The sequence below is a fragment of the Rana temporaria genome (genome assembly GCF_905171775.1).
Source record: "Rana temporaria chromosome 4 unlocalized genomic scaffold, aRanTem1.1 chr4m, whole genome shotgun sequence".
NCBI lineage: Eukaryota > Metazoa > Chordata > Amphibia > Anura > Ranidae > Rana > Rana temporaria.
In genome coordinates this window covers 166798-235043 of record NW_024404447.1, presented here as the reverse complement: position 1 = coordinate 235043, position 68246 = coordinate 166798, and the positions used below count along the sequence as shown (strand labels likewise).

Below are 68246 nucleotides of genomic sequence, written 5' to 3'. Positions count from 1 at the left end.
TTGGATTCATTTTAAAATTAGAGAGCTCTCCATATTGTTTCATTAGTTTTAATAAATTTGATAACGTTGTTTTTGGGCATGTTAGGTAGAACAGGAGGTCATCCGCGTATGCCGCGAGTTTGTGTTCCTCCCGTCCTACTTCTATGCCCTTTATGTCAGAGTTCTTCCTTATTCTCCTTAAAAGTGGTTCTAATGCTAGGACAAACAAAAGGGGGGATAGGGGACAACCCTGTCTTGTGCCGTTGTAAAGTTCAAACGCCCCTGATAGAATCCCGTTAATTTTTACCCTGGCAACGGGTTTATTATACAGTACTTTGATCCAGTTTAACATTTTTGGGCTATTCCTATTCTCTCTAGTGTCTTGTATATGAAGCCCCAGGCCGCTCTATCAAACGCTTTTTCCACGTCTACTGATAAGAGTAGGCCTGGGGCACCACCATCACTGATTTTCTGAATGGCTAACAACGTTCTTATCCCATTATCTCTCCCCTCCCGTCCTGGTACAAAACCCACCTGGTCGGGGAGGATCAGGTCCTTCATTATTCCCTTCATTCTCTCTGCTAGGATTTTGGAGAAGATCTTGGTGTCACAATTCAATAAAGAAATTGGTCTATAATTCGAGCATAATGTACTATCCTTCCCCTCTTTCAAAATTAAGGTAATAGTAGCTTCGATAGCTTCTTTACTCATGTCCCACTTTTCACCTAAGCCGTTAAAATACGAACACATTTTCGGGGCCAGAATATCAATAAACTTTTTATAATATAGAACCGTTAAGCCATCCGGTCCTGGGCTCTTACCGTTTGGCGCGTTTTTGATTATTTCTCTGATTTCCCTTTCTGAGATCGGAGCTTCGAGCTTATTGAGATTGTCTTCAGATATTTCCTCCCACTCTATTTCCTTTAAAAATTCATATGTTTTTTTTCCTTTTAAACTTTGCTCATCCTTAGTTTCCTGTTTATTAATTGAATACAGTTTTTTCGTAATATTCCTTAAAGCTCTCCACTATTTCACTAGTTTTGTGCACTACTTCCCCCCGACTTGTTTGTATTTTCTCAATAAAGTTAAGATTTTTTTTCTTTTTTAATAATTTAAAGATGTTTCCCTGGTTTATTATCCCATAAGTACCTCTCTTTCTTTACTTGATTAAATGTACTTCTAGTTTCTTGTTCTATTTCCTCTCTTAACTCTTCTCTCTTGATATTTAGTTTTAACAAAGTTTCTTTATTTCTATCTTGTTTGAGTTGTTGTTCTAAGTTATAAATGCCGCGATGTTCTAGCGAGCGGGTGAACGAGCGATCCACCAGCCGCTCATGCTGTGCTGACGCCTCGACTCGCTCCATCCTCCCCTCCCTGGTCTCCGGCGTGACGTGGTCCAGCCCCTTCCCTCGACGTGCGTGCCTCACATGCCGCACCAGCCCCTCCTCTCCAATAGACTTTTAAAGGGTGTTCAGCGGCTTTCGAATTTGCCACGAACATCCCAAATTGTTCGCTATTCGGTGAACGGGGGCGAACAGCCAATGTTTGAGTCAAACTCATGTTTGGCTCGAACATAAAGCTCATCCCTATAGAGGACTTGGAATAGTTGATCTTGTACATTGAGGCCTTGCTAAAAACGTCTAGAGTATGATGGAGGTGAGGGAGTGATTGTGTGGTATTGGTTATGGAGAGGATCACATCATCGGCATATAAGCTGATTTTATGATGGAGGTCGCCAATTTTAATGCTAGATATAAGAGGTTTGGTGCAGATGGAGTGGGCCAGTGGTTTCATGATGAGGGTGAAAATTAGAGGAGACAAGGGGCAACCCTGATAAGTTCCACTGGTTATACAGAAGGGATTAGACAGAATTTCTGACGTTAAAACTTTAGCACTAGGGGAGGAATAAAGTGCCATGATTGCTTGCATGATTGGACCGGAGAAGCAAAATTTTGTCAGAACTGCTTTTAAAAAGTTCCAGTCGACTCTGTCAAATGCCTTCCTGCCCCAGAAGGAACAATAGTCAAAGCTGAAGTCCCAGCAGTTTAGTCTTTTATGGATCAGCTAATCAGCATAAAACCAGTGTGAGGTGTCAATAGGAATGCATGGTGGGTGGAAGGGGGCAGGTAAGTTTGTAATTAAAGGTGAAAACATCCATTCAGTCCAGGCTTTAGCCTCATATAATGTAATTTAGAGGTGCAGTGTCTCCATTAAACGTTGACTTTAAAACCCAAATCACCTTAGCAGAGATGTAAAAACTCAAATATAGAAAGTGACCCAACACACTCAACAGAGACATGCCTCCATCCCTGTATATATGTATATATGAAAATAGGGGGGAGGAAACGGGACTTTAAATGAGGCATGTCGCTGTGAACAAACTAGAAAGGGAGTATTAATGAAAATTGTATTTATTTAAATACCATATACCCCTAGGGGTTGTCCATAATATGAAAAAGATTGCAAACATTTAATTATATACCATAACATAATAAATAGGCAATCATACAAGATTTACAAAATAATCATGGTACTAAATGTTATACAAAACAATCAAAGGACTTAAAAAAAACAATTTAATACACATATATACACAAGGAAATAAAAAACAAAAACAAATTCAGGACAAAAAAACAACTGAATAATAAAAATTCATGATTAAAAGGACGGAAACTGAGCTGAACATCATAGGTTGACAACCAAATATTAAAGAAAAGAAACTGGATCAAACATCATGAGTTGTAGAGGGATGAGTTGTATGAGTTGTAGAGGTGTTGGAAGCCAACTCATTTGTCAATAAAAAACCCACGGTCAAGATAGACATTAAAGTATGGAAAGCAGTAAGGTCACTGGGAGGACAGGGTGGTGTAACAGAATATGCGCCCCTGTGGAATAACAGGAACCTTCAGGAGCTGGAGTCAGTGGGGGAAATTAGGGAATGGGCAGTAAAGGGGATAGTCAGATTGGCTCAGTTATACGAAGGAAGAACCTTAAAAACATTCGCCACTTTAAGACAGGAATATGATATACCTAATCATACATTTTATAGATATCTCCAAATTAGACATGCTCTAAATGTCCAGTTTGATAGAGTAGGACCAATGTGGGATAGGACCCTCATCACACAAAAACTGGGTGGTAGTGGTGAGAGGAGGGAGTATATCTCGGTAATCTATCCATGTTTATGCAAAGGAAGTATTGAGGGCCCAGAACAGCTCAAAAGTAGAGAGAAATGGGAGGAAGATCTGGGGACCATAACAGATAGACAATGGAGGAACATATTGGAGAGAGGACACGTGGTGACAGTCTCGCCTGCACAGAAATGTTCATTTCTGAAGATGATACACAGGACGTATTATACACCAAAAAGATTATTTAATTTTGGGTGGAGAGTAGAGGCGAGATTCCCTAGATGCCAGGACACGGGGGACCTGATACACATGTTATGGAGGTGCCCAAACTTGTTTAGGTATTGGCAAGGGATCCTCAATGTTACAAACAAGACATATAAAACAAAGTTGGAGATGGACCCCAGAACGTGTATTTTGGGACTGGGGGAAGAAATTAGCCGAGTAGCCAGTACAATAAAAGCAGTGCTAAGGGGCCTCTTTCAAGCAAGAAAACTAATTTCCCAAAGGTGGCAAGCAGAGAATCCCCCATCAGTAAGAGAGTGGATCAATATAGTAACCGAAACAATATGGAAGGAGAAGGTAGTATATATTAAGAGAAGGAACATCAGGGAATTCGGCGAAATGTGGAACACTTGTTTGGAAACAATGGGATATCCCATATGAAAGGAAAATCCATTAACCCTGATAGCAAAGAAGAGGGGGGGGGGGGGAGAAATCGAATAAATGTATGATATTGAAAAGATTATGTTATATGAGCAATAAGAAATGATAACAACAAGGTCTTATATGGATGTAATCTGTTTTTTATATGATAAAGAAAACGAATAAAGAATATAAAAAAAAACATCATGAGTTGTAATCCCAACGCGTACCAATCATCAGGGGTATGATGTGTAATTTTATATATACTCTAAAAATTAAGAAAATAAGCATAGATATAAATATTTGGTAATAATTGCGATTTTAAATAAAAATTATTAACAACGGGGACCATAAGAAAAAAATACTCACGGGACAACCCGTGAGTTAAGTCCAGGTCCGGCAGCAGATTTAATAAGTGATCAAGATGCAGCTGTCTCATCCGGGGTTGAGGCAGGGTATATCCGTTCCCCCAAGGACCAATTAGGCAAGGAGCTAAGTGCACACATGGCGGCTGAACCATATGACGGCAGCAGGGGGTGTATGTGCACCAAATCTAAATGCAAATGAAAAATTGTGAGGTCAGATAAAGGACTACTAAGTATATAGAACGTGTTGTTGTTTGTAAAGGGGAATTATCATATATCAAAGGATATACAAGGTGAGTGTGGTGATGGGATGTAAGTAGGTGTGTGGGGAAGGAGTGAAAATTGTATGTAGATATGGTGAAGGAGGGATGTGTGGAAATTACCTTCTAATGGCTTGGTGTTATAATGAAGTCCTTAAGTCATCAAGGGGAGTGAAGTAATGAGCTGCCAGTCTGACCCCGCTAAATACCCATGGTCCTGAGTGGATCCCTGCCAACATCATGCGTATGATGTATTTGGCAAGCAGGGTTCCCTCTCACGGCGTCTAATGGCGCCGTTCGCAGGACCAACTTGCGCATGACGTCGATGCACCGAGGTTCAACCCCGCCCCGTCACATGACGGGTGGGGGGGAAGGAGCTGAGTGTGTCGCAACCCCAGAAGTGAGAAAAACAAAAATCCGGTCTCACATCTGCAAGCCGGGTTGGCTGTCTAGGAATAAAAGGATGGGGAGGGGGAAGGGGCGGTATTTATATTACAATTTTTTAATGGGAACTATTAGATTTCTAATTAATATAAGGGTATTTAATATTAATTAATTATAAAAGAGTGTATATAACTTGGACACCTTAAATAACTATATAGGGGAATTGGTTACACCTACAAACTAACAGCTCAGGATCATGAAATGAAAAACACATAGGAATAGGATAATAATACAATAGGATAATCAATGATAATGAATTTGGTGTGTGGGGTCACTGGTTGCGGGTGTCTACCACCCAATTCGTAGAGAAACTTAAATATAGAAAGTGACCCAACACACTCAACAGAGACATGCCTCCATCCCTGCATATATGTATATATGAAAATAGGGGGAAGGAAACAGCACTTTAAATGAAGCATGTCGCTGTGAACAAACTAGAAAGGGAGTATTAATGAAAATTTTATTTATTTAAATACCATATACCCCTAGGGGTCGTCTATAATATGAAAAAGATTGCAAACATTTAATTACTGTATTTATTGGCGTATAACACTCACATTTTTACCCTGAAAATAGAGGGTAAACTGTGCCTGCGTGTTATACGCAGGGGGGCTGTGGAACGTTTTTTTCCTGAAACTTCCCTCCTAAAGTTAGGGCGTGTGTTATACGCCAATAAATACGGTATATACCATAACATAATAAATAGGCAATCATACAAGATTTACAAAATAATCATGGTACTAAATGTTATACAAAACAATCAAAGGATATAATTTAACAATTTAATACACATATATACACAAGGCAATAAAAAAAAACACAAATTCATGAAAAAAAAACAGCCGTTGTTAATAATGTTTATTTAAAATCTTAAATTATATAAAATTACACATCATACCCCTGATGATTGGTAGAAGCCAAGAAACGCGTCGGGTTTACAACGCATGATGTTTGATCCAGTTTCTTTTCTTTAATATTTGGTTGTCAACCTATGATGTTCAGCTCAGTTTCCGTCCTTTTAATCATGAACTTTTATTATTCAGATGTTTTTTGTCCTGAATTTTTTTTTTTTTTTAATTTCCTTGTGTATATATGTGTATTAAATTGTTTAATTATGTCCTTTGATTGTTTTGTATAACATTTAGTACCATGATTATTTTGTAAATCTTGTATGATTGCCTATTTATTATGTTATAGTATATAATTAAATGTTTGCGATCTTTTTAATATTATGGACAACCCCCAGGGGGATATGGTATTTAAATAAATTACATTTTCATAAATACTCCTGTGAAGGATGCTTCAGTGTAATTCTCCCTGCTTGTTTAATGGTGTGTGTTAGAGGTAACAGGTGATTTCAGGTGTGACTCACTCCTCTGCTAACAAGCTGTTGATATGGTAATGACCCTTCCTCAGCCAGTCCTATTTCAAAGGATAATCTATTGTGTGTGTGAAGAAGCCCTGTGTTTACTGTTTACTGTGATTGGAAGTGGCTCATGTTAATTATTCTGATTGCTTCATTGTGGTAATTACCTCTTCTGTATGCGGGGCCAAGCTGTCTAGATAATGTATTCGGTACAACTAGTAATTAACGTCACTGATGTCATTATCTAAAGAAATGTTTTCAGGGTCGACTCAGAAGTGTCTGCCTATAATCTGTTTGAGAGCCCCCACTGTGTGTGAAAAGGGGGTGGAGATTTCATTGTTCCTTGATTGAGGATTTAGCTTGTAAACTGTATATATACCAGCAGCAAGCTGCCATTAAACTGTCTTGTTCCAGCAGTAAGCGCTGACTCATGTGTGGCTTATTGGGGCGATTCCAGGAATATCCCTCCTCGTGGAATATTGGGTGATGTTCTTTATGGAAGAAGGGAATATTTGACGGGGATATCATTGCAATACCGTCACAACTCCCTTTTTAGTTTGTTCACAGCGACATGATTCATTTAAAGTCCCGTTTCCCCCCCCCCCCTATTTTCAGAGAAAAACCTCCAGACATGTCAGTACAGAGTTATCAGACTGGCTACAATTTTCCCTGGGGTGGCACCCCTCCCTGCCAGCTGGCATCACACACCACTGAAAAGTTTTAGACCTGAAACATTTAGGAACTTTTCATTAGTGTGTGATGCCAGCTGGCAGGGAGGGGTGCCACCCTAGGGAAGAGTTTCATTGTAACCAGTCTGATAACTCTGTACTGACATTTCTGGATGTTTTGGTGAATTGGGTTTTAAAGTCAACGTTTAATGGAGACACTGCACCTCTGAATCACATTATATGAGGCTAAATCCTGGACAGAATGATTGATTTCACCTTTAATTACAACCTTACCTGCCCCGTTCCACCCATCATGCATTCCTATTGACACTTCCCATTGATTTTATCCTGATTAGTTGATCTATAAAATACTAAACAGATGGGACATCAGCTTTGACTATTGTTCCTTCTGGGGCAGGAAGATAAACCCCCATCCTCAAGTTCTAAGAAAGCATGCAAGTATATCCCACAAGGAGAAATATCAATATAGAATACTAATTCACAGAATTGACTGTAAAAGTGGAAATAATAGCTATTTCACTTTCTCACTTTCCAGGCGCGTTTCGTCATAAAATGACGTTTTCAATGGGGAAATTGAAAACGTCATTTTATGACGAAATGCGTCTGGATCAACGGCGTGCAGTGACGTCACCGCGTTCTCACGAGGAGGAAGGGCTCCTGTTTATGCCGGCCGGCATCTGTTTTTACACGCCTGTTTTAGCTTCATCGCTGTAAGTAGGTTTTTACCTTTTAATAAATTTGTCATTTGGACGTAATACACTATGTGAAGTTTTCTTCTTATATGACATGGTGATGAGTTTGCGGAAAAGCCTAAGAGGATTTGTCTGCGTTGTTTCATCCCTCCGTGGATATATGATTGTTATGATCTATGCTGCACATCTTATCCTGGCTTGGGGTTACACTCTGGATATCTGCTGAGCCCATTATTAACGCTGTTGATTGGTTTATCTCTGGTAAGCCTCAGTCTGTGTGGTGGTGGATCACTTTATCATCAGTGCACCGGGTGTTGTCTGTTCCAGTTTTTCAGTGTTACATCGCATGGACTTCTACCATTGATTCATTTTCTGTGGTTTAAAAAGAACTTGAATGTTATATCATCAGGCTGGCGCAATTTTTTTTTTTTTTTTAATGTATATTGAGGTTTGTTCATTTTATTTTTAGTGAGCGTGGCTTTTTTTGCTATGATGGATTTGGGACTGTGGTGATCTATCACATGGTTTAGTTGCTGCTGTTACTCACGTATACTTAAAGACCCTAGCACGTTTTTTCAATTATTTTCAATATTTGATGCACATCTCCCACCGAACAGTAGGCAAAATGGGTTAAGAACCCATTGCAAGTGCAGACATGGAGAACATGTTACTGTAGACCACTAGCTGGAGGTTCCACCATGTGAAGCAGCCAGGAAGTACCTACACCCTACCTAACTAATTAATTTTTTTTTTACTTCTGCCTGTGTTGCAGTTTGAGAGATCCCTCACGTTCTGTCTGGTTAAAAGGTTGCCAGGGACAGTAAGAGCCGGTTCACACAGGGGCGGCACGACTTTGGGGCTGACTCGGCAAGGCGACCTGAAGACGACTTCAGAGGCGACTTGCAAAATGACTTCTGTATAGAAGTCAATGCAAGTCGCCCCGAGTTGCCCCCAAAGTTGTACAAGAACCTTTTTCTAAGTCGGAGTGACTTGCGTCACTCCTATTAGAACGGTTCTATTGAACAAAGCGGGACGTGACTTGTCAGGTGGCTGTCGCCCCTGACGAGTCGCCCCTGACGAGTCACCCCTGTGTGAATGGGCTCTAAATATGGAAAAATCTTTCTAATGGATCCGTAAATAGCAGTAAAATCTAAGGCCCCGTACACACGACCGAACATGTCTGCTGAAACTGGTCCGCGGACCAGTTTCAGCTGACATGTTCGGTCGTGTGTACGGCCGACCGGACAGGTTTCCAGCGGACATTTGTCCAGCCGACCGTTTTCCAGCGGACAAAAATTTCTTAGGCCCCGTACACACGACCGGATCTGTCTGCTGAAACTGGTCGGACGGACCAGTTTCAGCGGACAGATCTGGTAGTGTGTAGGCCCGACCAGACAATTGTCCGGCGGATCGGAAAGTTTCCAGCGGACAAAAATTTCTTAGCATGCTAGGAAACCAGTCCGCTGGAAACCTGTCCGTCAGACGTGTTCTGTCGTCTGTACAGACTCACCGGACACTTCCGACCGACCGCCATCCCTCGCATGCGTCGTACTGATTGGACGCATGCGTGTAAGCTTTGAACTTCCAGGGCCGCCCACGTTGCCGCGTCATCGTCACGTCCCCGTGTATTGTTTACGCGCGGATTTCTGTCTGATGGTCTGATGGTGTGTACAACCATCAGACAGAAATCTGCGGGCGGACATGTCCGCTGAAAACGGACCGTTTTCAGCGGACTGTCCGTCCGTGTGTACGAGGCCTTAGCATGCTAAGAAACATGTCCGCTGGAAGCCTGTCCGTCGGACATGTTCAGTCGTCTGTACAGACTCACCATACATGTCCGCTCGGCCGCCATCCCTCGCATGCGTCAAAGTGATTCGACGCATGCGGGGAAGCATTGACCTTCCAGGGCCGCGCACCATGCGGCCATGTCACCGCATATCGTGTACGCGCGGATTTCTGTCTGATTGTGTGTACAAGGCCTAAAAGAGGTTCTGATCCTTTTCCACTTTATCCATCTCTTAAGTGTTGGCTATAGAGAGACTCTTTGGACAGCACATATTCTATAACAACTATGTACATACAAACAATTTGTAATCATCTTTTACGTTTATGAGCAGAAGAATAAACGTGTTTTCTTTTGCAGACTGCCAAGCATACTTTACAACAATGAAAAAAACACAGAAGATAGTGATCTTCCTCCTTCTTTTGTTAGCCGTTGGTTTCTTATACAAAGCCAACTTTAAAAATACATCTTTGTACCCTGTATCTTTTTTCTCTGAAAATTATATCATCAAAACTTTAAAGTCAAAATTGGTACCGCCCCAGAACAATTATGAACCTGCAGAAAAAGATTTAAGCCCCTCTGATGTTTTAAACGGCGGTGAGTCTATCATATATTTGGAGACTACCGATAAATTGCCGCCAACATCACTGGTGCTGTGTGCCATTGAGTCCGCAGCTCACCACTATCCTACCAGATCTGTGGTGTTTTTCATGAAAGGACTGACTGAAATAAATGCAGAGGAAGTTCAAAAGAAACACCTTTCAGTATTTTCATCTCTTCCGAATGTCTACTTCTTTCCCCTGCAAATGGAGGTGATTTTATCGGACACACCACTTCTCTCCTGGTACCAAAAGGTCAGTTGTTTAGAACATTGTTTCTACTGAATGGATAATATTTTATATGTTTATAGTTTTTTTTACAATAACAGAGGCATGAATAGCCAGGTTACATTGTTGCAGGTACAATGAGTCGATATTGTACAACAAAGCAGTAATAATAAAGCAGTGAAACAAAGTACTTGTATGTTGTAAATACTTATACACGTAACGTTTGTGTTTGTAACGCTCTGAGTAGACTCATTTGCGTCCCTAAGGACAACTGTAACTGTATAGGGGGACAATTGTAAATGGGTGAGACTCCAATATCTCCAAGCCTACTGTGGTATGAGGGCTTTCCTGTATTTTTATGTACCAACGAGGCAATACAAGTTATATAGAGACAAACCCTAACCAGCCACCCCAGAACCCGCACATCCCTAAAGGGAACTATCTGTGAGCGGGCAGGGGGGCAATGAGATGCATTAAGTCTTTGGCTCACGTGGGGTTTGTGTGTAGTCAGGCAATGGCCCCTATGTAATGGATTTCTTCCCAAATCTGGGTGGTTATAGATAGGACCTTTGCAAGTCAGGAAGGTGCAAAGCACCTTGTAGGGTGGGTGGTGTGGACCTCAGACCTGTGGCCTCATTGTGGTGTATCAGGTTGGAGAGAAATATTGGGTAAGTGGGTATGACAGGGGGTGGTGGATTGCGTGCATGACCCAATAGGGTTGGTTATCCCTCCGTATGTAAGAAGTCAAGTGTTGATCTGGGTGTTGCCTGGGCTTGTAGTTAGTTTAAAATTCGTCCAACATGACCATGTGGTTTGAAATTTAGTGGGGTTTTCTTTGGCTTGGTGAATGAGTTTTTCCATTTCGGCCGTTTTGTCAACACGGCTAATCCATTCGGCGACTGTAGGTATGTCCGTGTTTCAAAAAAGTTTTAACTGGACCTACTATTCTTAATAAAAAAACAATAAGGAGAGCTGATGTGCAGAAAAGTCGGGCAGATCACAAGTTCACAATCACTGATATAGATAAATATACCCATCTGAGTAATAAAACTTCATTTTTTTATAATATTTTTTATCACAAAAGTAAAAGAGGGCAACATAAAAGGAGTGCGATATTTGGCAATGCTTTTGATAAACGAAAACACATCAATATCTGGTTTTGTGGATGTGGTGGAAATTCTCAATGAATTCTCAAGCTCATCAGATATTCTGGTTCTAATTTTGCCCTTCATGCCCTTCATTCTAAAGCCCTGCACACACGATCAGTCCATCCAATGAGAATGGTCCGAAGGAGCGTTCTCATCGGTTAACCGATGAAGCTGACTGATGGTCTCATGTGCCTACACACCATCAGTTAAGAAAAACGATCGAGTCCAACGCGGTGACGTAAAACACAACGACGTGCTCAGAAAAATGAAGTTCAATGCTTTCAAGCATGCGTCGACTTGATTCTGAGCATGCGCGGGTTTTTAACCGATGCTTTTGCATACTAACCGTCGGTTTTGACCTATCGGTTAGGCGTCCATCGGTTCAATTTTAAAGCAAGTTCTACAATTTTTGACCGAAGGATAACTGACCGATGGGGCCCACACACCATTGGTTTGGACCGATGAAACGGACCTTCGTGTGTACGCGGCCTAATAGAGATGATCACAAATATATGTGCATTCTGATTCTGATGACATGAATGAGGTGTGACTGTGAAAAGTGGGATATTTTTCTCTGGGAAAATAAAACATATAAAAGTCCAGTAAAGAGACCTCTAAAAAGGTTTCTTTGCCTGTATGTGTTCACCAAGAGAAACTCATTTTTTACAACCCCCCCCCCCCCCCAAACAAAAATAAACATTTTCAACTAAGCCTATGATTTTGTGTTGGGCAACCTGCCTGGGCTGCAAGTTGGACACCCCTGATCTATAGAGAAGAGAATGATTTTGATTCTCAGATTCACTGCTTACAAATTTAAGAGGAGTTCATAGTTGCATTTATTTTAATAGATGCATAGACCATAAATTGTATATATACAGAAAAATATATAAATGCGCAACCTATAAATATTCAAATCAAACGTAATAATATCAAAGAACAATATTCATATTGAGTCCATACAAAACAACTTGAGTGAATAACTGAATTAAAGTGAATATTATATATATATATACCGTATTTATCGGCGTATACCGCGCACTATTTTGCCCTGAAAATCAGGGCAAAATCGTGGGTGTGCGGTATACGCCAATAATAATGAAGAAATTCCGCGCTGGAAAAATTAAACTAAATAAACCTAAAAAATTACAAGCCAGCACTGAAGGATAAATTCAAATAGAAATCCCAATAGTGATCAATGGTAATAAAGTGCAGCGCAAAGACATAACCATTTAAACAACATCAAAAATAGTGATCAGATAAATATAAAATTAAGACTCTGATAATGACACAAAGAGAAATCCATAAAGTGCATCAGTGAAAAAAAGTCCAAAGGTGCTCCAAATAATGAAGTGACTATTCGTGATAAACATCAGAAACGGTGATCAACAGGAAGGTTCCTCCACCACTAACTACAGATGGCCCCTCACCTCAGCCATTCGACCATGGCTAGGTCACAAAGCTTTTGAAAAACCTCCAAGGCAAGTACAGGACACTTCCAAGTTAAAAAGGTGTACAGCAGGCAGCAGGCAGCAGACGGCTCAGCACTCCCAAAGACCACGGAGAATTTATATAAAACAAAAAGGGGACAAACTAGTGCTCTCTGTCTTTAAACTGGATTTAATGAATGAAAAAAATCAAAATAAACTCACATAAAACAACACTCAGAGCCGAGTGTAGAGCGTGGCAGCACAGCACGGAGCTCCAGGGCTTCCGGATCTAACACAGCTCACACGTCAGCGTTGGGTCGGCGAGCGCGGGTGACGTCACGAAGCTCCTCCCCCTCGTACGCGTTACGTTCCTATGGGCGGAACTTCCTCAGCGTGGGGTAGAGAGGCTAACGTGAACGTCCCGCGGCGTCATATATAGTGTGTGGTTGCCATCGCAACACACCAATTCCTGCTAACCTGCGCCATCTAGTGGCCAATTAATAAAAAGGCAACTAATATGCGGTAGCATAATGCACAGGAAAAAACGGTCCACCTAATTAAAGAAGGGCCAGCAGGTTTAAAAAACATGGATAAAATAATTTAGAAAAATTATTTAAAACGTGACGTCAACCACGATCGCCTCACCATTACAGTAAAAGGATACTACTAAAATTAGCAGATAAATCCAGTATAATTTACAACATATTAAAAACATTTTATATAAAACCATAAGAGATAAATTCAATTTTAATCCCTTTTTATACAGAACAAGTCTGCAATAGGTATATATAATTACAATAATGTGTACAAAATCTAGTCATATGAAAATGTAAAAGATAAAGGTATATGTTGTTAAATATTATTAAGATTATTAAAAAGGATAAAAATACTAAAAAATTACTAAAAATTAAAAAATTCCCCAAATACTGAATAATAAAAATTACTGAATAATAAAAATTAACGGTTAGAGATAAAACAATTAAGGTCAAACTCAACATTGAGGCCTAATGGAGCCGAAACCTTGGTTTCATAAATCCAAAAAGATTCACGACGGCTAAGATGTCGTATGTAATGTCCTCCTCTCCAATGTTTGGTGACCTTTTCAATGCCCCAAAATTTAAGGCCTTTGGGATCTCTGCCATGGCATTCTCTAAAATGCTTAGAAACACTATGAGTCCTAATGCCACGTCGAATATTGCTAATATGTTCTCCAACCCTCACATGCAACTCACGCGAGGTACGCCCGACATATTGCAATCCACACTGGCATTCAAGCATATAAACCACGCCCGTAGTCGAGCAGGTAATTAATTGCTTGATTGGATATTCCATTCCGGTAATATTGGAAATAAAGGACTTACGTTTCTTGATATTACGTTTGGCATGTTTACAGGTTGCGCATCTGCCACAGGCATAAAAACCAGATAAAAAATTTAAAAGTTTGGGTCTCGGGATGACTGGTGGATCTATCACCCCTGGAGCCAACCGATCCCTAAGTGAAGGGGCCTTCCTATACACGAACTGTGGACGTTCTGGAAGAACCGGACCCAGGACCACATCTCCCTTTAAGACAGGCCAATGCTTGGCCACAATCCTTTCAAACTTTTTGTGTTGGATGTTATAATCCAACAACATTTTGTAATTGGATCTATCCATTTCAGCCGTAGAAGGTTTATCCATAATAATCAGATTCCTATCTAGGTTTTTGACCTTTTCCATCTCCTGCTTCACTGAAGACCTAGAATAACCTTTAGATACAAATCTAGTGGCCAATTCCTCAGACTGTACAGCATAATCGGAATCCAAAGCACAATTCCTACGAAGTCTGACGAACTGGCCACGAGGAATATTACATAGCCACAATCTATGATGGCAGCTTGTTAAAGGGATATACCCATTTCGATCTACAGCCTTAAAGTGATTCCTGGTAGCCAACTTGGATCCAGATTTGAAGATCTCAAGATCTAGGAAGATTACCTGTTCAGGGGAAACAGTCCAAGTTAGGACAATACCCTTATCATTGGAGTTTAATTTAGCCATAAAAATCTCCAATGAGGGCATATCACCCTCCCAGACCATCACTAGATCGTCTATATATCTGCGATAGCAGAGGAGCTGAGGCGGTGTATCGTGGAAGACTACATCCCGCTCCCAGTGGGCCATAAATAAATTGGCCACACTGGGAGCAAAACGAGCTCCCATCGCAACTCCTCGCTGCTGTAGGAAAAAATCCTTATTGAACCAAAAATAATTCTTCAATAAACAAAATCTCAAACTATCTAGAAGAAAACTAATATGTTCAGGATTCAAATCAGTGGACTCTAATGCCCATGCCACTGACGCCAGAACTGCATCATGCCCAATTATGGTATACAAAGAGCCTACATCGGCAGTTACCAATATAGTACTCTCTGTACAGGGAATAGAGTTCAGGATCTGAATAATTTGCTTTGTATCCCGAAGATAAGCAGGTACCTTATGTACCAAAGGCTGCAAAAAAACATCCAGGTATTGTCCCAAACGGGACGTAACGGAATCAATTCCATTTACAATTGGACGGCCAGGAGGTCACGCTGACGTGTGAGCTGTGTTAGATCCGGAAGCCCTGGAGCTCCGTGCTGTGCTGCCACGCTCTACACTCGGCTCTGAGTGTTGTTTTATGTGAGTTTATTTTGATTTTTTTCATTCATTAAATCCAGTTTAAAGACAGAGAGCACTAGTTTGTCCCCTTTTTGTTTTATATAAATTCTCCGTGGTCTTTGGGAGTGCTGAGCCGTCTGCTGCCTGCTGCCTGCTGTACACCTTTTTAACTTGGAAGTGTCCTGTACTTGCCTTGGAGGTTTTTCAAAAGCTTTGTGACCTAGCCATGGTCGAATGGCTGAGGTGAGGGGCCATCTGTAGTTAGTGGTGGAGGAACCTTCCTGTTGATCACCGTTTCTGATGTTTATCACGAATAGTCACTTCATTATTTGGAGCACCTTTGGACTTTTTTTCACTGATGCACTTTATGGATTTCTCTTTGTGTCATTATCAGAGTCTTAATTTTATATTTATCTGATCACTATTTTTGATGTTGTTTAAACGGTATACGCCAATACCCGCTTTCCCAGCCACGAGTTTGAACACTGCGCCGGCATATACCGAGCGCAGTACACTCGTGTATCTTTGGGCAGTCTCGGCACTTCTCGCGCTGACGTCCTGAGCATACAGGACGTCAGCGCGAGAGTTGCCGAGCCTGCCCGACGATACACGAGTGTACTGCGCTTGGTATATGTCGGCGCAGTATTCAAACTTGGCGCGGGAAACGAGTGGGGAGGACGCGAGGACGCCGCAAAAGGACGCCGGACCCGACGAAGAGGACACCCGAAGCCGCAGACGGACCCCGGACCCGACAAAGAGGACCCCCGGAAGCCACAGAAGGACCCGTACACGACGAAGAGGACACCCGAAGCCGCAAACGGATGCCAGACCCGACAAGGCCGCCGATGGACGCCACGCAAGACACCAAAAGTGTAAGTACAAAAAACTTTTTTCCACAGGATTCGGGGCAACATTAGGGGTGCGCGGTATACGCGGGAGCGCGTTATACCGCGATAAATACGGTATATATATATATGAGAAATATTAGCAGAAAAGAGTCCTATAAACTGTGTTAGAATAGGTGAAAAAAGGGTGATTCTTAGGCCTCGTACACACGACCGAACATGTCTGCTGAAACTGGTCCGCAGACCAGTTTCAGCGGACATGTTCGGTCGTCTGTATGTCCGACCGGACAATTTTCCGGCGGATCGGACAGGTTTCCAGCGGACAAAGGTTTCTTAGCATGCTAAGAAACATATCCGCTGGAAGCCTGTCCGTCGGACATGTTCGGTCGTCTGTACGACTTACCGGACATGTCCGCTCGGCTGAAAGCCCTCGCATGCGTCGAAGTGATTTGACGCATGTGTGGAACCATTGACCTTCCAGGGTCGCGCACGTTGCCGCGTCATCGTCGCGGCGACGGCGCGGCCACGTCACCGCGTATCCTGTACGCGGGGATTTTGGTTTGATGGTGTGTACAACCATCAGACCAAAATCCGGCAGCGGACATGTCCGATGAAAATGGTCCGGCGGACCGTTTTCATTGGACAGTCCGTCCGTGTGTACAAGGTCTTAATTGCAGTGCTTCAAAGTGTTCCATCCCACATGCAATATGCACTTCTTACCAGAAGGGTTGGATTTCCAGTTATAGAGATCAAACTCGCTTGCACAGATATCTACCATGAAGGATATTTCACTCCTAGGACTCCTGTACAAATGCTCGTCTTTTGTAGAAGGATTTTTTGCTATATTTTTTTATTCACTTTTTTCAGTTATTCACTCAAGTTTTTTTCCATATGAACTCAATATAAATATTGTTCTTTGATATTATTAAGTTTAATTTGAATATTTATAAGTTGTGCACTTATATGTTATTTCGGTATATGTAGTGAGTCGTGTATTTAGACTTTTATAAGTGCCCCGTTGACTCTGGGTGAATTGCAGATGGCGACCAGCCTGTTCCCTAACTCAAAGGCCCCCGGAGACGATGGTCTTCCTGTGGAAATATACAAGCAGTATGGGGAACTGATACTTCCACACCTCCTGAAGGTGTTTAATGCCGCAAGGGAGAAGGGCACTCTTCCCATATCTATGACCAGGGCTAACATTGTCCTGATTTTGAAACCCGACAAAGACCCGCTCGACCCAGGGTCCTACAGACCAATTTCCCTTTTACAAAATGATGTAAAGATTCTCGCCAAGGTCCTGGCGGTCAGACTGAATGGGGCCATTTCCACTATCATACACTCTGACCAATCAGGGTTTATGCCGCAGAAATCGACGGCTATAAACTTGAGGAGACTCTTTCTCAAAATGCAATCTCAGGCGGATAACATGGGGGACAGAGCCTTGCTGTCTCTCGATGCCCACAAGCGTTTGACAGCGTCGAATGGGAAAATCTCTGGGCAGTGATGTGGAAATTTGGGTTTGGAGATGGATTCATTACTTGGGTCCAGCTCCTATACTCATCCCCGGTAGCGGCGATAAGGGAGGGTGGGAGGGTGTCTCGCACTTTTAATCTACACAGGGGTACGCGGCAGGGATGCGCACTGTCTCCCCTCCTCTTTGCCCTGGCCATTGAGCCTCTGCCGGCCATGATTCGGACAGATCCTTTGGTTCAGGGATTCCATTATGGAGACCTGCACGAGAAGATCATGTTATACGCGGACGATACCATGTTGCTTCTGGGAGACACTGCCGAGTCGCTAACGGAGGCCATGACTGTGGTCCGACGGTTCAGCGAATACTCGGGTCTGACCATTAATTAATCTCTCCTTCTGCTTGATCGACGGCCTCTCCTGCCCATAAGTACTATACAGGACATCCCAGTCTCTGAATCCTTTCGGTACCTTGGTATCCAGGTTACCGCATGCCCGCTGGACTATGTCAGCCTAAATCTCACCCTCTTGATTAATCGTTGTTGGGACCGGGTCAAGGTATGGAGTAATTTCAAACTGTCACTGGTTGGGAGGGTGAACCTGATAAAGATGATCCTTATGCCACAATTACTATACATATTGCACAACTCCCCGATGGTCATCCCTCTGAAAAAGTTTAGAGTCATTAATTCTATTTTCCGCTCTCTAATTTGGCTCACGAAGCCCCCTAGGGTTAAACTTGAGCAACTGCAGTGTCCGAAAGAGGCTGGCGGATTGGCATTACCCAATCCCTGGCTCTACTATTTGGCCTCTCAGGTGCAGCACATTGCGAGGGTGGTAGAACCCCAACAGTATCTGCAGCTGAATCTGAGGGATCCCTCGGTTCGGCTGCTCAGATTCACGACCGGGGGAGAGGTGATGGAGGGCCTGGTGGCCTTGCGGTATGCGAAATCTAACAAATGGTTCCCCACATATGTACTCATGCAGAAGATCTGGAATAAGGTTAGGATGATGCAGGGGGTGACAGGTTTTACTAAATACAGCCCCATATGGGATAACTTATACTACCGGGAAATAGCTAAACTACCGTACGATCTGAAGTGGAAACAGTATGGGATATCCCTCTTATCACTTAGAGCGGGCCAGTTGAGGTCCTTCACTGAGCTCAGGGCAGACTTCCAACTTCCAGCGTCCATGCACTTTTATTACCTACAACTCAAACACACATTTGATGCTCGGAGAGAGGCTGATATATGGTCCATGGACGCGGCACCAGTCTTTAACTTCCGGTCCGAAGTGTCCAACTACAAGGGGTTCATATCCAGTTGCTATGCTATGTTGTTAAACCTCTTCCTATTGGGTACCCCTCTTAAGGCGGTGGTGCGATGGGAACGGGATGTGGGAGCGTTCGAGGATGAGCAGTGGGAGGAAGCCTTGCAGGCGGTCCCCAAGTGCTCCCTGAATGTGGCACACAGACTGTCGCAACTCTACATCCTCTTACGGGTCCATTATACGCCAGCCAGGCTGGCACGAATGGGATTGGGGGTAGACCCCTGCTGCACCAGGTGCTGCAGGGACCATGGTGATCTCATCCACCTTTTGTGGCGCTGCCCGAAGCTCCATCTGTACTGGACGGGGGTGGTTGACACTATTAACGGGGCCTTCCAGACACAAGTTCCCTTGGAACCCAAGGTTTGTCTTCCTGCTGGGGATTACTGAAGGCCTCTGAAGTGGAGGATATCCCTAGACAGGCTATAGGCAGGGTCCTGTTCCAGGCTCGCTTAGTGATACTGAGACACTGGAAGGACACTGAACCACCTACAATGCAGGAATGGATTAAGCAGACGGGAGTCACTTTGAGGTTGGAGAAGGTGGTGTATCAGAGAAGAGGGACCAGCTGCAAATATGAAAAGCTGTGGGCCCAGTGGCTTGATGTTCTGGGCTAGCCCCGATAGATCTTGTGTACGAGAGGTTATTCTAGATCTGCGTCCGACGGGTTCCTGGATACTTGTACATGCCCCCGGGGGTGGGGTGGGGGGGGGGTGGGCGATGGTTGCAGGGGAATTTACAATAATGTGTGGCTTTGGATGTAGTGACATGTTATATGTGTACTCTCCCTTGTGATTTTAAGTGTGATTACGCTCTGGAGTTTTGTAAGCTGTTTTTTACATTTGCTCAATAAAAACTTTTGTTTGAGAAAAAAAAAAGACTTTTATAAGTAGCAGCATCTTTTAGCACATACTTTTTTTTGGTAGAGGGTAAGCGCAAAAAAATTCCAATATATATAAATTGTATATACACTGACATGTACCGCATTTAACCACTTCCAAACCGCCGTACGTCTTTATACGGCCTAACTTTAAAGATTGATATCTCGGTAACGGCAGCAGCTGCTGCCACAACCGAGGTATCAATATTTAGTGTCAGCGGTTCTGTTAACGATAACGGCGCTCTCTGCGGCGGATTCGCCGCAAGATCGCCGTTATCGGTGGCGGGAGAGGGCCCCCCCTCCCGCCGCTCTCCCGCACCCTCTGCCGCTTACCGGAGCCGTCGGTAGCGGCGGAGGCGATCGGGACCGTTCGGCTGGTGACTGGGGACGAGACTGAAGGAAAAATCTCCTTCGCCCGTCCCCATAGCTCTGCTGGGCGGAAGTGACGTCAAAACGTCAGTCCCGCCCAGCCTCTTAAAGAAACATTTTTTTTTTGTCATTTGAAAAAATGACAGTTTCAAATTTTTTTTTTTTTTTTTTTTTGCATTTTAGTCTAATTATGAGATCTGAGGTCTTTTTGACCCCAGATCTCATATTTAAGAGGACCTGTCATGCTTTTTTCTATTACAAGGGATGTTTACATTCCTTGTAATAGGAATAAAAGTGATCATTTTTTTTTTTTTTCCAGTTTAAAAAATAATAAAATAAATAAAAATAAATAAGAAAAAAAAAAAAAATTTTAAAGCGCCCGTCCCGACGAGCTCGTGCGCAGAAGCAAACGCATACGCGAGTAGCGCCCGCATATGAAAACGGTGTTCAAACGACACAAGTGAGGTATCGCCGCGATCGTTAGAGCGAGAGCAATAATTCTAGCCCTAGAGCTACTCTGTAACTCAAAAAATGCAACCTATAGAATTTTTTAAACATCGCCTATCGAGATTTTTAAGGGTAAAAGTTTGACGCCATGCCACGAGCGGGCGCAATTTTTAAGCATGACATGTTGGGTATCATTTTACTCGGCGTAACATTATCTTTCACAATATATAAAAAAATTGGGCCAAATTTATTGCTGTCTTATTTTTTAATTAAAAAAAGTGATTTTTTTCCAAAAAAAGTGCGCTTGTAGGACCGCTGCGCAAATATGGTGTGACAAAAAGTATTGCAATGATCGCCATTTTATTTTCTAGGGTGTTAGAAAAAAAAAATATATAATGTTTGTGGGTTTTAAGTAATTTTCTAGCAAAAATAACTGTTTTAGTCTTGTAAACACCAAATCTGAAAAACACCCAAAGTAGAGAAGTGGTTAAAGTGGAATTAAAGCCTTACTATAACTATTCTTAAAAATGTACCCCCCCCCCTCTTCCTACCTAATCTGTTCAAAGCATACCTGTGTACTTATCTATTTTCAATACGCTCAGCTCTGGCTTCCCTGTGTCAATGAGTGGCTGCTGCCAGGGAAAGGAGTGTTGACAATAGCCGGGTCATGGAAGCCTATGGGTGGTGACACAGCTCTTGGAATTTTAAAACTCAGTTTGCAGTAATGTGGTCACACCAAACAGCCATAGGAGCTTTAAGAAGAATAAAAGCAAATGACACTGGTCTAAGGCCCCATACACACGAGAGGATTTATCCGCGAATACGTTCCAGCGGAACGTTTCCGCGGATAAATCCTCTCAAGGATTTCAGCAGATTTATCTGCGATGGAGTGTACTCACCATCGCATTGAAATCCGCGCCGAAATCCTCTGGCGATGACGTGTCGCGCCGTCGCCGCGATTATGACGCTGTCATATAAGGAATTCCACGCATGCGTCGAATCATTACGACGCATGCGGGGGATCCCTTCGGACGGATGGATCCGGTGAGTCTATACAGACCAGCGGATCCATCCGTTGGGATGGATTCCAGCAGATGGATATGTTCTGCATGTCAGCAAATATCCGATCTGCTGGAATCCATCCCAGGGGAGAAATATCCGCGGAAACAGATCTGCTGGAGTGTACACACCATAGGATCTATCCGCTGAAACCCATTCGCTGGGATTTTTCAGCGGATGGATTCTATCGTGTGTATGGGGCCTAAGGCAGTGTTTCTCAAACCTTTTTCTGTCAAGGCACGCTTTAAAATTATGAATAATCTCGGGGCACCCCTTAAAATTATGGAAAGCCTTGAGGCACCCTTTAAAATTATGGACAATTTCAAGGCACCCTTTTTTTTTTTTTTAACAACAAGGTTGGTCTTTATTAAGGCAAAAATGGTACAGTTTAAGGTACATTAGTCATCAATACAAAGCAGCATCGTAGGCAGACATGAGATACAGAATTCACAGCCGCAGGTGAACATTCCACAAGTCACAACATGGCAGGGGTACAGCTAAGCATATCCATCATGACAATTACCAAGCTTATCAGGCCGGGGACAGAGAGAGGGGGGGGGGGGGGGGGGGGAGAGAAGGCAGGGAGGGGGAGACAGTCAGGAGGAACGGGAATACAATATCCAGGCTTGCTCACAGAGGATTTATCCAAGGCCCCCACATCCGCTCAAATTTCAACGGGCAGCCCCTATTCATGTACGTCATTTTATACAGCGGGAGAACTGCATTCACCGCATCCATCCACCCACCCACCGTAGGGGGGGTTCTAGAGGTCCATTTTAGTAAGATCGCTTTTTTTGCGTAGAAAAGAAGTAGTGACAACAGCAGCTTAACATACCGAGGCCTCTGCTCATCATCCTGCACCCCCAGGAGCGCCAGCTCTGGGGAGATAGGAAGAGACAGTTGGAGGCGCACATTCACCGTTTCAAAGACAGCGGCCCAGAAGTCTGACAGTCTGGGACATGTCCAAAACATATGCATATATGTTCCCACCGCCGTGCAGCATCTCGGGCAGTTAGGTGAACGCTGCGGATATATCCCGTGCAGTCTCTGGGGGGTGAAGTACACTCTGTGCAAGAATTTGGCCTGAATCAGCTTATCTCTAGATGAGATCACCAGTCTATACCCATCCTCGAAGCACTCCTCCCATACCCCTCTGTCCAGGGACGGGACATCCACCACCCATTTGCCCCACAGAGCATCCATCTTAGGGGAGTTCTTACTAAGGATCGTCAAGTACAGAGTGGAGAGTGCTTTTTTAAGGGTGTTCTGAGCCAGCAAGTCCTCAACCAGGTCAGTCCGGAGGTCAGGGGGGGTCGGGAACTGGTCCCTGAAAGCATGCCGCAGCTGATGGTAGCGGAACAGCATCCAGGGCGCCAGACCGAAACGACTGGCCAGGGTCGAGAAGGGAAGCAGGGATCCCCCACTAACAATGTCCCGGAGGACCTTAATGCCCGAGCGCGCCCACACCTGCGGGTCCGGTATAGTGCGGAAGTGTTTGAGGTTAGGGTTACCCCACAGCGGGGTAAAGGGGGACCATCTGCCAGGGGATTGAAAACGACGTCTAGCCACTCCCCACACCCGCAACGTAGTCCTAGATGGACCCGGCAGCCGGGGGTACCCAGACGGACCCCGGTAAACCAGGTTGCTTAATTCGGTAAGGGAGCCCACAATAGCTGCCTCCAAACAGACCGCCGCATTGGCCCTGGACTGCTCAAACCACCACCTCACCGTAACTAGTACGGCGGCCCAATAATACACTAGTAGGTTGGGTAAGGCACCCTTTAATATTATGTGTAAGGGGGGGAAACTAATGCGCAAAACCACTCTAACCCAGGGCACTAAAAACGAATAATAATATGTGGATAAAAAGCGATAAAATAAATATGAAGGCAGCAGCCACTACTAAAAGATGCTTACGCACCAGCAATAGTATAAAATGAGGGGGGTGTAATGGCGCTTGCCACTTAAATAGTAAGCAAATGATTAGTAATGAGCACAAAATGACCAGTAAAAATGTGTTTCCTTATTCCTTGAAAAAACCTCCAAACATCAATACCAATGATGAGAAGGATGAATAACGTGAAAAATAATGAAAATCCAAAATATATGATTGACTAAAAACCATTTCGGTCATCAGACATTTTTCAAATAAATTTCCCAAAATTGATAATATATAAAAGTGAGAAAATGAATCCTTCAGTGAATAAATAGTGACATCAAACATCCAGTGTATATTACAATAAATAAAAAACTGCAAGAAAAAATGCAATAAAGAATAAATGTATCAAAAAAAGTCCATGTGCACAATCCCTGTGCTAAAAAATTTTCAATCAAAATAACGGTGCTTCAATAATATTTTCAAACAGTGTGTGGTGCTTCAAAAACAATAATCCAAATAATAAGGTGTTTCCAAAGTGCAGATGTGCTTGAATGATAGCTGTAATCCACCGTACAATCATTTAGTGTAACTGTGCAAAACCAACACCAGTGTATGGTAGTACAAGCCTCTCACCTTAGGAAAGGCTATATTGAGCCTATAATGATTGCTGAAAAGCCCAGCAGATATCCCTGCAGATCAATGCTTCCAGGACAGATTTTTCTCCAAACTCCCAGCTGCAGATCTCACAGGTCCTAGCCAGAACACTCCCAGCATGGATGGCACTCAATAAAACACATATGATATCCTCATAGTGTAGTATGCAAACATAAGGTTTTAATGAGCAAAGGAAATGCACTTACATTTATAACGATTAAAAAAAAACATCAGGCAGCATGTAGCTGACAGGCGTGTGTCTCTGAGTAGTCTCCGTTCTCGGCCGCGAACGGAGATGACGTCACCGACGGCTCTCCTGAATCTTGACGCGTTGCGTGGCAGCCCGACGCCACTTAATCATAAGATAGAGAGCCGTAGATGCACTGGTGACTTTTATAATGCCGCACTGGGCACACGAACTCGGCGCCATATCAAATTAATATTTCGCTACCATGGTTTGAAATAAATAATAGAATGAGGAATCATCCGCTTGGAACAATATAAAAACAATTTAAAAACAATTTGTATCAAAACTATGATATTAACACTGACATATCCCTCTGGTGGTGGATAATAGTAATGTTTAGACTAAAAATAAATTCAATGTAGGCCAATGGTATTAAAGCACCCTCTAGTGGATAATAGAAGAGTCACAACCAAATATGTAGAATGGCCATAGCAGTGATAATATATTAGAATAAAATGGACTAAGAATGGTAAAAGTATTTAAAATGGAGAGAATAATAATGATGGGCAAGGAAGGAATAACTAGGTATGTTAAAAGTGATGGTCCGTAGAGGATGATGATAAAATATTGAAAAAATTGTATATAAAATATATAAAAATTACTATATAAATAACCTTTAAGAATATATTTTAAAAGGGACATAACAAGGTGACTAATATTTTGAGATAAAACAGTTAAGGTCAAACTCTATGTTATGTCCGTTGGGCGCCAAAGTGCACAATTTGTGAATCCAACGAGATTCAGCTTGACTGATTTTTTGTACCTTGTTGTCCCCTCTCCAGTGAGGTTTGTACTTCTCTATGCCCCATACTCTTAATGTGGAGGGGTCTTTATTATGATAACGCTCATAGTGGCGGGATAAGCTATGTTTAGGGAATCCATTTTTTATATTTTGTGTATGTTCACGTAATCGTTTCCAGAGTGGTCTTTTGGTTCTTCCCACATACTGGATTTTACATGGGCACTCCAAATGGTACACCACCCCTTCCGTTTTACATGAGATGAAATCTTTGATTTTATACTCTTTCCCTGTAAAACTTGATCTAAAGATTTCTTTTTTCTTTTTGCTTTCTTTCGTATGTTTACAAGTGAAACATGTCTTGCATGGGTAATAGCCTTTTTCATTGAAAAAAGAAAAGCTTTTCTTTTCAGGAGGATCCAGCACATTTTTAGCAATTAAATCTCTTAGGGTGGGGGCCCTCCTATATGTGAACAGCGGTTTCTCTGGGAGTATAGATGACAAATGGCGATCAGCTTTGACAATATGCCAGCCTGTTGGTTTTGCACAGTTACACTAAATGATTGTACGGTGGATTACAGCTATCATTCAAGCACATCTGCACTTTGGAAACACCTTATTATTTGGATTATTGTTTTTGAAGCACCACACACTGTTTGAAAATATTATTGAAGCACCGTTATTTTGATTGAACATTTTTTAGCACAGGGATTGTGCACATGGACTTTTTTTGATACATTTATTCTTTATTGCATTTTTTCTTGCAGTTTTTTTTTTTATTGTAATATACACTGGATGTTTGATGTCACTATTTATTCACTGAAGGGTTCATTTTCTCACTTTTATATATTATCAATTTTGGGAAATTTATTTGAAAAATGTCTGATGACCGAAATGGTTTTTAGTCAATCATATATTTTGGATTTTCATTATTTTTCACGTTATTCATCCTTCTCATCATTGGTATTGATGTTTGGAGGTTTTTTTCAAGGAATAAGGAGTGAAACACATTTTTACTGGTCATTTTGTGCTCATTACTAATCATTTGCTTACTATTTAAGTGGCAAGCGCCATTACACCCCCCTCATTTTATACTTTAATATTATGGACAGCCTTGAGGCACCCTTTAAAGTTATGGACAATCTCAGGGGAACCCTTTAAAGTTATGGACAATCTCAGGGGAACCCTTTAAAGTTATGGACAATCTCAGGGGAACCCTTTAAAGTTATGGACAATCTCAGGGGAACCCTTTAAAGTTATGGACAATCTCAGGGGAACCCTTTAAAGTTATGGACAATCTCAGGGGAACCCTTTAAAGTTATGGACAATCTCAGGGGAACCCTTTAAAGTTATGGACAATCTCAGGGGAACCCTTTAAAGTTATGGACAATCTCGGGGGAACCCTTTAAAGTTATGGACAATCTTGGTCACCCTTTAAAGTTATGGAAAATCATGAGGCACCCTTTAAAATTAAGGACAATCTTGGGGGAAACCCTTTAAAATTATGGACAATCTCAGGGCACCCTTTGAAATGATGGACAATTTCGAGGCACCCTTTAAAATTATTGACTGCCTCGGGGCATGCTTTAAAATTATGGGCAATCTCGAGGCACCCTTTAAAATTATGGACAATGTCAAGGCACCCTTTAAAATTATAAACAGCCTTGAGGCACCCTTTAAAATTATGGACAAATTCAAGGCACCCTTTAAAATTATGGGCAATCTCGAGGCACCCTTTATAATTATGGACAAATTCAAGGCACCCCATTCTAAAGAGTAAAAACTATTCTAATAGTTTTACATAATGCAGAAACATCCACACAAGTAGGACACCGTAATTGATCCGATCTGCGTGTGTCCGTCGGCTCAGCGGGGATCCCCAATTCACATAGGGGGGGGGGCCAGGATCTGGGGGTTCCCTTTGTTAAAGGGGTCTTCCAGATTCTGATAAGCCCCCCGCACGCAGACCCCCACAACCACCGGGCAAGGGTTGTGGGGATGAGGCCCTTGTCCCCATCAATATGGGGACATCCTCCCCATGTTGAGGGCATGTGGCCTGGTGCGGTTCAGGAGAGGGGGGGCGCACTCTGTCCCCCCCTCTTTTCTGCGGCCGGCCAGGTTAACGTGATAAGGGTCTGGTGTGGATTTTTGGGGGAACTCCACGCCATTTTTTTTCAATTTGGGGTGGAGTTCCCCTTAAAATCCACACCAGACCTGAAGGGCCTGGTATGGATATTTGGGGGGAACCCCACACTTTTTTTTATTTTTTATGAATGAATCCTCTCTGTAATTGTCAGAGCCGACAATTCATTAGAGCCGCAAAGCCGGTTTTAAATGCCTTTTTTTCTTTCAGAAATTACACTTTGTGCAGGGACAGTTCTATGTACGGGAAACATGCGCTTTTTCACATGCTGACTTTACACCCCCCTAGGTACGAAATTTAAAGTAATATTACACTTTTATTGTTTCACTTTTAGCATTATTAAATTCACTGCTCCTGAAAAAACGGCTGTTTTTAAAACTTTTTTTTGCATTGATACATGTCCCCTGGGGCAGGACCCAGGTCCCCAAACACTTTTTAGGACACTAACTTGCATATTAGCCTTTAAAATTAACACTTTAGGTTTCTCCTATAGACTTTAACAGGGTGTTCCGCGGCTTTTCGAATTTGCCGTGAACACCTCTAATTGTTTGTTGTTCGCCGAACAGGCGAACAGGCAATGTTCGAGTCGAACATGAGTTTGACTCGAACTCGAAGCTCATCCCTACTTTAAAGATGGATATCTCGGTAACGGCAGCAGCTGCTGCCACAACTGAGATTTCCATCTTTACTGAGAGCGGTCCTGTAAATGATAACGGTGGTCTCCGTGGCGGATTTGCCGCGAGATCACCATTATCGGTGGCGGGAGAGGGCCCCCCCTCCCGCCGTTCTCCCATGCCCTCCGCCGCTTACCGGAGCCGTTGGTAGCGGCGGAGGCGATTGGGTCCTGTCCCCTGGTCGGCTGGGATACGAGTGAGGGCAAGATGGCCCCCACCCGTCCCCATAGCATAGCAGGGCGGAAGAGACTTCAAAACATCACTTCTGTCCATGCCCCTAAAGCAATATTTTCTAGTTGTCATTTTTTTCAAATGACAATTTTTTATTTTTTTTTGCATTTAAGTCTAAATATGAGATGTGACGTATTTTTGACCCCCAGATCTCATATTTTAGAGGACCTGTCATGCTTTTTTCTATTACAAGGGATGTTTACATTCCTTGTAATAGGAATAAAAGTGATCCATTTTTTTTCAGTGTAAAAATTAATAAAAAAAAAGAAAAAGAAATAAAAAGAAAACCCCAAAAATCTTTTTTTAAAGCGCCCCGTCCCGACGAGATCACGCGCAGAAGCGAACGCATACGTGAGTAGCGCCTGCATATGAAAACGGTGTTCAAACTACACAAGTGAGGTATCGCCGCGATCGTTAGAGCGAGAGAAATAATTCTAGCCCTAGACCTTCTCTGTGGCTCAAAAGATGCAACCTGTAGAATTTTTAAAATTTTGCTAATGGAGATTTTTAAGGGTAAAAGTTTGACGCTATTCCACGAGCGGGCGCAATTTTGAAGCGTGACATGTTGGGTATCATTTTACTCGGCGTAACATTAACAATATATAAAAAAATTGGGCTAACTTTACTGTTGTCTTATTTTTTAATTAAAAAAAGTGCGCTTGTAAGACCGCTGCGCAAATACGGTGTGTAAAAAAGTATTGCAATGACCGCCATTTTATTCTCTAGGGTGTTAGAAAAAATATATATAATGTTTGGGGGTTTCAAGTAATTTTCTAGAAAAAAAACTGTTTTAGTCTTGTAAACACCAAATCTGAAAAACAGCCAAGGTCCTTAAAGGGTCACTAAAGGATTTTTTTTTTTTTAGCTAAATAGCTTCCTTTACCTTACTGCAGTCCTGGTTTCATGTCCTCATTGTTCTTTTTTGCTCTGATGTTGCTGTAAATCTCCTCTGTTCTGGACACTTCCTGGTTGTCTGTTTCCTGATCACCACAGTACTGGGAGATTTTAGTTTAGTTTCGTTTTCAAACCAATACTGCTCTATGGCACTGTCCAGCACAGAGGCAGGATAACATGCTAAAACGAAACTAAATACAAAAACGAAACTACAGGTACATTATATGATTGATTTTTATCTATTTTTAATAGTTTTTAAAAGGAATCAGTTAAAGCGGGAGTTCACCCCAAATTTTTTTTTTAACCTTAGATCGATGCTCATTTTGTCTAGGAGAATCGGCTAGTTGTTTTAAAATCGAAGCTGTACTTACCGTTTTAGAGAGCGATCTTCTCCGCCGCTTCCGGGTATGGTCTTCGTCACGAGTAGCCGAAAGAAGCCGAACGTCGGTGCGGCTCTATACGGCGCCTGCGCACCAACGTTTGGCTACTTTCGGAAAATCGTGACGCGATGGATGTGACCGTCGGAAGCCTGTCGGAAGACTGTCAATCAAATAGGAACGCCCAGTCCCGCAGCCCATACCTGGAAGCGGCGGAGAAGATCGCTCTCTAAAACGGTAAGTAGAGCTTTGATTTAAAAAAAAACTACCCGATTCCCCTTGACAAAATGAGCATGAATCTAAGGTTAAAAATTTACATTTCCGGGTGAACCTCCACTTTAACTATTATGTCTCTATACCCTCTAAACAGTCATTTCAGCAAAACATTTTTTTTCCTTTAGTGACCCTTTAAGTGGTTAAAACTACTCGCGGCTATAGAGAATTGTCGGATCCCGGCAATACAGATAAAAGTCTTAAAAAACAACAACATGGGTTCCCCCCTAGTCCATTGCCAGGCCCTTTGGGTCTGGTATGAATATTAAGGGGAACCCCAAACCAAAAAAAATGTGTGGGGGACCCCCTCAAAATCCATACCAGACCCTTCAGGCCTGGTATGGATTTTATGGGGAACCCCGTGAAAAAATTAAACAAATGGCGTGGGGTTCCCCCCAAAAATCCATACCAGACCCTTATCCAAGCTTGCAACCTTGCAGGCTGCAGGAAAAGAGGGGGGACGAGAAGGCGTCCCCCTGACGCAAGTAACAAAAAAGTAAAAAAAAACACACACAGCTCGGGACAAGTCCTTTAATAAAAAAAATTCCAATGCCGTTATCCTTCTATGAGTCCGACCTGCCGCTACAAACAGTACCGCCTCCACAGGAGGCACCCAGCTGAATGATGATGTGCGAGCCATCTGACAGCTCTTAAGTACCCGAGGGCGGGGCCACCCATGATGTGGACAGGTGCCCCCAACCCCCTCTGACGCATCACAAGAAACCCCCGTTGCATCTGAGGGGGTGCGGTCACCCGTGACACTACGGGGAAGCTGCCGGAAACCCCATTGCGTTAGAGGGGGCAGGGTCACCTATCCACATCACGGGTGGCCCTGCCCTCAGTTACTTATGAGCTGTCAGACGGCTCACGCGTCATTCGGCCGGGTGCCCCTTATGGAGGCGGTATCGTTCGTAGCGGCGGGTCGGACTCGTAGAAGGATTAAGGGGGTGGAATTTTAATTTTTTTTTCTTAAACGACTTCTCCCATTGAGTCCATGGGCGGAGTCACGGAGCTCGCATCGGGCGGGCACGCATCCACAATGCCACTTCTTAAAGGGGATGTATATATATATATATATATATATACGTCCTTTTGCGCAGCCGTGCTATTCTGCCGACGTATATCGTCGTGCGACGGTCGGCAAGCAGTTAAAAACAAATGAGGGGATGAACTTGGTTACAACTAAAAAGTGCAAAGATAAAAAAAAAATTGTCTGTGAATATATTTAAATTACTGGAAAACTGTTATTTATCTATTTATTTTTACTTATTTCTAATTGGCTCTCAATTTTACTTGCAGGTTAATCCAGCAAAAGAAATCTACTGGGCCCACGTCAGTTCTGATGCCTGCAGACTAGCTTTGCTTTGGAAATATGGTGGCATTTACATGGACACTGATTTCATATCACTTCGACCCAACCCACATCACAACTTTCTGGCTGCAGAGTCAAAGCAGTATTCCAGCAATGCTGTTCTGGGTTTCTCTTCCCAACATGAGTTTATCTGGAAATGTATGGAAGACTTTGTTAAAAATTATCATGGTGAAATATGGGGCTATCAAGGGCCACTTTTGTTTACTCGTATTCGAAATCAGTTTTGTAGTATGGCTTCCTTTACTGGTAAAGAGGATTTTATGTGTGGCAATATCACTATCTTGAATCCTGGACATTTTTATCCTATTGAACCGGGATCATTTAAACGGTACTATGAGGTCTGGGACAAAGAACCGACCTTTGACACTTGTTATGCTCTGCACCTTTGGAATTATGCAAATCGAGGGGATCATAGGGCAATGGTCCCTGGAAGTAATACACTGGTGGAGCATCTCTACCAAAATAATTGCCCTTCGGTATATGCGGAATTAGCTAGAAATGGGACCTCATTATAAAGTGCCCCTACTTTCAAACATCCAACTTACAAACGACTCCTACTTGCAAACGGAAGGAGATAACAGGAAGTGAGAGGAAATCTACCCCTGTCTTTTCATGTGTTAGTGATATAAATATGCAAATCACAAGTACACCTTGGTGAAAAATATTTTTTCTTACCACCCTCCCCACCACCACTCTAGCACAAATCTCTCTCTCTTTAACAACGGGCAATACTTACCTTTATCTACCATCTCTTAATCTTCCACCTCATAACAACTGGTTGAGTATGATCCCTCTGCATGCTGCTTTCTGATTGCTCTTGCTAATGCTGTCAGAACATTTTGCGTTAAAAGAATATACATATAGGCCTTTATATTATGCATATTATGTATTTTTCATATTTTTCCTATTCATATATATATGAACAATACTAAAGGCATTTTAGATCTTATTTTCTCTCTAAGAGGTTAAAATCAAATCCAAAATCTCTACAGCGGTTTTCTGCCTTACAAGAAGGCATTGTTTTTCTGTATCTTTATCCCAGACCATGAATTTGAAGGTTTGACATCTGTAGAAAAGGGGAGATTAGTACAGGCTGTGTAGGGTCATCTTTGTATAATGAGACCAAAGGGCTTATTCACAATTCCGGTGGAATTATATATATATCTTAATTGTTTCTTTCTAATATCTTAACAATATATTAGTAATTTATATATAAACCCGTTTAATACATATACTGTATATTATTATTCTTACAAATGTGAGATCCTAAGGCCCCATACACACGAGAGGATTTATCCGCAGATACGGTCCAGCGGACCGTATCCGCGGATAAATCCTCTCGAGGATTTCAGAAGATTTCTATGCGATGGCGTGTACACACCATCGCATTGAAATCCGCGCTGAAATCCTCTGCCGATGACGTGTCGCGCCGTCGCCGCTATTATGACGCGGCGACGGGCGCGACGCTGTCATATAAGGAATTCCACGCATGCGTCAAATCATTGCCTTTGGACGGATGGATCCGGTAAGTCTGTACAGACGAGCGGATCCATCCGTTGGAATGGATTCCAGCAGATGGATTTGTTGAGCATGTCAGCAAATATCCATCTGCTGGAAATCCATCCCAGGGGAGATTTATCCGCGGATAAATATCCGACGGAGTGTACACACCATAGAATCTATCCGCAGAAACCCATTTGATGGGATTTATCTGCGGATAGATTCTATGGTGTGTATGGGGCCTTAGTGTCAGAGATATTGAGAACCTTTATTTGTGGAGTGTTTTGCTTAGAGTTACTTTTCAAATGATCTCACTTTCCTAGGAATGTTAACTACTCATTAGCAAAATGTGGGATACGTTTTCCCAAGACATAAATTTAAACAGTTGCCGGTGTGTCTGGGTTTATTGTCATTTCTTTGACATCGTTTAACAAGTACTTGTTTTCCACCCAGCTAGGTTGCCTTGACAGCCTACCTAACATAGCATCATTTGACATTGTCAATGACGTAGTAATGTGAGATACACACCCACTTCTTGGGTGTGTTAAAAAGTAATTGCAGAGAACACAAGGGGGGTCAATCTTTGAGGGTCACTGATTGGGCTCTCGAGCTCTAGACGAACTCTCTCTCTGAGAGGATCTCTGAAGGAAGCTGGAAGGGAGAGATTGAATGCAGAAATGTAGCAATGGTAAAAGAAGTCCCTCTTGGGACTTTGCTTCTCAAACAAAAAGAACTCTTAAATACTGGTGTAGCGCCTGGGTACTTTATGGTACCGATGCTAGTTAAATTTAGAGGTAGATCAGAGTGTAGTTAAACTCTGATCCAGATTGTTAAGTGCAAAACACGGTCTCTGTCTCAGCTGGGCTGTGCTGTGGGCTATTCTGTTGTGCTGGGGTGTTCTTCCAACCCCAGTGCTGCAGGTGGCAGCAGTGGAATCAGGGTTTGGGTGCTCTTTCCCAGCAGCCAATCAGGAGGGTTTGACCTCGCTGTGCATGCAGGGGAGGGGTATTTATGAGGCAGACGCCATTGGTTCTGGGTCTTCTTCTTCGAGTGTGGCACCCACCTTTAGGGTGACCACATCATGGCCCCCCCGGTGATATGGCCTACCTGGCCGGGGCATGCGGGCCACGCGTTGTTCCTGGTTCCGGGACCATGTTGGCCCGGAGCATCTGAACAGTGACGGGACACAGTGGGTGACTGGGTTCCCACCTTTGAGGATCCTAAGCTGTACTGCTGTTTGGTGGGGAGTCCGTCTGAGGAGCGCCATTGAGAGGCTGACAATCCAAAAGGGCCTCGACAAACCACCGGGGATCAAGGTAGCCAGACACTGAGGGATTGATCACCTGTCAGTCGGTACCTGGGCGACAAGTTGAAGGAGATCCAGGCATAATTCATCTAAGGAGGGATATCTCTGTGATTACAATCCAGAGAGGACCTGTGGCAGAGGTATCTTTCTGAGGCTCACCAAGGAGGGTCTGTGGCAGAGACTTATCCTACAATTGTCAGAGTGATACTCCGGCTGCCAGGTCAGTGAGAGAGGCCTGTCCGGGTACACTAAACCCACTCAGGCAGGAGTAGCGCAGAGAAGTGTTACGTTTGGGAGCAGGACTGTTTCCCTATCATCACGCCTGAATCTGCTGTTCTCTCTTCTTCAACTTTACTTTCCTCACCACAAGTTTACAGAGCACAGCAAAGAACACCTGTTGCGGACATTCCTTTACTTCTACCAAATGCAATACGCATCATTTACCCCTAGGAATTCGGGGGAGCCATGAGGTAAATGTGCCACCCAAAACAACCAGCAGCTCCTCCGGGGGTAATGCTACACTGGTCTTGTATAAATGTGTTTATTTACCTTTTGGTAATTGAATATTTTTTGCATACACATAACTAAAACCATTTAAATATATTTGGCAAGGCAATTTGGAGTTATCTTATTTTTAACTGTAGTATGAAATAATTACCGTATTTATAGGGGTATTGCGCGCCTAAAGTGGACCCGCATTCCTGTAAAAAAAACATTTTAGTACTTACAGTTTTGGTGTCTTGCGCGGCGTCCATCGGCGGCCTCCTCGGGTCCGGCTGCGGCTTCGGTGGTGTCCTCCTCGTTGGGTCTGGCGTCTTTCTGCGGTGTCCTCCCCACTCGATCCCCGCTTCCCGTGCTGAGTTTGAACTACTGCGCTGGCATATACCAAGCGCAGTACACTCGTGTATAGTCGGGCAGGCTCGGCTCCTCTCGCGGTCACGTCCTGTACGTCCAGGACGTGACTGCGAGAGGAACCGAGCCTACACGAGTGTACTGCGCTCGGTATATGCCGGCGCAGTAGTTCTAACTCAGCGCGGGAAGCGGGTATCGGCGTATATCTCGCACCCGCGATTTTGCCCTGAATTTCAGGGCAAAAAAAGTGCGCGGTATACGCCGATAAATACGGTATATTCCAAATATTAAGAGACATACACAATTTTTGTTTGTCTTTAAAAAGCTAAATGCCAACAGTTGTACAATGGTTTTAGGGTGATGTGTGTATAAAATAAATTCTCTCTAAACTTAAAATAAGCTTGTATGTATTGTCAAGCGTGTGTAAAATATGTCCTTTGATATGTACACATATAAGAAGTAAATAAGGAGATCTGTTTGTGTTGAGAAGAGATAACATAATGTAAACAAGAGTATTTACATGAAGCCGTGAAGTCACGGAAGGTTATTTTACGAGTTACCAGGTTTTAAATATACAAGGGTGATTTAAGTAAGATCTGTGAATATACCTTGTCCTATAATGCAAATATTATCTGAACATTTAACCATCATGTATCTCTGATTGTAGAAGTATATCAATTATTTGTTCTATCACGAACTATACCTGATTTTAATTTTGCACTATATCTTTAGTTAATAAATAATATATATATATATATATTAAGCAATATTCATTTGTGTTACTTGTCTTCAAAATAGCACGGATAAAATAATTTTGGATTTCTTGTTTGATATTGTAGGAAGATGTGATTCTCCCAAAGCACAGATTTACATATTTCCATAAATACAATAATATTTTCATATTTCAGTATAGACGTTCTGACAGTATATGGAGGCGCTATGCTGCGATACGTCAATGGTTCTGACAATGCTATTGTTCTGTCTCTAGGACAGACAGCTAAACCTTCCTGCTCCATAAACTTCAGATACCATATTTGTTTTGATCCTAAATTTATAGGAACAAGCTAGGTGAAACTAAAAATTGATAAAATAAACATCAGTACAAATTTTCATATGTAGCACTACCCCCGAAGGAGCTGCTGGTTTAGATTTGGGCCTGCACTCTGCTTGTCAACCCCTGAAGTTTGGCTCGATCCCCACCTTGGCACAACTGGACAATAATATGATTGTGGAACCCAAATGGCAATGAGGGGACCTCAATGATACCACACAATAATAAATGCAGTTAATTATTGTTACCTTGATGTTGGTCACCTGCCACTCAGCTGCAATAGACAGAGTCCCACACAGATATAGCTTAACCAGTGGTAAAATATTTACTGGGCATAAAATAAATGGAACACTGGTTACACAAATTGCATTGACTACCCACAGCTCCCTGTAAAAGTCAATGGGACACAACTGGTTCAGAATTTCTTTGTCATAGGACCCAAATAACATAACCTGGAATCAGACCTGAGTGAGTGTATGGTGAAGGAATCTCCCAATGCATTGACATCAGCACTGGGACACCTCTCCACCAAATCCCACACAACTCTCCCGAACAGTAAAATAATAAGTGATGCAAGCAGTTATATCAAACGCCATAAGTTCACAACTGTATGGCTCCCTCTAGTGAACAACTCAACTGGTGTGTGTCCCGCCGTGGCAACTCCTGGGAACAGAGAAACTGATGACAGTTCCTTATTTTGTGTCAGTCAATCTTCTGCTAGCTCAGTTGGTGCACTTATCTATTTGTATTCCAATAAACAGAGTGAAAAGAGAAAATGATCACTTGATGAGAATAATGTAGTGATAAAAGGAACGCTAGTTCTCCCAAGTCGTTGTTTTCTGCTCATGTGTCTTTACTTGCGGCACTGCAGACGCCAGCAAGTATCAGTAAAACTATAGTAGCCTCGCTCCTGCAACACAGTTAACTATGTTGGTAGGCAAGTGCCCTCTCACCACATGAGATCTCGCCTTGCCGGTGTTCTCAGTCCGGAACTTACCTTTGGTTCTCAGTCTCTCTGTAACCCAAGGTCCCTGGTCCTCCACGCGGTCTCTCGCTGGATCCCACTGGATAAGTGGCTCCGGATGTTGTGAGGTGTGAACCCGTCCCTCTCTGGTTCGGTCGACAAGGCCTGTCCACAGGGATCCCTCCCTGGCTAGGCGATCTGCTCTCTCTCTTACTCTAGGCCCAGGCTTCTCCGGCCTAGACACACCTGCAGCAGGCCTCTTGCCTGTTGAAAGATGGTGTCCTGAGAGAGTGGGGTGAGGCCTCGCTGGTCTTAAATAAGTTCTCCCAGCAGGCTGTGCATTTCTGGTAGCACCGTGACCTTGTGGGTAATGCAGTCTCAGTCCAACCCTCGGCCATAGAGTCTCTGTCTCTTGTACCACAATGCCCATAATGCTTTGTCCTTGATATAACTGAACCAAACAAACTTCAATAATATAGAACACACCCAACACCAGAGGGAGCCAAATTTCTATTCAAGCACAAAATTGCAGTCTGTTAAATGCATGCATGGTAACACCTTACTACCCATATAATAGACAATAAAGTGCAGGTTGGTCTAGGCAGATGTGTCTGTGAAGAGCTTCTGCAGTCCAGAGGCACATACAAGATTTTTGCACTCCCCAGCAGCCCTGCCTTGCTCTCTCCGCAGACTCCTGAGTCCCCCAGTCTATCAGGGAGCCACCTGAGGCCATTAGCGCGGCGCTCCTCTCTGCTCTAGCCATCTGAGGGACAGTCCGCGGCTCCGGCCTGTGCATGAGGAGCGGTGCCCACCTTTCTTCACCTGGCAGCTGTGCTATAGCTGTCTTTTGGCTTTCCTGCACCATCCTTGCATGATCAGTGGGGCTGTCCAGGTACCGGCGCCCCCCGTGGGACCACTCCTGTGTGCTACCCTGATAGATCATTGGGGGATCCAGCAGGTGAGTCACAGGTATCTTGCTACACCCAGGCGGACGCCCGCGGCCTCCCCATCTCTTCTGTACCCGACCAAGACCCCACCGCACAACTGGAACATCCCGGCCGGACAGAGTGCGGCCCTAGTTGGGGATTGCAGTGGGTTGCTTCTCCATTTGTGGCATGGTTAGCGGCCGTGGCCCTGTCCCCAGAATAATGTGTGGCGGCCATCTTTCTCTACCCGGCTGCAGTGTTACTGGGGTTTCCCTAACCCCTCTGAGCGTGAATCACCCTCTGCACTATTGTCATAGATGCCCAGCCTGTCCTACTGCCACCTGCAGTCCTCATCGGGAGAACTCCTCTGATTTCACAGCTGCCTGAAGAGCAGTTCTCAGCATCAATCCTGTGAGTAGCGGCCAACTTTGTAAAGGGTGTGGGTTGAGTGTCCTTATAAGATCCGACACCTCATCCCTTATTTTGGTAAAATGCAAAGAAGGGAGGTTGAATAGGCATTATAACGGTGCCTAGTGTATAGAAGCTACAGTTTTTACTTAAAAAATATAAATGTTATTACATAAATATACAGCAAACAACAAACATGAGGTGCATAAAATAGAAGCAGAGTGATATACAGACCGTAGTACTGGCCAAAGTATCCATATGCTTGGAATGGTCACTGATGCATGTCAAGTCCCTACATGTTTCGCCAAACAATGGCTTCTTCAGGAGATAATATAATAATCAGTGTTTATAGTGGTTCTGGTAACACCTACATGAAAATAATAATAATACCTGCATGAAAACCCAGTAGTTATACTTAGCCTTGATATCCACAAGGCCTTTGATAGTATCAGTTGTTCCTACTTGGAACTATTACTCCCCAAATATGGTCTTTGCAATGAACTCATGCATGGTTTTAGAGCTTTATATAAAACCCCTCAAACTAGAATTAAACTTCCAGGTGAAAATTCTGAGTTCTTTGCTTTAGGTAGAGGAACTAGACAGGGGTGCCCCCTTCCCCCTCTCCTTTTTGCCCTGGCCATCAAACTAGGGTGACCACATTTCCAAAATACCATTTAGGGACACCCCTCTTCCCAAAAATCAGTGTGTGCTGTAACGAATCACAGCACAGTGATTGGACACAAGTAGGGGGCGGGGACTGTGTTCCTCCAAGCATTCCCGGCCAGGGAAAGTACTGTCAGTGGGTAAAGCAGCGATGTGGCGGCCATTTTTGGGGGCATCAGATTGGGCTGGGGGGTGGCTGTGTCAGTTTCATTCTGGGACACTGTATTGTCCTGGAATGAGGATGCCTGGGACAGACCTGCAAAATGCGGGACTGTCCCAGGCTATCCTGGACACATGGTCACCCTTCATCAAACCCCTCGCTTGTGCCATTCAAAATGTTAATATTAAAGGCCTAAAGGACTTTAAACTGAGACTAAATGCCAATGTTTTATTGTTCCTTTCAGACCCCTTAATACCCCTTCCAAGCCTTATCAAGGAACTAGAAACATTCCAAGATCTCACCGGCCTAGGGGGGTTAACTTATCCAAATGTACTGTAATGCCTATAAATATTCCATCAGTGTTGATGGCATCTTTGCAGGAGAGATTTTCATTCACCTGGACTTCACACTTTTTTTTAATATTTGGGCATCCTCCTTACCCCCTCTTATAAAACTCTTTATCAAACCAATTATCCACCGTTATTCACAAATATTAAAACACTACTAAAATGATGGTCTAATTATCACATCTCCTTTTTGGGGAGAATAACTGCTCCCAAAATGGTGATCTTACCTAAACGACTTTTTTATTTGAGAGCATTACCTATACTGATCCCTAAAAGCACTTTAGACTCTCTACAAAGAGAAATTAACACTGAGACTCGGGTGATCACAGAACCCAGTAAGGGGCCGGTCCCGGCCCCTTACCACATGATCAGCTGTCAGCCAATGCCAGCTGATCACGTGATATAAACAAAGCTCTGTAATCTTTTTTTTCTCCTCACGCTAGCAGCATTAAGGGAGACCTATCATTGCTCACCAGTCCCGCCAATCAGAGCCCACCAGTGCTGCCTTATCAGTGCAGCCCATCAGTGTACATCAATGAAGGAGAAAAATTGCCTATTTTATATTTTGTTATAAAATTTTGCAAACAGTTTTGCAAATGTTTTTATGAATTCAGCCTTTTTTTTTTTACTTTCCTCTTTTTTATTAATCTTTTACAAAAATACATTACAATACATATATAAAACACACATAGTATACATATACATATATACACCACACATAAACGGTCTCAATACTAGTTGTTTTAGGGAATCTACTTATCCAATATAAAACATACCCAGTCATATTTCCCATGTGTTCTAATTCCACTAGTTAGGGAAATCATGAAGGGAAAAATAAAATAAGGGGGGGGGGGGAGGTATAGAGGAGGGAGAGAGCAAGGAAAAGGGGAAAAGGAAAAAAAGGGGGGAGCAATTTCTAGTGCTACCTGGAGAAAAAAAAAAAAGAAAGGACTCTACTGTGATATTTTGTGTATTAAAAAAAAAAAAGGAGAAAAGAAAAAAAGATAAAAAAGAGGGAATTTCTAGTGCTAGTGCTTCATAAAAAAAAACTGTAGTGTGATAATATATATATATATGAAAAGGGGGGACACACAGGGGGGAATTTTAAGTCTAATGCTTCTAATGTAAAAAAAAAACTGTACTGTGATATTTTGTGTGTATAAAAAAAAAAGCGGGAAAAAAAGAATTTCCTGACGCCAGACATGGCAGCATTATATATGATCAGGGCCGGATTAACATAGGGGCTGATGGAGCTGCAGCTCCAGGCCCCTTTCTCAAGATAGGCCAATTTTCCCCCTAAAAAAAAAAAAAATCAGAAAAAAAATAAGAAAATCGACTTCGGGGGGTTGTAGCTCAACGACCAGAGGTCACAGAAACCCCACATTTGGGGGGTAAGCAGATGAAGGCCTACCCCACAACTAATCAAAATATGGGACGGCTATCATTTATGGTTCCGGAGATACGGGCCTGCTTACACAGCCAGTCAGAAGCTACATACAGAGTGGCCAGTATAAATACAAGCTGACACACTACAGCAGACTGAGAGATGAGATCACAGGGCTTATAATAATTATTTGTATATTACTCCCTTACCACCCAGGCCAATTCTGACACTTCTCTCCTACATGTAAAAATCATCATTTGTATTTTGCTAGAAAATTACTCTATGGTGGTCTTTGCACTTTTTATGTTGCACGGTATAGAGCTGCACGATTCTGGCTAAAATGAGAATTGCAATTCTTTTGCTTAGAAGATAGATCACGATTCTCTCACCATTCTTGCAGGGTAACATCATCTTTCACATTAAAACAAAAAAAATGGGCTAATTTCACTGTTTTGTTTTTATGTTTTTTATTATTCATTGAAATGGGCAAATGCAGTGTGACATAAAATATTGCAGCAATAGCCATTTTTATTCCCTAGAGTCTCTGCTAAAATATATATCATGTTTGGCGGTTCCAAGTAATTTTCTAGCAAATAATATTGCTTTTTAACATAAGAAACAAGTGTTGGACTTTAAGTGGTTACATTTCCTGCATTTACACACAGAAGTTTGATCTAAGAAGATAGTTGGTTACAATGTTTCATGTTGTTACAAACTTGGGGGATTTGTTCTTTACACACAGAAAGAAGTTTATCCCTTTGATCTAAGAAGGAAGCGTTAGTTACAATGGGGTAGATTCAGCAAGCAATTACACCTGTGTATCCATAGATACGCCGCGTAATTGCTAAGTAGCGCCGGCGTATCTTCTTTCTGTATTCAGAAAGCTTGATACACCGACTGTAGCCTAAGATACAATTGGCATAAGTCTCTTATGCCGTCGTATCTTAGGCTGCATTCTGACGCTGGCCGCTAGGTGGCGCACCCGTAGTTGTCAGCGTAGAGTATGCAAATTGCATACTAACGTCGATTCACAAACGTACGCACGGCCGGAGCTCGTTTTTTACGTCGTTTGCGTATGTCGTTTTCGCCTAAAGGCTGCCCCTGCTATTAGGAGGCGCAGCCAATGGTAAGTATGGACGTCGTTCCCGCATCGCGATTTTCAAAGTTTGCGTCGTTTGCGTAACTCGTTCGTGAATGGCGATGACATCCTTGCGACGTCATTTACCGCAATGCACGTCGGGAAATTTTCCCGATGGAGCATGCGCAGTACGTTCGGCGCGGGAACGAGCCTAATTTCAATGATCCACGCCCCCTATGGGATCATTTAAATTACGCGCGCTTACGCCAGCCCCTTTTACGAAACGCCACCGCAAATTACGGAGCAAATGCTTCGTGAATGAAGCGTAGCTCCAGTAATTTATGGAGGCGTAGCGTAAAAAAGGTACGCTGCGCCGCCGTATCAGTGCGCGCCCCTACCTGAATCTGGGCCAATGTTTCCTGTTAAAAACTTGGCAGACTGCCCAGATATTTTCTTTTGCAGCTGAAAGTCTCTCCACTTGTTATATGAAAGAATCGGCAAACTCTGCATTGAAGATCGTCAGGGGGGTTGAATCGAAATCACGATTTTTTAACAATTAATTGTGCAGCTCTAGCACGGTATTTGCGCAGCAATTTTTCAAACATATTTTTTGGGGAAAAAAACTGTTTCATTCATAAAAAAAAACACTAAAGTTAGCACGATTTTTTTTGGTATCCTAAGCGATGCTTTAATTTTTTTTTAGGTTACATGTTTAGAGTTACAGAGGAGGTCTAGTACTAGAATTATTGCTCTCGCTCTAACGATCGTGACGTATGTAACCTGTGTGTATCTGGCTCTGATACTACCAGTGCCTACCCAGCCACTGACTAGTATCTGTCTCCACACACCCTCTCACCTGCTGACCTGTGGATGGGGGAATCTCTCCTGCAGTGTTATTGTGTTCTGCCAGTGCGTACAATGATCAGTGTTGCTAACTATAGCTGGCAGCACTGATTGTTTTGGGAAAAACCTAACAGACTGGTTGTACGCAAGTTGATTAATAGATTGACTTGTGTAAAACCAGCTAGCCCATACATAGATTGACTATGGCTGGTCTCTGCATAATTGGCATAATTTCAATCCATGTATGACCCGCTTAACCACTACTCAGTCCCTAAACATCCTTCCACTCCTGTACATAGTGCTCACTGTCATACTCTTCACACTCCTCTCCTGTACATAGTGCCCACTGTCATACTCTCCACACTTCTCTCCTATACATAGTGCTCACTGTCATACTCTCCACACTCCTCTCCTGTACATAGTGCCCACTGTCATACCCTCCACACTCCTCTCCTATACATAGCGCTCACTGTCATACTCTCCACACTCCTCTCCTGTACATAGTGCCCACTGTCATACCCTCTGTGATACATTTGCCTATATGTCTCAGTTTACTGCCCCCTGCTAGCCATGGGTAGAGGTAGAAAGGAATTTCATGTGATTCATTCCTCTGACAGGTTATTGACGTGCTAATGTCCCCTCACTATTTCTAAAGGTTAATTGATCTATTGTGTTGTGTGAAGGAGAGCTGGGTTTAAGTGGCTTGTGTTAATTATTCTGATTGCTTCATTGTGGTAATTATCTCTCTATATGCGGGGTCGAGCGGTCTGGTTGATGTATTCAGTACAGCTAGTGCTCAGCGTCATTGATGTCATTGTCTAAAGAAAATGTGTTTTTAGACTCGGCTCCATCGTGTCTACCTAGTCATCTGTATGGAAGCCCCAGTGTGAGGGGGGCGGAGATTTGTCATTGTAACAGTTTTGGAAATGACATATAAGCTGTGTGTGTTATAACATTAAAGTCTGTGTTGTTCAAGCAGTAAGCTGGTCTCATGTGTGGCTTTCTGGGCGATTCCAGGGATATCCCTCCTCGTGGAATATTGGGGTGATTTTCGTTATGGGAAGAAGGGAACGTTGACGGGGATATCATACCGATACCGTCACACCCTCCACACTCCTCTCCTATACATAGCGCTCACTGTCATACTCTCCACACTCCTCTCCTGTACATAGTGCCCACTGTCATACCCTAGACACTCCTCTCCTATACATAGTGTTCACTGTCATACCCTCCACACTCCTCTCCTGTACATAGTGCCCACTGTCATACCCTAGACCATGGGTGCTCAACCTGTGGCTCTCCAGCTGTTGCGGAACTACAATCCCCATGAGGCATTGCAAGCCGCTGACAGGTACAAGGACCGAACCCGAACCCAGACTTTGACCTGGACCCGAACCCCATTGATGTCAATGGGGACCCGGACTTTTGACTACAAAAATGTCTCTAAAAAACTAAGGGAAAGGGCTGGAGGGCTGCAAATGGCAGCAAAATGTCGGGAAGAGCATGGCAAGTACTCTGGAAATAAATGTTGATAGGGAAATAACTTAAAATAACATAAAAAAATAAAAATAAAAAATATAATGATTTTGACCTTGGAGGACGAGGTCCATACAGTTTTGTTCAAAATTATTCAACCCCCCCCCCCCCCCCCCCCAATGCTGTAAAGGGTTTTAGGGAATTTAGTGTACATTTGTAATTGTATTCAGAATGAAATCCTACAAAGACTTCTAAAGGACCATATGCAACTAATATGACATCAATTGGTTTTGTAATACAGTAGTAAATGCAAAATTAAACGCAAAGGGCACTGTTGAAACGCTACCTGGTCGTGGCAGAAAGAAGACGCTGACTTTGACTGCTGTGCACTACCTGAAGCGTAGAGTGGAGAAAAGTCCCCGTGTGACTGCTGAGGAACTGAGAAAAGATTTGTCAGATGTGGGTACTGAAGTTTCTGCTCAGACAATACGGCGCACACTGCGTAATGAAGGTCTCCATGCCAGAACTCCCAGGCGCACCCCCTTGCTGTCTCCAAAGAATAAGAGTCGACTGCAGTATGCCGAAAGTCATTAGGGCAAACCACACACGTTTTGGGATTGTGTTCTGTGGACTGATGAAACAAAATTACAACTGTTTGGGCCCATGGAGGAGGAAGAACAAGGCCTATGATGAAAAGAACACCTTGCCTACTGTGAAGCATGGCGGGGGGGTCAATCATGCTTTGGGGCTGTTTTGCTTCTGCAGGTACAGGGAAGCTTCAGCCGTGTGCAAGGTACCATGAATTCTCTTCAGTACCAGGAGATATTGGATGACAATGTGATGCAGTCCGTCACAAACCTGAGGCTTGGGAGACGTTGGACCTTTCAACAGGACAATGATCCCAAGCATACCTCCAACTCCACTAGAGCATGGTTGCAGATTAAAGGCTGGAACATTTTGGAGTGGCCATCGCAGTCACCAGACTTAAATCCGATTGAGAACCTCTGGTGGGACTTAAAGAAAGCAGTTGCAGTGCGCAAGCCTAAGAATGTGACTGATGGTGGAAGCGGCGGTGGAGGAGGAGGAGGAGGAGGTAGCCAACACAGCAGGTTTTGGTTTTTAATTGATTTATTTTTTAAATTAGGGTAAACCCCAAAATAGTGAGACAGATCTAGGGTTGCTACCTCATCCCTTTAAACCTGAACACAGAGTTACACAGGTTCTGGGGCTAATTTATTGTCGATAGACTCGATAAGGCACCAAGTGAGTTTAATTAACAGCACCTTAATCAGCCAGAGAACCTGTGTAATTAATATGTTTTTGCTTTGGAAGGGATGAGATGGCAACCCTAGAAAGCTCAGAAAAAAACAATGGCTGGGTAAGGCCGGCCCGGTGTCTATTCTGCACAAGGTACGGACAACTCCTCTGGGATCCATGCCTGGTTCATTTTAATGAACGTGAGCTTGTCCACATTGGCTCTGGACAGGCGGCTGCGCTTGTCTGTGATAACACCCCCTGCCGTGCTAAATACACGTTCAGACAATACACTGGCTCTAGGGCAGGCCAGCACCTCCAAGGCGTAAAGGGCAAGCTCAGGCCATGTGCCCAATTTGGAGACCCAGAAGTTTAAGGGGGCATAGCCGTCATTCAGTACGTGTAGGCGTGTGCTCACATACTGCTCCACCATGTTGCTGAAATACTGCCTCCTGCTAAAATGTTCCATATCAGCTGGTGGTGCTTTTTGTTGTGGCGTGCTGAGAAAGCTTTTCCACATTTCGGCCATGCTGACCCTGCCTTCTGAGGTGCTGGCCGTGCCCCTGCTGCGTTGGCGACCTCTTCCTCCTCCTCTGCCTTCGCCTTCTGCTTCCACTGTGCCCCCGCTGCCAGTTGGGAATTGCACCAGCAGCGCGTCTACCAGCGTGCGCTGGTACTCGCACATCTTGCGTTCACGCTCCAGTGAGGGGATTAAGGACGGTACATTGTCCTTGTAACGGGGATCCAGCAGCGTGGCCACCCAGTAATCAGCACCTGTCATAATGTGCGAAACACGCCGGTCGTTGCGGAGACACTGCAGCATGTAATTGCTCATGTGTGCCAGGCTGCCCAGAGGCAACGAAAAGCTGTCCTCCGTGGGAGGTGTATCATCTGTGTCCTCTGTATCCCCCCAGCCATGCACCAGTAATGGCCATGAGCTGGTCTGGATGCCATCCTGCTGCGAACATGGTTCCTCCTCCTCCTCCATGTCTTCCTCCTCCTCATCCTCCACCGCGTCATCCTCCAGAACTGTGCCCGAGCTAGACAATTGTGTACCTGGCCTTTGTTGGTGCACAAACCCACCCTCTGAGCCACTTGTGAATGACTGCCCTGAAAGCCTTGCAAATGATTCCGATTCCTCCTCCTCCTCCTGTGCCACATCCTCTTCCATCATCGCCCGTAGGATTTTTTCAAGGAGGCATAGAACTGGGATAGTCACGCTGAGAGCGGCGTCATCGGCACTGGCCATGTTGGTGGAGTACTCAAAACAGCGCAACAAGGCACACAGGTCTCGCATGGAGGCCCAGTTATTGGTGTTGAAGTGGTTCTGTTCCGCAGAGCGACTCACGCGTGCGTGCTGCAGCTGGAACTCCACTATCGCCTGCAGCTGCTAGCACAGTCTGGCCAGCATGTGCAAGGTGGAGTTCCACCTTGTGGGCACATCACATATGAGGCGGTGAGCGGGAAGTCCGAAGTTACGCTGCAGCGCTGCCAGGCGAGCAGCAGCAGGGTGAGAACGCCGAAAGTGCGCACAGACGGCCCGCACTTTCTGCAGCAGCTGTGGCATATCAGGGTAAGTTTTCAGGAAACTCTGCACCACCAAATTCAGCACATGCGCTAGGCAAGGGATGTGCGTCAAACCGGCTAGGCCCAGAGCTGCTACGATATTTCGCCCATTATCGCACACCACCAGGCCCGGCTTGAGGCTCACTGACGCCAACCACTCATCGGTCTGTTGTTCCATGTCCCTCCACATCTCCTGCGCGGTGTGTGTTTTTTCCCCCAAACAGGAAAGTTTTAAAACTGCCTGCTGGCGTTTACCCATGGCTGTGCTGAAGTTGGTGGTGAATTTGTTACACTGACTGGATGAGGAGGCGGTAGAGGATGAGGAAGCGGAGTAGAAGGAGTTAGGAACAGGAGGCAAACTGAAGCGCCCTGCAATCCTCGGTGGTGGAAGGACATGCGCCAAACTGCTATCCGCCTCAGGCCCGTCTGCCACTGCATTTACCCAGTGCGATGTTAAGGAGATATAACGTCCCTGACCGTGCTTACTGGTCCACGTATCCGTAGTTAGGTGGACCTTGGCACAGATGGCGTTGCGCAGTGCACACCTGATTTTGTCCCCCACTTGGTTGTGCAGGGAATGGATGGCTCGCCTGGAAAAGTAGTGGCGACTGGGCACGACATACTGTGGGACAGCCAATGCCATCAGGCTTTTAAAACTCTGCGTCTCCACCAGACGGAATGACAGCATTTCAAAGGCCAGTAATTTTGAAATGCTGGCATTTAGGGCCAGGGATCGCGGGTGGGTAGAGGGGTACTTCCTCTTACGCTCCAGTGTTTGGGAGATGGAGAGCTGAATGCTTCCATGGGACATTGTGGAGATGTTTGGTGACCCAGGTGGTAGTGTTGCTTGCCGGTCCTCTAATTGAGGGGTGGCAGGTGGCACTGTCACTACAGAGGTGGATGAAGAGGCAGAGAGGCCCGAGACTGATGCAGAAGAGGAAGCAAGAGGAGCCAGAGACCTTTCTTGGTTTTTGAGGTGTCTACTCCATTGCAGCTTGTGCTTTGCACTTAGATGCCTGGTCATGCAGGTTGTGCTCAGGTTGAGAACGTTTATGCCTCGCTTCAGGCTCTGATTACACAACGTGCAAACCACGCGTGTCTTGTTATCAGCACATTGTGTGAAGAACTGCCACGCGCGGGAACTCCTTGGATCTGGCTTTGGTGTGCAAAGCCAACGCAGCAAGGGACCCTTGCTGCGTTAGGCAGTAGCAGGCGTACTGTTTAGGGGACGGACGCTCTGCTTTGGCACCCTGCTCCCTCTTCTGCTGTGCTGGTGGCTCTGTGCGACCACCGCCTCTTCCTCCGAACTACACAGGTCACCTGCATGAGGTTGATTCCATGTTGGGTCGAGGACCTCATCGTCCTCCACATCATCTTCCACCCAGTCTTCACCACTGCCCTCCTTGTCGGTCTGCACAATTGCAAAAGCACCAGCAGTTGGCAACTGTGTTTCATCATCATCATGCAAGACGTGCTGTGATGGTCCCCCCATGAACTCATCTTGAAATATAAGTGGTTGGGCATCGGTGCACTCAATCTCTTCCCCTTCTGCGGCTGGGCTAGGTGGATGGCCCTGGGAACACATGCTAACAGACTCATCAACAAGAAGAAGAGACTGCTGCATGCTTTGGGGCTCAGACCGCTTGGCTGATTTGCAAGGGGGTGAGGTGAAAGACTGATGGTGGACATCGGCTGCAGGCGCCAACTCTGAACTTTCAGCACAAGACTGGTTGGAAAACAATGTGAAGGAACTGGAGGCACTGTCAGCAACCCAATCTACTACCGCCTGTTCTGCTCCTGGCCTCAACATTCGTAGAGCTGGATTAGGCCCAACCAAATACCGCTGCAGGCTCTGTCGCCTACTCGCACCTGAGAAAGGTGTTTCACTTGTGCGTGTAGCTGGCACAGATCGACCACGTCCTCTCCCTGTAACAGGAGCTCCACCAGCAGCACCACGACCGCGGCCACGTCCCTTATTTGACGTTTTCCTCATATTTCTCAAATTTAGGGTCTTGCCCTAATTTTGAGAAATTTTAAATACAAAAATAGTGTAATATGGTGAAATAGGCAGAGATTCACCTATATATTTCTCTACCTATAGCAAGAAGCAGGAACCCAGCCCTAAACAATGTACTGGTGGAGTGCTGGTGAAATAGGCAGAGATTCGCCTATATATTTCTCTACCTATAGCAATAAGCAGGAGGCCAGCCCTAAATAATGTACTGCACAGACAGTATATCACAGGGGACAGGTAGAGTGCTGGTGAACTAGGCAGAGATTTACCTATATATTTCTCTACCTATAGCAAGAAGCAGGAACCTACCTCTAAACAATGTACTGCACAGACAGTATATCACAGGGGACAGGTAGAGTGCTGGTGAAATGGGCAGAGATTCACCTATATATTTCTCTACCTATAGCAATAAGCAGGAAGCCAGCCCTAAACAATGTACTGCACAGACAGTATATCACAGGGGACAGGTAGAGTGCTGGTGAAATGGGCAGAGATTCACCTATATATTTCTCTACCTATAGCTATAAGCAGGAAGCCAGCCCTAAACAATGTACTGCACAGACAGTATATCACAGGGGACAGGTATAGTGCTGGTGAAATGGGCAGAGATTCACCTATATAGCAGGATACAACTCTCTGACACTGTCCCTAAGAATCAGCAGCAGGCTCTCCCTATCATAACTACAGCAGAGTGACGATGAATAAAGAGTGCTTATTCAGATTTCTGAAGCAGGATACAACTCTCTGACACTGTCCCTAAGAATCAGCAGCAGGCTCTCCCTATCATAACTACAGCAGAGTGACGATGAATAAAGAGTGCTTATTCAGATTTCTGAAACAAGATACAACTCTCTGACACTGTCCCTAAAAATCAGCAGCAGGCTCTCCCTATCATAACTACAGCAGAGTGACGATGAATAAAGAGTGCTTATTCAGATTTCTGAAGCAGGATACAACTCTCTGACACTGTCCCTAAGAATCAGCAGCAGGCTCTCCCTATCATAACTACAGCAGAGTGACGATGAATAAAGAGTGCTTGTTCAGATGTCTGAAGCAGGATACAACTCTCTGACACTGTCCCTAAGAATCAGCAGCAGGCTCTCCCTATCATAACTACAGCAGAGTGACGATGAATAAAGAGTGCTTGTTCAGATGTCTGAAGCAGGATACACCTCACTGACACTGTCCCTAAGAATCAGCAGCAGGCTCTCCCTATCATAACTACAGCAGAGTGACGATGAATAAAGAGTGCTTTTTCAGATGTCTGAAGCAGGATACACCTCACTGACACTGTCCCTAAGAATCAGCAGCAGGCTCTCCCTATCATAACTACAGCAGAGTGACGATGAATAAAGAGTGCTTATTCAGATGTCTGAAGCAGGATACACCTCACTGACACTGTCCCTAAGAATCAGCAGCCTCTCCCTATCATAACTACAGCAGAGTGACGATCTGTGCTGTGTGCCTCTATCTAATATAGAGGCTGGTCACATGCTGCACTGGCCAATCACAGCCATGCCATAAGTAGGCATGACTGTGATCAGTTCCCAGTCACAGTAGTAAAACGAATGGCGATTGGCTGCCGTGCAGCACGCCAAAACATACCCGAACTCCGAACCCAAACTTTTTCCAATTATTCGGGTGCAAAATAAAAAAAAACAAAGTCCGTACCGAACCCGAACTTTACAGTTCGGGTTCGCTCAACCCTAATTAGAATCACTGAAATGTTCCTCTTTTCCTTATACTGTTCATTTGTTTTTATACGCATTATGCATATGTATGTATGGGTATGATCAATACTGCTCATTTTCCTTGATAAGATTTATCAGATATTGTTTTAAAGTAATGAACTCAGCATTGAAAATACAAAGGATTATTATTGAGTTCAGCTTCCATTTTCTCCTTCTGTTTCTCATGTTACAAATGTGTCTTCCGGCTCATCCCCAGACGGCTTTTATTCCAAAACCCCCTTCTTGTTCCTTGCTCTGTATGGAAGAGGAAAACCACCCCTCCCCCCCCCCCCCCCCCAGTGTGAAGCAAGAGTATATATTGCATACATTGTTATATGAACTTGATCCTATGGACTGAACTTTTTCATATCATATTTTTCATATGGTTTATAATTCTCATATATTTTTTAAAAAGATAGCTGCTATTCATCTTTTTTCCCTTCCCGCCCCCATATCCAGTTCACTGCTATCTTACATTTTTTTATATGTATTCCTTATCTTCTAGATTTCATCTGGAGAGCGCTTGATTTTATTGTTTGTAGTATATCACAGGGGACAGGTAGAGTGCTGGTGAAATGGGCAGAGATTTACCTATATATTTCTTTACCTATAGCAATAAGCAGGAACCTAGTCATAAACAATGTAGTGCACAGACAGTATATCACAGGGGACAGGTAGAGTGCTGGTGAAATGGGCAGAGATTCACCTATATATTTCTCTACCTATAGCAATAAGCAGGAAGCCAGGCCTAAACAATGTACTGCACAGACAGTATATCACAGGGGAGAGGTAGAGTGCTGGTGAAATGGGCAGAGATTCACCTATATATTTCTCTACCTATAGCAATAAGCAGGAAGCCAGGCCTAAACAATGTACTGCACAAACAGTATATCACAGGGGACAGGTAGAGTGCTGGTGAAATGGGCAGAGATTCACCTATATATTTCTCTACCTATAGCAATAAGCAGGAGGCCAGCCCTAAACAATGTACTGCACAGACAGTATATCACACCCCCCACTGAACAACTTTGATCCGTGGAACCCCCCCGCTCAACAACTCCGATCCACGAACCCCCCCCGCTCAACAACTTGGCTCCGTGGAACCCCCCCGCTCAACAACTCTGATCCACAGAATTCCCCCCCCCCCCGCTCAACAACTTTGATCTGCGACCCCCCTCCCCCGCTCAACAACTTTGATCCGCGCCCCCCCCCCCCCGTTCAACAACTCCGTTTGGGGGGTATGCTCATTTGTCCCTCATTCTGAAGTTGAAAAGTTGGGAGGTATGAAGATGGATCCGATAAGAGAAGAATCCGGGCTGCTCTGTGCAAATCCACTGAAAAAGAGCAAGTAAGTATAACATGTTTGTTATTTTTATAGGAAAAAAAGTGACTTTACAATCACTTTAAGTACTCCTCCCCTGCCGCAATTTGGCATGTAATTTTTTGGGGAGGGGAGCAGGTACCTAGTTTTGACAGGTATTCGCTCCCACTTGGGTGATCTGAGCAGAAGTTCTCCGCTCCCCCCTCCCTCCCTTCAGTCTAATGGGACACATCACAGGTCCATTTAAGAGGTGCAGTGAGACTTGTGCATGCGCAATGGGCACCCGACAGTTGAGATGTTGGGGAGAGAAGACGGGGAGAAGGGACGGCTTGGGTGAACACATCGCTGGATCATGGGACAGGTGAGTGTGTGTTAAAAGTAAGCTACAGTTTTTCTAGCTGCTGACTTTTAATAAACACATAAATGTCTGGAGCCCAACAACCCTGCTCGAGGATTAGTGGTATGGTATTTAAAAAAGAAAGACTCAGTCTGACAATGCCTGTACAATTATTTTACTTCTAACCTTGGAGTTGTGGGGTAGACTGGTGACCCAATTTTGGCATTGGGTCAAACCAGTAATGGTGTGACCCTAGTGGTGGCAGAGTTAAGTTGTGGTTCCTGGTGTGACCTCTACCTAAGTGGCGATTCACAGGTCGCACAAACGCGGCAGTGCATGCACTACTTTTAATAATGTGCTGCTCCAGATTGCATTGTTCTGTGGTACCATGTGATTTGATGCCCACAAACACGCTGTGTTTGCGATCTGCCTTTGGAGTTACAATACATTGGCACCTGCAGAAGATTGCAAGGCCAGTGCATTTGAGCATGGTGCAGGAATGTGCATGGATCACGCCTTTTCACTTTCTGGTGTGAACGTTCCCAATTGTTTTAGAAAAAAAACCGGAGAAAGTTAACTCATTGTTATGCATCAAATTTGTGAATTCACTATTTTATTTGTCCACAATATAAACATGAAATACTACTTCTCTGCTCCAGATGCCAACTCTGGAAAGCAAGAAGGAGAGTGGAAGGAGAAAGCTGCTAAGGAGGTAGAGGAGTGGTACATAAGACAAGATGAGTTATTACAGAAGACGAAAGCAAATAATCGCTACATAGTTTTGATAAAACCGCATTCCTTTTTGAAGCCTGCTGTAAAACTTCTTCACAGAGTGATATTTTTAGTTTGGACTTCAAGGATAAGTTATAGTTTTATAACCTTAAATCTTTTACCTATGGCCTTTTAACAATGTAAAATTCATTTTATGGTGCACACACCCAAGCTACAAGTAGTTACCACATTTCACTCACATTTACCACTCCTAGTGAAACTCAATTGAATACCAATGAGAATTTTACAACTTGTCTTATGGATTTATCTTCCAGTCAACTTGAAAACTTGATTAACCACGTAAGACCCGGACCATTATGCAGGTTAAGGACCTTGCCCCTTTTTGCGATTCGGCACTGCGTCGCTTTAACTGACAATTGCGCGGTCGTGCGACGTGGCTCCCAAACAAAATTGGCGTCCTTTTTTCCCCACAAATAGAGCTTTTTTTTGGTGGTATTTGATCACCTCTGCGGTTTTTATTTTTTGAGCTATAAACAAAAATAGAGCGACAATTTTGAAAAAAATTCAATATTTTTTACTTTTTGCTATAATAAATATCCCCCCAAAAATATATAAAAAAAACGTGTTTTTCCCCTCAGTTTAGGCCGATACGTATTCTTCTACATATTTTTGGTAAAAAAAAATCGCAATAAGCGTTTATCGATTGGTTTGCGCAAAATTTATAGCGTTTACAAAATAGGGGATAGTTTTATTGCATTTTTATTATTTATTTATTTTTACTACTAATTGCGGCGATCAGCGATTTTTTTTGTGACTGCAACATTATGGTGGACAGATCGGACAATTTTGACACATTTTTGGGACCATTGTCATTTTCACAGCAAAAAGTGACAATTGCAGTTTAGGAGTTAACCACTAGGGGGCAATGTAGGGGTAAAGTGTGACCTCATATGTGTTTCTAACTGTAGGGGGGTGGGGCTGGACGTGTGACGTCATTGATCGTCTTTCCCTATATCAAGGAACAGATGATCAATGACACTGCCACGGTGAAGAACAGGGAAGGTGTGTTTACACACACCTCTCCCCGTACTTCAGCTCCTGTGACCGATCGCGGGACACCAGCGGTGATCGGGTCCCGTGGGCGTGGTCATGGAGCGACCCCACGGCTTGGCTTAAAGAGACACTTACAGGTAAGTGATTGTGCCCAGCCGTGCCATTCTGCCGATGTATATCGGCGTGAAGGGGTCCTTAAGTGGTTAAAATGAATGAAAACGTAGATGCAGTTGAAGCAATCGGACCATGAAGTATATGAATTATGTGTTGGCACCTATGGATGTGCTGAGCGTTTAGTCAAAGCTTTGATAATAGTAGGTTTCATAGGTTGTAATACAGACTAGCCCTAAGTACCTGAGCTGGTTTAATATGGGTTCTCCAAATGACAGCAATTTTATGGACTTTATCATTCTATACATTTATGAATAGCACTGTGTAGGACATTACTAATTGTACTAACCCTACTTAAAGCGGAGGTCCGCCTTAAAAATAAATATTAAAAGCCAGCAGCTACAAATACTGCAGCTGCTGACTTGTAATAAATGGACACTTACCTGAACAGGGTGCCCCGCGATGTCGGCAGCGAAGGCAAAGCAGTCGCTCGGCTCTCGGCTGCCCACGCCACCATCCTCTGTGAGGTAATCAGAAAGCCTTACGGCTTCACAGCCTGGTTCCCTACTGTGCATGCGCCAGTCACGCTGCATGTCCTCGCAGGTCCCTGCTATCTTCTGGGACCCGTGTCTCCCAGAAGACAGCAGTGGGGAAAGTAGCGTAGATACCTGCAGCTATCCCCTGAGGACTACGTTGCTCTTAACATTGAACCACTTATTTGCTGTTTTGCACATATTTTGGATCATAACCTATTAAGGTTTTCCTGTCGTTTGAAATCACTTTTGTTGTTTTTTATTTATGAACACGCATTTGGCTAGGGTTGACCTACACAGTGGCCCGGAGGACACAGCTCACTCTTAGCCTGCACAGTGTCCTGGATCACGCATTACTAACTTGTATTTATTTTTTCTGTCAACACTTCATTCTTTTTCTTTTGAAAACATAAATTTAAAGGGCAATAGGCTCTGAATTATCACCTGCTTGCACAGTGTCCTGGAAGACACTCAAATACCCCTTAGCAATTATAAATTCTAACTACACATTTTCCCTTTAATCACATTCATATTGGGGAATAATCTTGGATCTTATAGAATTTATGCATCAATTTTTTGGATTTGTGCACCCACTGTACACACTACCACTTTGGGGTTATATATTGTATTTGTATCATAGCTATTCACACAACACTCTTTGATGTAATCATCTGAATAAGAAAAGGCTACACAGGATATCACTAGATCAGAAATCCAACTCATTAGCTGTCCTCTCACTTTCTGGATATATATATATCTTCTTCACCGGAAGAACCAATACAATATTGGGTCACCAGTGTTTATCACAAGCAATAATAGGGGGTAGCACCTGCACACTTGGACGCAACAGTGTATAGGTTTAGGAGACCCATCCCCATTGGTCTCTCCTAACAACTGAAGCTCCCCTACAAATATTTCACATCACATAGGACATCTTGTGGACACTCACTAATAAGCATAAGCAGCGCCACCATCCCTTCATTTTTTCCAACATTGAACCGCTGATACCGTTTCTAAAAACCCAAACGCAGACTTGTGCCAAGTTACCATTTGGGGTATTAGGGCGAGTGAATCTAATTAAAATGATTCTCCTTCCCAAATTCTTGTATGTGCTTTGGCATGCCCCTGGCTATCTCCCCCTCAGGCTTTTTAAATCCATTGAGGCTATTCTTAATTCGTTTGTGTGGGGTACGTCCCGACACAAGTAGTCCTGGCAGGCTCTGAAAAATCCGGTTGAGTTGGGGGGTGCAGCATTACCTGACTATACCTGGCAGCACAGCTATCTCACTTCTTCTATCTAGACAAACATGACAAAGACCGTTACCTTGCATTGGTTTGCTCCCCCTGTGTCTCAGGGATTACTCACCCTTTTCAGGTTCTCTTTAGGACCTTGGAAGGCACCTGGACATTGGGGAGTCGTCAGGGCCTGCTCTACCACCACTGCAAAATTTGGGAGGTAGTGGGTCGTAGGCTGAAGGTCTCGCCCACTCACTCCCACACACCATTATGGGATAACCCCGGCCTTGCTGAGTTGCTTACTGTTCCGGACCAGATCCTATGGCTCAATCAGGGGGTGAGATATTTGTCTGATGTTTATGCTGGCACTGTCTTGATGTCTTTTCAACAGCTCAAGGATAGATTCGACCTCCCCAATTCCATGCATTGCCACTACCTCCAGCTCCGCTAATGCTCTTCAGACCCAATTTGGCGATGTATCTCCTAATACTGAACAAATTGATGTTCTCTACTCTATTATGGGTCAAGACTCCCAAAAGCTTATTTCAGTGTTTTATTCTTCTCTCCTACGTCCTTCGGCTGCTATTTTGGCCTATAAACTTAAGGATCGCTGGTCTGGAGATGTGGGGAAGCTGGAGGAGGATGAGTGGGAGGATGACCTGGAAACCAGTAGGAAGGTCTAGACCAAGTTGTCGGACCGTCTTACGCACCTCTACATCTTACACAGAACATACCTAACTCCTGCCCATATAGCTAAATACAAGCCTGACCACAATCCACTGTGCCCCAGATGTGGCACCTTCTTTCACCTTTTATGGGCATGCCCGGCAATACAGGATTATTGGCTGCACATAGTAAAATTCATACATGATGAAATGGGATCTCCCCTGACACTATGCCCCAAGAAATGCCTGTTGGGGGTGTTTCCGGACCCAGATTCGGATAAATACCACAAGATATTTCTTCAAGAAACGCTTTTTACGGCCAAATTAATTATAGCACGAAAGTGGCTTCAGGCTACGCCGCCTTCCCTTCAGGAATGGATCTCGGCGGTTAATTGCATACTGCCATATAAAAAGGAGATCTATGCCCACAGAGGCTGCCTGGCCAAGTATGGTAAGATCTGGGACGCCTGGCTGGCTACGGCTGCCACATGTACCGACCTACCTCCATGAGTCTGTCTATAGGTCATCTACCCTTCCCGTCTCTTTATGCTCAATTATGCACTCTGTATGTCTGCTGAAGGGTCTTGAAGGTGCTCCCCAAGGGAGCTAGGTTGTCTCGCTCCCCATGTGCTCATTTTTGCTTGTTTTGTTCTTCTTTTATTGTATATGTATTTGATTGGATGAGTCATCTTGGAGCCAGTCGACTTATACTGCTTGTGTCAAATGTTTGTATACACCCGTGTGCTGTACTTGTTGCTTCCACATATATTGTATTACTGCATACTGTATGTCCTTACTTTCATTTTATACAATAAAACACCACGCTGTTTGTAATAAAAAAATGAAGTTGCAAGCTGCAGTGAAGTCGGCAGTGCACATCACACTGATGTACGGCTTTGAAATCGCGCTGAAGTAGCTCAAAATCAGTGATGCGAGTCAGTGTAGGGCCGGCCATGACAGGTTTAACAGAAAACCCTTGGTAGCTGGGGGGGGGGAGGAGTAACAGCGGTGGGAGGGGAGATATATATATCTCCTACCCTCCGTTTCCCGGGCAAGTGAGGTGTGGGGGAGCGAAGTTCCCACCCACCCTCCCTTCTTTTTGTGGGTTATGGAGTATGGTACTGATGGGATTTGATGACTTGGTATGTGTTTTGGTGCTGTTTTGTGTTTTGTTTCATTGCAGGTGGAAGGATCACGTCGTCGTGGCATTGGCGGGTGTTTTTGGACTTTGCAGGAGAAGATATTACCCCAAAGATGGACGCCAGTACCCAGCGGTGGGAGGGGTCCTGAAGGGGTTTCTAGTTGCCAGTCTACTAATGTAGCTGGAAGGTTGGTGAATGGGGGCACTGCGGTCAGCGGTCATCTTTGAGCCAGCTTCGGCTTGAGGCCTATGACCAGAGGTTAGGACACCGCAGTGCCAAAAGTGTTACATAGTTACAAAGTTTAAAGGTTAACGAGTTTAATGGTTAATGGGTCCTGCAAAGTCCAGCACCATGTTAGGAGAGGTTATTATCTCAGGAAATAAGTGTTTTTTCTATATGTGTTATTGGTTATTCATTATTGGTTATTTATGATTATTTAAAGAGTATTTAAAATAAAGGAGGCTGCTACGGCCAGTTTTTACTCCAACATTAAGTAGTGGTCTCATTCTTTATTAAAGGTTAATGTGGGGGTATTAACTGTAAAGGGGGCTTAGCGGTCAGGGGTTATACTCTGGTATACCATAGTCATGAAACAATATCCTTATTCTTCAAAAATAAATACTTGTCCACTGTTGAATGGCCCTGTAATTATTTATTTTTTCTAAAATTATTTTTACAGTTTTTTTGCCTCTTTAGCTCCCCAAACCTCTTCTTTTCCCTCTCGCTTCCTTTTGTTTGGAATGAGCAGTGCACGTTAGTTGTGGTCATGTGCACTTCACATCCCATAATTCCTAGTCTTTCTCAGCAGCAAACATAAGTGGATTCCTACATACTGTACAGTGGGAATGTGGAAAACGAATGTGGCCACCTCTTAAAGTGGTTATAAACCCACTTTGGAAAAAAAAAAAAAATAACACCTGCAAGACAAAGGCATAATGAGCTAGTACGCATAGCATACTAGCTCATTATGCAATATTCACCTGGGATCGAAGTCCTCGCTGCGGTGCCCGACACAGCACCGGCCGGCGACATGTCATCCCGGAGTCACGTCCCGGTATCGCTGCGCCGGCACTCTGATTGGCCGGAGCTGCGATGACGTCACTCCTGCCGGTAACGGCACAGTCACTGAAAGCAACGGCAGGTGCCATTGCTTCAGTGCGCATGTGCCGATTACATCAGCACATGCAAAAACAGGGGATATCTCCTACCGTTCAGGTTTAGGAGATATCCAGGGTAGCTACAGCTAAGCCTTATACCTGTAGAAAAAAGTGTGTTGTTAGGGTTTACAACCACTTTACCAATATTTGGGAATGAAATGGCTGAAAGCAATAGATAGTGGTACTTTAATTAGCAATCTGGCAAAGCAGATTTGGTTTACAGTAATCCTGGCATACTACGAAATATGCTCAGTTCTAACACAAGGCCTTTTACAACATGCATACCTCCCAACCTGCCCGGATTCTGCGGGAACTTCACGCACAGACTGCATCCTCCCGCAGTCCCGCAAAGTGGTTAACTTTCCCGCACAGGAAGGAGAAGAAAACATTCTGAGGGGAGACATGCGAGGAGAACTGACAGGTGGTGGTGAGTGGCAAGAACTTCACATCCATCCACGGCAACCCCCCCCCACGCTCACCCGCGATCGTCGCCCCCCCGCGATCGTCGCCCCCCCCGCTCAACAACTTTGATTGGCCGTCCCCTGCTCAACAACTTTGATTGGCTTAACAAAAATGTCCCGCAGTGGATCTTTAAAATGTTGGGAGGTATGAACATGTATGGCACAAGCCTAGCTGTGTCCTGTCCTCTTCATGTTGCCGGAAGAATGCCAGTTGGCAGGTGAGGGATCCGACTTGAGTTGGCATTTTGCAGGTCTTATACAAAAAAATACCTCTTAATGCTCTCAGATCTACCTCTGCTGCACTGAAATCCCAAGCAGTGTCATCATCCATGCCAAGGTCTTCCTGTGAACTGTAGAAAAGTTTATTTTCAGTATTAGAGCCCTTTCACACTGGAGCGTTTTTGCGGTAAAAATACCCGCTATTAAAACGCTCCCGACTTCCGGTTCCGGCGCCGTATGTAGGGGAAGCAAGCTCCGGAGGCTCCGCACCCACCGCTCGGATAACCAGCATACAAAGCCCCGACACAGCCTCGGATTGCGGTGACCTGCATCCCTGCTCATTCCACGGGCATCGGTGGATGGAACGATACCTCACACAAGCCCGAGCAACACGGAGCTCGGGCATAATAGAACCAGCCGCGGAAAGCACGGCCCTGGGCAATATGGCCGCTGCAGAGAATGCACGTGGCGCTCCTTCACTGCAAGGCATACAGCAGCCGAGCTCCCAAACCAATCTGCCGAGCAACGGATCATACCCTGAGGGGATGGACACTTCACTCCCCGCCATACCTGACCAAGCCAGCACGCACGAGCGCATTGCTAAAGCGGTGGCGGCGCTGCTCTCACCTACCATCACAGCGGCAGTTGATAGAGCGGTCGCAGAGGGCATACAGCAGCTCCGGAAGGAGATGGGAGAACACTCCGCGAGGCTGGAAATGGTGGAACACAGGGTGTCCTCAATAGAAGAAGACCAACACTCCGTGGAGACCGTCCTGGAACGATTCACACAAGACCAGCAGCACCTCCATGATCGCATGGAGGACCTTGAAAATCGTTCCAGGAGGAATAATTTGCGTATAATCGGCCTTCCAGAATCCCACAAACAGAGTTCTTTAATGGACATCTGCTCGGCAGCCATACCGCAGATTTTAGGCCTCAACCATAGGTGTACCGTGGAAAGAGCGCATCGCATCGGCGCCCAGTCTGAAGACCACGCCCGCCCCAGGCCGGTTATTGCAAGGTACTTAAACTACGCTGACCGCACAGATATGCTGCAGGCCTTCCGTAAATCCCGCTTGATAGAGTTTGAGGGCCAAAAAATTTTATTATTTGCTGACTATTCGGCGGAAGTGTCACGCAAACGTAAGGACTTTCAGCCTGTTTGCGCTGAACTTTATAAGAATGGAGTTCGCTTCACGCTAGCCTACCCAGCTGTTCTGCGCCTACAAGCACCTGATGGAAAACAACACACATTCCAGTCCGCAGAGAAAGCCAGAGCATTTCTTCAATCCTTATCTACCGAGCGTGAGCCCACAGCTACGTACGCAGATCGAGTGAAGCAAGGCCCTAGAGACCAGAGGAGCCCGCGCAAAGAACCTCCGAAACGCCTCAAGCAAACACAGTCATCCGACCATCAGGAATCTGGTTGATGTTTATCTACCCCGGCTTTGATCCCAATGACACCTTTCAACCCCCCCTTGATACTGTGCACTCTCCCCAGGGGACGCAGCTATTAGAGATACAGGGCTGCATAAATGTGCACCGCTACCCTTGGGTGAACCCCAAGGGAGCCTCAGTCTATCCAAAGTGGAGTGGCGATGTTACACCTCCACAGGGGGTAATGTTAATACCATTGTTGGTTTTGGTTTTGTTGATTTTATGGTTTTATTGTTTTATCGCTCTACCAGCTCAATAATATAGCCTATCTTATACCGATTACTTGCCCTGTTTACAAAAAGGCCCGGCCAATATGGCTGCCATTGTGACAAACGCTGGGTTGTTATAACTTTACGTAACGTTCCTCTAACGAGCAAGCACTATGTACTCCCAATGCAGGGTCACCCGCAACCGCCGCCAAGGTTTATTTGACCTAGGGACGAATAATGGTAAATATACCAGCCCTTCCCAATGAGGCTTTGTTGGGATGATTGCCCTTTCTACTAGCGGTGCGGCGGATCACCGGTGTGGGGATTACATACGGAAAAAAGCGAAGTCACTAATATGATTTGTGGTTACTGTGATATTAATTTCTTCTATCTTTTCCTTTCTGTCTCTCTTGACACTTTTCTTTTCCCCATGAGAGGATGGTCCTATCAATCCAAGTTCAAGAACCGATGGTACGTTGTAGCAGGCCCATCTAAAGCCAGCCTACAGAGACAGGGTAAGAGCTATGCAAATACATACACCCTTAACCCTCCTACATATCTTACATGACCCATCTACAAATAATATCCTGGAATGTTAAGGGGCTTAGATCACCAATTAAACGCATGAAAATTCTCAGACATCTTAAAAGACTAAAAGTTGATATTGCTCTACTCCAAGAGACCCATTTAGAGAGCAAAGATTTCTTCCAAATGAAAAAATTATGGGTAGGGGAAGTGATAGGATCAGCATCGGTCAAACGTAAGGCAGGCACGCTCATTTTAATACACAAAGACTTGGTATATGAAGTAATTTCTGCTACTAACGAAGCGGACGGGAGACGTACCTCAATACATCTCAAACTCGCTTCGGGTGACTTACGGATCTCTAACATTTATGCTCCCAACTCCCCAGACCAGGACTATTTTACAAAGCTGACTCCTCAGCTACACCCACATGACTCTATTCCCCACCTAGTAGGGGGGGACTTCAACTCTACGCTAAATGACCAAGAGGACAGATCTCAACCTAGACCCAGACCTCGAACACCGCACTCACTTCGCCCCACCCCTTTTTGTCGCATGGCCCAGGCATTAAATTTAACCGACACATGGAAAATGCAACACCCCATAGACACGGGTTTTACATTTTTCTCGCCGGTACACAAATCCTTTGCCAGGTTAGACTACTTCTTGTGCACGCAAACGCTCCTACCACGTATAAACGATACGGCCATACATGATCTAGCGATTTCGGACCATTCTCCGGTTTCGATCTCACTCAACTTTTGTAAAATGGCCCCGCCAGGCATACAGTGGAGATTTCCAGCTTATTTGGCTCACAATGACGACCTCAAGGCAATGCTTAGCTCGGCATGGGTGGAATACTCACAGGATAATATCCAACATTTAGACAACCCAAACCTATTTTGGGAGGCAGGAAAATCATATCTAAGGGGAAGGATTATATCTTACGCAGCAGGACACAAAAAAAATGCACAAAAGCAATACATAGAAGCTAGCGACCGCCTACGCCAAGCGCAACAGTCCCTGAATGACTGTCGCACAAATGACAATCTTAAGTCTTGGTTAGCAGCCAAAGAACAATTTGATAGCTGGGCAGAAAAAGAAGAACGGACAAAACAATCGGCGACACAACTACTTTTCCATAAATTTGGGAACAAAGCTGGAAAGCTTCTTGCCAGACTCACTAAAAGCCCATACACACCAACACACATCGGCAAGTTAAGGAACCCCGACGGCTCCCTATCCACTACACCCGAAGACATCAACAGAACGCTTAAAGATTTCTACAGCACATTATACAGTGCAGAACAAATAGACATGGATCTTGCACAAACCTTGTTAAACGACACCAAACTCCCATTGATAGACCCAAGCCACCTAGAAAAATTAAATGAACCCATTACTTCTGAAGAAATAAAGCGAGCTATAGGGGGTCTTTCCAATGGAAAAGCACCCGGCCCGGACGGATACACATCCGAATTTTACAAATTGTTAGGTCCAGACCTCATACCTACTCTCCAATCGGTTTATAACCACATTTGGACAGGAGGCCCCTATCTTCCCACAGGCCACTTGGCCAATATTAAACTCATTGCAAAAAAAGGAAAAGACCCACTTGACCCAGGTTCCTTTCGCCCCATATCCCTACTAAATGTTGACTCCAAATTAATGTCCAAGATTATAGCCACTAGATTAGGAGATATAATGCCATCCCTTATACACAGCGCCCAATCGGGATTTACAAAAGGAAGATCTGCGGCAGCCAACATTCGTAAAGTCATGATGGCCCTCGAATATGCAAAGACACATCCATCTACTAATACGGTGATAGTCACCCTCGACGCCGAGAAAGCTTTTGACAACGTTAGTTTCAAATGGCTTTCTCTGGTCATGCAACGTATTGGTTTAAATGGATCATTCTATTCCTTCATACAGAGCATGTATTCAGCCCCCTCTGCCACAGTAACTGCGGCAGGTATACAATCCTCGCCTTTTCGCCTGCATAGGGGGACGAGACAGGGTTGCCCTCTATCACCCCTACTTTTCAATCTCGCCATAGAGCCCCTCTCACGCCTCCTCTCTTCGTCCCCTCTCTTGCATGGCCTGCCCATAGGACGGGTGGACTTGAGAGTGGCTCTATTTGCAGACGACATATTAATATTTTCCTCGTCCCCCTCCACGGACATCCCAGCCATACAACATATTTTTGAAGACTTTCGCAAATGCTCGGGACTCAAGATAAATTTTTCAAAGAGCGAGATCCTACCGCTAGGTATTGCTCCTCTCCAACACACTTTACCTCCCTCCTCTCTTAGAACAGCTAACACTCATATTACATACCTTGGCTTGAAGATTGGTAGAGTACCATCCTCTCTCTACACACTGAACTACCCTCCTTTGATTGACAGAGTGGTGGGTGAACTTGAAACCTGGGGGGACTTGCCTCTATCGCTCTTTGGGAGATGCGCACTATTTAAAATGGTCAGCTTTGCTCGATTACTTTATCCTTTTCAAACGCTACCCCTATTGTTGAAGCATAAAGATGTACAACTAATTAATAAAGCGATAACTAAATTTATTTGGAACAAAGCAAGGCCGCGGATAGCTATGACCAAACTTTTTCTTCCTAAGGGCGAGGGGGGCCTGGGTCTACCCAATATAAGGTTATATAATCTGGCTTGCCTACTGAGAGTTGGGTTGGACTGGATACTGGGATCGTCAAAATACTCTAATTTCAGTCTGGAATCCTCACTGGTTAAGCCTTATGAGCTGGCAGCTGTGCTCCATTGTTCACTTCAGAAACTACCAGCGGAGATCAAACACAATTTACTCTTCAAAGACACCTTGTTAGCCTGGCGGGAAACCAGGAAAAAACTGGGCTTATCCCCTCTATTTTCTAATCACCTTCCAATATGTGGTAATCCTATGCTTACACCCAGTCTTCAATACGAACCCTTCGCTAAATGGAAAGACAAGGGGTTGGTGGGGGTCCACTCCTTATTTCAAGATGTAACAGGTACTATTAAGTCATTCTCGCAGCTATCGCTCGAGTTCCACCTTCCCCAAAACCACTATTTCCCATACATGCAATATGTAGACTATGTCACCAAGGTCTGCCCAAAAAAGACCGTCCGTCTCCAAACTTCATTCATTGATGTTCTTCTTAAAAGCAAAAATTACTCAATTTCGGCTATATACACTCCCCTGCTCGCTAAACTCTCAACCCCTCTACAAAACACGTCTATGTCCTCCTGGATCAAAGAACTGCCAGCTGTGCTGGAAATAGACGATATTATACATGGTCACAACCTCACTAGGTCTGTTACACAATGCGAATCTTGGAGAGAGACCCAATTCAAGATCATGCACAGGGCTTACTACCCTTTTTCCACGTCAAAGTCGCCTGAAATAGGCCCGGCTTGTCCATGGTGCTTGACATACAAACCGACCTTACTCCATAGATTCTGGCAATGTCCACCAATTGCCATCTTCTGGTCCTCGGTCATTCGCTTTGTAACCTCAGTAACGCAATTCTGCCTTATGCTGGAACCAACACTCTTGATCTTCGGATGCCCCCCTCACGCGGAACCATATTCTTCCACCTACAACCGGCTGCCTCAAAACACCAGACACTGGATACTTCTAGTCCTACTCACAGCACGCAGGACTATCCTCCAACATTGGATTGCCTCATCCCCACCCTCCATCGCAACCGTGATAACGGAGTTGAAAGCACTATTACACAAGGAAAACTTGGACATGTTCTCTACCCCCTCATACTCCAAAGTCAAGTTTGAACAAAGATGGTCAACCTTCATTAAGATTCACCTGTCTTCCTCAGAACAAAATACCCTGTCGTCTGGCTCTTTTGTTTTTCTGAACCCTGACTTAACATCTAAACCCCCCACCCAAGGGTTAAGCAGCTAGATATGTATATGCCTTGTAAACTATGTTATAGACTCAAATGCACTGATACAACTACATTCGAGGACCTCCTCTCCCTCTCCCCCCCCCCTATCTCCCTCTCCCTCATATACCCTTTCTCTGTTTCTCCTTCTCTCTCTTTCTCTCTATCTCTACCTATCTCTATCTACACCTTTTTAAGGATAATCGACCTCTGGTTAGAGAACAGCTGTAAAAAAGCTGACATTCCTACATTTTCTCGTCTAATATGCTCTTAATTACCTGTTTATATAAGGTAGCAATGTCCACCATTGTAATGTTGTTAATTGCCAGCGGATTGGACAATATGTCTCTGCTCTTCTTTACTCCTTGTAAACTTTATAAACTCAATAAAATATTTTGAAAAAAAAAAAAAAAAAAAAAACGCTCCCCATGCATCTCAATGGACCCTTTTACACTGAGGCGTTGAACTGGCGGGGCGTTGAGAAAAGTCCTGCAAGCAGCATCTTTGGAGCAGTTTTTGAGCGCTGAAAAAAGCGCTTAAAAAATGCCCCTCTCCATTGAAATGAATTGAAACCGCTATAAAACCGCCTGAAAAACGCCCATAATCCACCCTGAGCTGTAGAAAGGTCACATGATCTCACAAAAAATGAAACGCTCCCTAGGGAACATATCTAACCCCTTCAGTGCCCCCTAGTTTTCAACCCCTTCACTGCCAGTGTCATTTACACAGTAATCAGTGCATTTTTATAGCACTAATCGCTGTATAAATGTGAATGGTCCCAAAATAGTGTCTAAAGTGTCTGATCTGTCCGTCGCAATGTCACGGTCACAAAAATCGCAGATCACTGCCATTACTAGTAAAAAAAAAAAAAATGCAATAAATCTATCCCCAATTTTGTAGACGCTATAACTTTTGCGCAAACCAATTGCTATACGCTTATTGCTAATTTTTTAACCAAAAATATGTACTAGAATACGTATCGGCCTAAACTGAGGAAAAAATTGTGATATTTATTAACCACTTAAGGACCACCTCCTGCACATATACGTCGGCAGAATGGCACGGCTGGGCACAAGCACGTACAGGTACGTCCTGTACTAGTACCCAGTCGTGGGTCGCGACTGGGGACCCGCGGACCCGATCGCCGCTGGAGTCCCGCGATCGGTCCCCAGAGCTGAAGAACGGGGAGAGCTGTGTGTAAACACGGCTTCTCCGTTCTTCACTGTGGCGGCGGCATCGATTGTGTCATCCCTTTTATAGGGATGACGTCACACCTACAGCCACACCCCCCTACAGTTGTAAACAGACATGAGGTCACACATAACCCCTTCAGCGCCCCCTTGTGGTTAACTCCCAAACTGCAACTGTCATTTCCACAGTAAACAATGCAATTTAAATGCATTTTTTGCTGTGAAAATGACAATGGTCTTAAAAATGTGTCAAAATTGTCCGAAGTGTCCGCCATAATGTCGCAGTCACGAAAAAAATTGCTGATCGCCGCCATTAGTAGTAAAAAAAAATAATGAATAAAAATGCAATAAAACTACGCTATAAATTTTGCGCAAACCAATCGATAAACGCTTATTGCGATTTTTTTTTACCAAAAATATGTAGAAGAATACGTATCGGCCTAAACTGAGGAAAAAAAATGTTTTTTATATATTTTTGGGGATATTTATTATAGCAAAAAGTAAAAAATATTGTTTTTTTTTTCAAAATTGTCGCTCTATTTTTGTTTATAGCGCAAAAAATAGAAACTGTAGAGGTGATCAAATACCACCAAAAGAAATCTCTATATGTGGGAAAAAAAGGACGCCAATTTTGTTTGGGAGCCACGTCGCACGACCGCGCAACTGTCAGTTAAAGCGACGCAGTGCCAAATCGCAAAAAGGGGCCTGGTCCTTTAGCTGCATTTTGGTCCGGGTCTTAAGTGGTTAAATCAAAAAGTAAAGAAAATTGTCCAGAAGGAGACCATATGAACCAGAGGAGTTTATCAACACTATGAGGGGTTTCCCTGAACTATGGGATCTCAAAAACGATCAATTTTCAAATAGAATCAAGAAAAGAAAAAGCTGGAACATTGTGGCACAGAGGCACATACCCGACTGGGAAAAGCTAAGCAATAAACAAAAAAACAACAAACGTGAGTACCAGAACATCCCACTTCCACTAGTCCCAAATCCCTAACCCTAACCCTAATCCTACTAGTCCCAAATCTCTAACCCTAATCCCACTCCCAGTAGTCCCAAATCCTTAACCCTAACCCAGCTTCAACTAGTCCCAAATCCCTAACCCTAATGTATGGCCCTATTTAGGGTCAGATATTAGTATTATTTTTAGTCTTTTTAAATGTTGTTACATGGTTTTATGATTATGATTGTTACTGTCTACTGGAATGAGA

The 68246-nt window shown here is 44.1% G+C and overlaps 1 protein-coding gene across 1 annotated transcript; it reads left to right on the top strand.

Moving 5' to 3' along the window:
• The first annotated feature begins 9600 nt into the window (after positions 1-9600).
• Positions 9601-31855, top strand: LOC120921770 (alpha-1,4-N-acetylglucosaminyltransferase-like). The gene is made up of 2 exons (XM_040334287.1): positions 9601-10205; positions 31206-31855. The coding sequence occupies exons 1-2, from the start codon at positions 9678-9680 to the stop codon at positions 31791-31793; spliced, it is 1116 nt and encodes a 371-aa protein (XP_040190221.1). The 5' UTR covers positions 9601-9677; the 3' UTR covers positions 31794-31855.
• Positions 31856-68246: the final 36391 nt, after the last annotated feature.

Coding starts and splice junctions, on each gene's coding strand:
- LOC120921770 (XM_040334287.1), top strand. CDS start 9,678: ATGAGCAGAAGAATAAACGTGTTTTCTTTTGCAGACTGCCAAGCATAC. Junction 10,206..31,205: donor TTCTCTCCTGGTACCAAAAG/GTCAGTTGTTTA, acceptor TTTTACTTGCAG/GTTAATCCAGCAAAAGAAAT.